Source organism: Cucumis sativus, chromosome 6 (assembly GCF_000004075.3).
Source record: "Cucumis sativus cultivar 9930 chromosome 6, Cucumber_9930_V3, whole genome shotgun sequence".
Classification (NCBI taxonomy): domain Eukaryota; kingdom Viridiplantae; phylum Streptophyta; class Magnoliopsida; order Cucurbitales; family Cucurbitaceae; genus Cucumis; species Cucumis sativus.
In genome coordinates this window covers 1337300-1409388 of record NC_026660.2, presented here as the reverse complement: position 1 = coordinate 1409388, position 72089 = coordinate 1337300, and the positions used below count along the sequence as shown (strand labels likewise).

At 32.3% G+C, this 72089-nt stretch overlaps 6 protein-coding genes across 8 annotated transcripts; 5 read left to right on the top strand and 1 right to left on the bottom strand.

Annotated features, from left to right (window-relative positions):
* Positions 1–5622: 5622 nt before the first annotated feature.
* Positions 5623–14455, bottom strand: LOC101221051 (biotin carboxyl carrier protein of acetyl-CoA carboxylase). 2 transcript variants are annotated; one of them, XM_011658117.2, is made up of 9 exons: positions 14119–14455; positions 13104–13286; positions 11879–11943; positions 11347–11400; positions 7348–7602; positions 7181–7243; positions 6348–6416; positions 6195–6240; positions 5623–5946 (listed from the first exon to the last, which is right to left on the bottom strand). In XM_011658117.2, the coding sequence occupies exons 1-9, from the start codon at positions 14150–14152 to the stop codon at positions 5885–5887; spliced, it is 831 nt and encodes a 276-aa protein (XP_011656419.1). In that variant the 5' UTR covers positions 14153–14455; the 3' UTR covers positions 5623–5884. The 2 variants fall into 2 exon arrangements, with proteins under 2 accessions (XP_011656419.1, XP_011656420.1); XM_011658118.2 differs by having other exon boundaries at positions 13110–13286.
* A 101-nt stretch (positions 14456–14556) lies between these two features.
* Positions 14557–16936, top strand: LOC101221287. The gene is made up of 3 exons (XM_004138363.3): positions 14557–14783; positions 14876–15336; positions 16650–16936. The coding sequence occupies exons 2-3, from the start codon at positions 14890–14892 to the stop codon at positions 16800–16802; spliced, it is 600 nt and encodes a 199-aa protein (XP_004138411.1). The 5' UTR covers positions 14557–14783; positions 14876–14889; the 3' UTR covers positions 16803–16936.
* Positions 16937–29602: 12666 nt separating this feature from the next.
* Positions 29603–33216, top strand: LOC101221525 (laccase-12). The gene is made up of 7 exons (XM_004138364.3): positions 29603–29879; positions 29958–30109; positions 30211–30303; positions 30598–30749; positions 30859–30987; positions 31586–32548; positions 32858–33216. Exons 1-7 carry the CDS (start codon positions 29775–29777, stop codon positions 32986–32988), a joined length of 1725 nt encoding a protein of 574 aa, XP_004138412.1. The 5' UTR covers positions 29603–29774; the 3' UTR covers positions 32989–33216.
* A 2218-nt stretch (positions 33217–35434) lies between these two features.
* On the top strand, positions 35435–37765 carry LOC101215431 (dehydration-responsive element-binding protein 2C). Of its 2 annotated transcripts, none has more exons than XM_004138510.3 (2): positions 35435–35695; positions 36245–37765. In XM_004138510.3, exons 1-2 carry the CDS (start codon positions 35673–35675, stop codon positions 37452–37454), a joined length of 1233 nt encoding a protein of 410 aa, XP_004138558.1. In that variant the 5' UTR covers positions 35435–35672; the 3' UTR covers positions 37455–37765. The 2 variants fall into 2 exon arrangements, with proteins under 2 accessions (XP_004138558.1, XP_011656418.1); XM_011658116.2 differs by having other exon boundaries at positions 35442–35695; positions 36171–37765.
* A 9229-nt stretch (positions 37766–46994) lies between these two features.
* On the top strand, positions 46995–47955 carry LOC101221757 (abscisic acid receptor PYL4). The gene has a single exon (XM_004138365.3). The coding sequence runs from the start codon at positions 47132–47134 to the stop codon at positions 47693–47695; it is 564 nt and encodes a 187-aa protein (XP_004138413.1). The 5' UTR covers positions 46995–47131; the 3' UTR covers positions 47696–47955.
* Positions 47956–56764: 8809 nt separating this feature from the next.
* On the top strand, positions 56765–69202 carry LOC101221986 (UTP--glucose-1-phosphate uridylyltransferase 3, chloroplastic). Its single transcript, XM_004138366.3, has 17 exons — positions 56765–57641; positions 64056–64236; positions 64317–64466; positions 64570–64731; positions 64859–65031; positions 65124–65190; positions 65549–65715; positions 66126–66281; positions 66437–66528; positions 66626–66720; positions 66961–67038; positions 67374–67469; positions 67670–67744; positions 67869–67960; positions 68037–68199; positions 68588–68648; positions 68781–69202. The coding sequence occupies exons 1-17, from the start codon at positions 56950–56952 to the stop codon at positions 68891–68893; spliced, it is 2613 nt and encodes an 870-aa protein (XP_004138414.2). The 5' UTR covers positions 56765–56949; the 3' UTR covers positions 68894–69202.
* The last annotated feature ends 2887 nt before the right edge of the window (positions 69203–72089 follow it).

Genomic DNA, 72089 nt, shown 5'->3' with positions numbered 1-72089 from the left:
GCATATAAACTTATTCTTGAAGGGTGTCGTGCAGTAAAACATTTTTTACATCTAGTTGTTTGAGCCCCCGTCCATATTGAGCAGGTAGAGACAAGATGGCGTGAACAATTGCTTTTTTTTTTTTTTTTTTTTTACTACTGGACTGAAGGTTTCTTCATAATCAATACCTTCTTCTTGATGGTAGCCTTTTTCTACAAGGCAGCATGACTTTATGTCTAGCAACTGTGGCATATGGATTTTGTTTACTCTTGTAGACCCATTTGTTAGGTTTTATGTCCTCAAACTCATAGATAGTAATATAATTCATTGACTGGTATTAATAAAGTGTTATTATTATAATTCCAATAAGTGTTATTAATTATATTTAGTTTTGTTTTAATAACCTAAATCAAATAAACTAACATCTTAAGTTGTTTGATCAATCTTAAACAGTATATAGAGACATACATGGATCAATGTTCAAGATACAGCTTAAAAAGTCTATAGTATAGAGATAAGATTGGATACTTTATCCTGGTAACACTATGAATACAACTCACTTTGTATTTGATACAGACGCAATGATCAAACGTGTTCATGTAGGTGACATGCGAGCGAGTGTATTCTATGCAATGAGTTGGCATAAGACCAGACCATAAAATAATATAACCACTAGATGTAACTCTATTAACTAGTTAGGTTTATATTTTAGTAAAATGACTTGGGTAACTTAGTCTTAATCTTGAGTGTATTTCGAACTCCTGTTCGCAAGAGATTGTCCTTTGATTTGTACAGATCAAAGTAACCAGATTGTCGACTCGATATGCTTATCATTTTGGGGACAGGACCGAGTGGGGAGCTGGAAACATAATCACAAAATATGAAATTCACTCATTTTCAACTTTAGGGCAAGTAGATAAGTGCTTCCTTAAATGGTGTATTTGAGACTTGAACAAAGGGTCATACCCTCTCTATGACACGAGAGGGGTTTATGTTTAGTGGTTGGACCATAAACAGGTTGTTCAATAGAGAAGCACTAATATTTAAGAATTATAAGTAACCTAGGGGTAAGACGGTAACTTGACCTAACTGGTTTTACAAACACTTGTGAAAGACTAACTTACTAGTATTGGTCTATATCCATGGACATAAAAATATATCTCCAGTGAGAATAGTTCAACTGTGAGTCTTTAATGGAGTGTATACAGTTAACAAATATTGATCAATGTAGTTAATGTGTTTAGCCAATTAATCTCATATTGTTGTAGCTTCTAATCTGTAAGTTTGTTAGATCCCCTTCCTGGCTTGTAAAGGGTAATGAGATTTATTTGTATTGGTTATAATTTGAAATAGTCAAATTTACTTTGGAAATTAATATAATGTACGGTGATACATTATAATATAAAGTTTATATTATAATTAAACTTTATTATATAAATTTAATTTTTTATATGATTCAAAATTAATTTATGAGAGATAAAATATTTGATTGACTTTAAATATTAATTTAACGTGCATTAGATTTATATTGAAACTATAGATTAAAATTTAATATGTATATGATACATATTAAAACTAGATTACGAGAAAAATTTATATTTGAGTATGATTCAAATTTGTATTAAATTAAATATAAAATATTTAGAATTTAGCACTTAATTATTAAACAAATAATTAATAGTTTAGTTTATTTTTTATTAATTAAATTAAAACTATAGTTTATATGAAATATATTAATTTAAATGAAACATTAATTAAATATGGTTTAATTATTTATTATTTTAATTATTTAATTAAATAAATTAATAACTCATTTTATGTAAGAGAGTTATTTATGATGAGTGGATGGTTTTTTCACGTATATCAGAATATATGGTTAAAGACAAATTTAAATAAGTGACTCGATTAAAACTCAAAACCCAAATGCTTTATGGTTGAGTTATTTGAGTTAAAAAAATGTATAATTCGAAAGATTGGTATAGGTATAAAAAATACTCGAACAAAATCTAACCCCGGAAGATTCTTAAATTCTAGATTTTTTTTTTCCAAAATACATTAAAACCAGTCTAACTTCATTTTATTTATTTAATTTTAAAATATTTTCACCACTTTTGCTTTCTTAAGCCAATAATAAAAAATTACGTAACATCTATTTTTGTGGATTCCATCAAGTTAGCATGTCATAGTTGATACTTGATAGTATGGGATGACACTTGTTAAACCATTACTATTAACTTTTAAAAATGTTTTAATTAACACAAATATTTCTACATTAAGAATCTTTGAGGAAATAATTTAATTTACCGAAACTGCTCATTTTTGGAAAATCATTAAATTAGAGAAGAAAATTGGAGTGACGTTGAGTTTGAGAAAAATCCACCTGGGAAAATGCAGGAATTCGAAACGACAAATTTATCCTTTTGTCTTGTTCACTTTATTTCAACTTTTCAAGCGCCGTGCACACTGCTAAGGAAACATTAAGTTAAGGGTAAAATCGTAAATTCATCACATTATTACTTAACCGCTCGTCTTCTACCAACACGTTACATTAAACCCCTCAGACTCTACCAAAAGTTCTCACGTCTTTCACTTCTTCTCATTTGTCTTCCGCTGAATTCGTACATCTACATTTTGCTTCAGTTTCGCTTTCAAGTATTATGATCGTCCTCAACCTTTGTATTAGCTTGCATTTCATCTCTTTTGCTTTAGACAAGTATATTTGATCATTCTCTGATGATAATCTTCTTTTGAGAGTTGGATGCATACTGTCTGTAAGTTTATTTTCCTCTGAACCTCAGTTTTAAGGTCTTTTTTTAAAAAAAAAACTTTTATGGATTTTTCTTCAATCAAAGATGGGCGCTGGAAGGAAGAAGCAGACCTTTATTATGCAGGAAAAAGCCCTACCTCCTTGGACTTTCAATGGCAGCGTGACCTCTAGGAAACAAGGTTTTTAACTATTTAGACCTAAAATGATATACTATTTTCTAAAATTGATCTTAGAATGGTATACTATATTATAAAATGAATCTTCAACTTCTCAAAATTTTTGGAAATGTCATAAATGGATTCATATTTTACATCAATATACGATGAAAATGACAAATTTATCTATATTATTAATAATATATTAAAAAATAAAAAATAAAATAGGAAAAATAGACTAGAATTAAGATTTGTATTTATTAAATATTAATATGTTACATGATTAATTATGATAATATTATAATCAAAATTACCTTTTAATTATTTTTTTGGTGATTTTGTTTTAAAAAAAATTCTTTCATGATTTATCTTATCCCTCGTTTCTTCTTTCTTTCATTTTGCATTAGTTTTCATATATTCTACGTAATTTAATAACATGAAATAATTAGTTGAACGAGATAACCATAATATTTAGCAATTTTGATCACACCAAACAAGAAATAATAAAATATACTGTTACATATTATTTTAAATATGTGTGTATATATAGGTCACGATACAATTGTTTTAAACATGTAGTGGTATATAATAATAAAACAAATATGTACGAGAAGAAACAAAAATATAACGAATAACCTTTTTGGCATAAAGTTTGTTTGGACCATGGTTTTTTTTTTCCATTTTCCAGTCAAAATTTAAAATTTGGTAGCCGCTCAAATTTCCTATTTTAATGAGATTTTATAATGAACAACCTTTTTGACATAAAATATTAAGTATATAACAATTTCTTAAACAATTTGTAAATATAACAAATTTTGTATTCTTTTTAAACTATTCCAAAATTATCATTGTTTTAAAAGAAATCTTCACAATTTTCTCTTTCTTCACAATTTTCTCCATTTTTCATCTTCACCATTGTTTTCTCCATTCTTCATAGTCTTTTTCTCCATAGTATTTTTCTCCCTTCTCCATCTTTACCATTATTTCTTCTCCATCTTCTTTGTGATTTTCTCCTATTTTAAGATCATTTCTTCTCTCCACGATTTTTTTCCATCTCATTTTGATATTTTTTTAGATGTGATTATTCTCTAAAATTTTACTTCATCTAATTTTTACAATTTGATTTAATTTCATCACTTGATTTTGTTCAATTCAATTGATTTTACCAATATTTTTATATTTAAAAGTGTGTTTAATTTCACATGTATTGTACTTCATTATTTCGAGGATTAATAAAAATTGAACATATTAAGAATTTTTCTATAACTTCTACAATTTTAAGTTAAAAGAAATTGAGATTTTTTCCCCTTAAAATATTGATGAATACAAGTTATCACTGATAGACTATTAGTTAGATTAGTTAATATGAGCATAATGATATTAGTCTATTGTTGATAGACATGTATCCTAGTGCAACACTAATATCCTAAGTTATCATGATAGTAGTCTATCGATGATAAACTCGTATCCTAGTCCATCACTAATAGTAGTCTATCAATGATAGACTCATATCCTATCCTAGATCATCACTGATATTAAACCCTATCCTAAACCATCTCTGATATCCTAAGTTATCACTATTAATAGTATATCAATAATAGATATGTATCCTAGTCCATCACTGATAGTAGTCTATCAATAATAGACTCGTATCCTAGGCCATCATTAATATTAGTCAATCAGTGATAGAATCTATCTTCTATAATGCTATGAGTGTAACACTAGGATGATATATATATATATATATATATATATATATTATATATATATATATATATATATATATATTGCAACGATTCAGAATTATTATTAATCAATGTTATGAGTGTAATACCATCTCTATTCCCACACATTTTCAAATATAAAAATACTAGTAAAATCAATTGAATTGAACAAAATCAACCTAGAGTGATGAAATTAAATCAAATTGTAAAAATTGGATGAGTAAAATTTTAGGGAAGAATCACATATAAAAAAAATATGAAAGTGAGATGGAAGAAAATCACAGAGAGAAGAAATGATCTTAAAATAGGAGAAAATCACAAAAAAGATGGAAAAGAAACGATGATGAAGATGGAGAAGGAAGAAAAAGACGGTGAAGATGGAGAATTGAGAAAACGGGAAGATGAAAAATGGAAAAAATCGCGGAGAATGAGAGAAAATTGTGGAGAAAAAGAAAATCTTTAAAGAAAATCAGAATATGAAAAAAAAGAAGAAAGTGGAAGAGGGAAGACATTAGGTAAAGTGCATTTAGGGGTATTTTCATCTTTTACCTTGAAATTTAATTAAAATTTGCCATACTTGCAATTCTTTTAAATATTTGCTATATCCTTAATTAATTTGTAGTAATTTGCTATACTCCCACTCACCCCTATTTTAATTCCCCAACCCAATGGAAACATTGGCTTAGTTTGTTTGGTATCCCACAATTTTCTAAAATGATGATACTCTGATTGGATTGTGTAGGATTTCTTACAGCTTGGACCTATAATATTTTAGAATATGAATTTTAGAGAGGATAAATTTGGAGAGATTTTTGTCTCCCTCGACCTTCAAGAAGAAAATGTTGAAACTTATTTTGTTTTTCTGGTTTCATGAACGCAAAAAAATCGGAAGTTTCTTGCCAAACATTCAACATGTTCACTTTTTCTGTGAGAGAGAGAGAAAAAAAGAAAACAAAAAATAGGATAAAAAAAAATTATCCAATAAAGAAGACGATTGTAAAAGTTTAACCTGTCATACTATCACACACAAATAATTATAATGAAAGAGAAAAAGGAAAAAGAAATAAAAGGAACCAATCCAGATTAGAAGTATAAGTGGTAAGTTGATTAAATCTTTTTATTGTAACAAAACTCAAAAAACCTACACAAAGTACGTATGAAGCCCTCCGTTGTCTAACCACGTTTTAGTAGAGAGACAGGTGATAAAAAAAATAATGATCCGAATCAGAAATTGCAAACCTCCATCCTCAAGAAAGGTTTCACCTGATTCCATGGAATATCGGCAAAACAGCAATCAGGGGGTCGCCAAAGCCAACCGGCTCTGCAAACCATTAACTAAAATTAAGATGGACACTCTCACCAACGTTTTAAGTTAGAGTAAATATTGATCAACTTGAACTTGCACATTCAAACTTTTTACTTTGTACTTCATTTTCTATCTTGATCTACTTTCCACAATTATGGAGAAACTTCAGGTTCAGACTTTGAGGAATTGTATAAACATAGTAAGATTTTACACACCCACAATTTTTTTAAAAAATAATCGAAGTAAACAGAATAAAATCGTACCGTCCTCCTTGAAGAGAATCCTCAATACTTCTCCAGCTACATCTGACTGCTCAACAATGAATTTAAGGGTGAAAATTAGCATCAATGGGTGCTGCTGCTATTGAGGAGGTTTTGCATAAAGATATATATACATTCAAAGGTTAAACATGGTACCTTTACAGGAAGTTGAGAGCCAAACTGATCCACGTATGCAACTACTTGTCCTTCCCTTATTAAGTCATTCTGTGCATGAAAGAAGCAGCCGCAACACGAACTATGAGATTTCTAGCTAAATTTGACAATAATCTAAAACTAAAATTGCCAAAGAAGGTTATTGCGATATTTTGTTTTGACCTTTTTTAAAAAATCTACCATTACATTAGATGGACCCCAATTTAGAAATCTAATAAAATGGAAATGTTTGTGGGCAAATATTAACTCTTTTTATGTGTTGGTTAGTTAGCCCATGAACCAACCTCTCAAAATAAATGGATTGGTCTCGAATTCCACCATCCTATCCAATGAATTATTAGGGTTTATTTTCAAGGCTAGTAAGCTAAGAACTCAAGTTTTAGCTTTATTTATTGTTTGAGTGAGATGACTATTCATGCATTCCCTATCAATATGACCACATTTCATATAAACTGAGAAATCTGAAAAGACAGCTCCAGTTGAAGTATGTAGATCATTCATAGAACAAGATCATTTGTTCTAAGGATTGATTGTAATTTCAAGTTTCAATCACAATTTTTTACCAGTAGCACAAAGTATCCGTCCACTTGGCTGTATATATTAGGTACTCATACTGTCATGTATTTCAACGAGCCGGGTTGTTCTAGTTAATCTGAAGAACAAGCAGATACAAGGGATTTTCTTCTTACAAAGAACAAGAAGATTCGGACTATCTAGTATTTTTCAATTGAAGTGACAGGATTCTCTCTCTCCCTTGATTCAACAATTTGAAAGTTAACTTATTGAAGATGAAAAGTAGGCTTGAAAGCAAATACCTCTTTGCAGATAGGAGGCATCCTCCGTCCTTTTACTGTCCTGCCACTTCGGAATGATCCAACCTAGTGAAAGCATAAGCAAAGTTACAGTTAATAGGATTTCTCCGAGTTTACACAATTCTATCTTTTAGATGAAACATAGCACTATACATTAATGCACTACATACCGTAGGAGAAGTTACCAAGACGTATCCTTTTGCTCCAGATGCCTCCAAAGCTGCTAGCTTTGACGACTTCTTAAAGGGAACATCGGTAAAAGCATTTGCTTTCTCTGGAGAAGGTATCGGTGGTGCTGGTGCAGCAAGAGCCGACTCAACCATGGGTTTGGATGGAATTGGCGGAGGTACTGTTGGAGAAATGGCAGAGAGAGGAGCGCTTACTACTCCAATATTCCGCTTCACATGCATTTCAAACTCTCCAACCTATAGTAGATAACAGAAGGTAAGTCAATACAAGCATTTCAAACTCTCCAACCTTTATGTCCCTAATACTTAGTCCTAGGCTAAGCAAAAGAATTAAACAAATTCAAAATGTGGTATGTTTTCTCATTGGTTGATAACAGTTGGAAATAATGGACTTAGATCTTGTTGAAAGCCCAAAGGGTAGTAACGTGATTTACTTTGCGCTATTTTTTATTCTATTAATTAGGCTCTTGTTGCCTATAAATACTTCTCCTTTGTATCCCTTTATGAGTATTAGAAAATAATAAAATTATCAGCATCGTGGTTTTATTCCATGTACTAGGGTTTCTGTGTAAAATTGTGTTTGTTTCTTGTCTCTACTTTCTCTACTATCAATATGGTATTAGAGCATGATATTGAAGAAACCCTAGACGATCTTACACATGGTGGAACCGTAGCAGAAGAGACAGCTGGTAACATCAGTGCCACCGCCGTTGAAGCTCAAATTAGCGTCGCCATGGACGAATGGTTTTGGCAGCTACAAAACTCAACGACCAGCCTTACTCAGCCGCACTCCTCTGGCAAGTACATTCCATCAGCCGCACAAGGCCTACAAGTGCCACCAACTCCGATTCCTCCATCAAATGCACCGTCAGCTCCGGTCTAGCCAAACCCTCAAGTAGCACCGCCCGTACAGGTGCACGCTTTATACAAACCTGCTTCTAGTATTGCCCAGTCAATCCATGCACTAGCACACGTGCCGCCGTCAAGTTTTGTCCAACCACCAACTTCTAGTTTAGCTGCAAATCTTAGTGTCTGTCCCGAGGTTCGAAATCCTCAAGCTCACTCAACTTTTGAGGTGAATCCTCCGCATAGTCACGACCACATGTACAAGCTTCGTCTCCCGATGTTGCTCAACATCAATTGGACATGTTTCAACAACAAATTGCAAGACTTGAAGATACACTAGAGGCCTCTTCCACTGATGTATTTTGAGAATCCAGTAACCCCGTTCCCTACTTTGCCCTCTTCTTATGTATCTAATACAGTGGCACAATCTCTAGGGTATTTTTCAGGGAGAAACTAAATGACCCTAACCAAACTAAATTCACTCATCGGGCTCAAGCTTGCGTGTTCGTTGGATATCCTCTACACCAACTAGGCTATAAATGCTTCCACCCCTCTTCACGTATGTATTTTGTCACTATGGATATCACCTTTATTGAGGATCGCCCTTTTTTCCTGTTAGCTTACTTTATAGAGAGAGAGTGAGTGAAAAATCTAACTATATGCTTCCCTTAAAGTCTACTTGCGCTACTGCGGTTACCTTACCTGTGGCTACCTTACCTGATCATAGTCCTCACAGTACAGTCTTACCCACAAATCAAGTTCCCTGGACAACTTACTATAGGATGAATCTCAAAAAGGAAGTTGAGTCTCCTGTTGTTCAGACGGCTCCAGTCCAGGATTATGAACCAATAAGAGATCAAGGTATATGACTGATTCTACTAACTCACATAGTAATAACAGAATGAGTGAGAATGATAGGTTCAAGAGAATTCAACTGACTCCGATACCGACAGTGAGGCAAGTGAGTATTGATGGGATATTATAGACAGAGAGGACAAGATTGATGAGAATGAGGTTGTTGCTGAACATATTGAAACCGAAACTAGGTCAAACAATTCAAGAAATACTAGTAAGTATGATTCATCTCTTGATCTTCCTATTACACTAAGGAAAGGTACTAGGTCCTGTACAAAGCACTCCATTTCTAATTATGTATCATACAAAAATCTCACCACAGTTAAGAGCTTTTACTATCAATTTTGACTCTACCATAATACCCAAATGTATGCACCTTGCCTTAGATTGTCGAAAGTGGTAAGCTGTTGTCATGGAAATGAGGAGAGCCCTAGAAAAGAACAAGACCTGGGATCTCTGCACACTCCCTAAGGGACACAAGATTGTCGGATGCAAATAGGTGTTTACACTCAAGTACAAAGCAGACGGACATAAGGCCAAGCTAGTTGCAAAAGAGTCCACTCAGACGATGAGATTGACTATTCTGAGACTTTTTCTCTTGTTGCAAATTTAAACATTGTTAGAGTTTTGCTGTTTGTTGCAGTAAATAAGGACGGACCCCTATATCAACTTGATGTTAATAATGCATTCTTGAATGACAATTTAAAAGAGGAAGTGTACATGAGTCCGTCTCTAGGATTTGAAACTTCAATTTATAATTAGGTTTGCAAGCTTCGAAAGTCTCTATACGGGTTGAAACAATCGCCAAGAACATGGTTTGATAGATTTGCCCCTTTCATCAAGTCTCAGAGGTACGATAAGGGGCACTCCGATCACAACTTGTTCATCAAAGTCTCCAAGACAGGGAAAATTGCAGTATTGATTTTCTAAGTCGATGACATTGTGCTATCTTGGGATGACACTGATGGGATCATTCAACTAAAGAAAAAGATGGGGTTTGAGTTTGAAATCAAAGACTTGAGGAATTTGAAGTACTTTCTCAGGATGGAGATTGCTAGATCCAGAGAAGGCATCTCAGTGTCCCAAAAGAAAGTACACCCTTGATTTATTAGCTGAGACAAGTATGCTAGGATGTCGTCCTGCTGATACACCCATTGAGTTCAATGCCAAACTCGAAAATTCAAGGAACATGGTTCCTATTGATATAGAGAAATATCAGTGTCGGGTGGGAAAGCTGATTTACTTATCTCCCACTAGGCCTGACATCTCCTACGCTGTGAGCACCGTTAGTCATTTCATGTAGGCACCTTATGAGTCCCATATGGAGGCGGTTTTCAAGATTATGAGGTATTTAAAAGCAACTCCTAGTAAAGGTTTGAGTTCAGGAAGACTGACAGAAGATGTGTTGAAGATTACACTAATTCTAACTAGCCAGAATCTATTGTTGATAGAAAGTCTACCTCAGCCTACTGTACTTTTGAGTGGAGCAATCTTATTACTTGGAGCAGTAAAAAGCAAAGAATTGCAGCTAGAAGCAGTGCTGAAGCCAAATATAGGGCTATGAGTTTGGGGATTTGTAAGGAGATCTAGCTTCAGAAGGTGTTGTCTGATCTTTGTCAAGACTATGAGGTGCCTATGAAGCTATTCTGCAATAACAAGGTAGCCGTTAGTATTGCCAATAACCCGGTCCAACATGACAGGACTAAACATGTGGAGATTGATAGACACTTTATCAAAGAGAAACTTGACGACGGTAGCATATGCATTCCTTACATACTCTTAAGCCAATAAATTGCTGATATCCTTACAAAGGGGCTCCTCAGACAAAACTTTGATTTGTGTGTTAACAAGTTGGGTCTATGACGTTTACGTCCCAACTTGAGGGAGAGTGGAGTGTTGAAAATAATGAGCTTAAGTCATGTTGAAATCCCAAGGGTAGTTATGCAATTTACTTTGTCCTATTTTTATTTTGTTAATTAGGCTCGTGTTGCCTATAATTGGTTCCCCAATAAATATGTAATTTACTTTGCTCTATGAGTTAAGAAAATAATAAAATTATCAGAACCCTGAGTTTTCTTCCTGTACTAGGGTTCCCACATATTCTTTGTCTTTACTTTCAATAATAACCATGTGATGCATGTCATTATAAGAGTCTCGTACAATGTTCCTCTCGTTCTCATGAAAATCATGATATTAGGGGGAGGATAAACTGAAAACTATCAACCCTGCGTGGCGGTTCAATATAGAAAGACATTTCACGAAATTGGAATTTCACTACACCTTTAGTTTTAGTTCAGCAATCTCTGTATCATCACAGACCTCCAGCAACAATTCCTGATGATTTTCAAACAGTATATAAGTCAGTTCAATTCAGAAGGATAGAACGTAATAGTTCAAAGAGGAATAGATAGACACTTTATATTAATCAACTTTGTTTGAAAAATTGATATTGGATTTGGTAGATGTCAAGCATAACATTCAACTTATCAACTGTAAGAAAAGAATATTCAAATTTCAAAAAGATATTGTGAATGAACAAGGGACAAAACTTACAATTGCCTTTGGAAAAGAACCGACAAATACAGTGTGTAAGTATTTGGGGAAAACAACTTTCTTTGATATTTTGGGAATAATTCTAAGGTCTAAACTGTTCCATCCCATGCATATAAAAACCATGAAGGACAAACCCATAACATACGAGTGTTGGTAAGTTTCTTGTCATATGGAGTTTCAGATGAAGTTCTAATGATTACTAATGAAAAGAGATGCCCATGAAAAGCATTTTCTTTTCATTATGAAAAAAAATACTCACTTCAAATCCATTGGGAAAAGTTACATTTGATGCAGGTTTCTTCTGTAGTGAACCTTTGGCGCTATCTGTCAATATCAAGTTGAAGGTATAAAAGCCAATAAAGGTGTAACTATATAAAAGAATCAACGTACAGAACCATCAACAATGGTGGTTTAAACTTTAAATAGAAACATAATAGTGTAGTTACAACTAAGAAACCAAAATAGTTCACCATGGATGAAACAGATAAACACGTAAACAAAATAGTTCACCATGGATGAAACACACAGGTCACTTTCGATAGAGGGGATATGATTTCGTTCAACTTAAGTAGGAGTTTGTTCTTTAACCTAGTGAGCATGACGTAGCTAAAAAGGAAGCATTTGAATATTCAGTAAGGTCAGGTCAATTTTGAATTTCCTGTATGGCTTTTTTAAAATGAGAACGATAGCCATACAATACAAAGTCAGTTTGGGACTGGGAGAGAATTTCTGTACAAGAGAGGAGGTAACAACAAGGGTTGGTAAGGAGAATTAATTCTTGGATATGGGGCACAGCATGCCTCTAAACTGCTACCTTTAACGTGTCCTTCAAACCATATCATACCTCTAGCCTTCTTAACGCAACAGATATATGGACATTATTTTACCCAACTGAGGCAAAAGGTATTGAGTTTACGAGTTAACAAATACGACACATATAATGATCAAATGTAATGCAAAAGAAGAAGTTAGCATTAGAAAACATAATTTTACCAGGAATGCTTAATCATGCATGCTGGAGAAATATATTCATAAAGTTTTTTTCTTTAAAAAAAAGATATTTCGGTGGAAAGAAACAACTAATTTCATTCAGAAAACAAATGAAAAATACAAAAGTATACAAAATATGAAACCCAAAAAATCCCTACTAAAGAAAGGGCCTCCAACTCAGAGTAGAACTACCTAGTGTATAATTACAATAATATTCAAAACTAAAACACAAAAAAAAACATAAAAATTCTCACCAAGGACCAATTTTTGGCACTAGACATGACATGCACATGAATTACAAAGACCATGTCTTGAAAACCTTAGAGTGCTATTTCAACTTCACTAGAGGCAAATAATTTATCGCGTGTTATAAATGCTATTTTTTCATGCTTGCTACATCAATTGATAAGAATGGCTATGGTGGGTACAGTCAGAGAATAGAATTTAATCCCAGAACCGAAACATACTGAAAATTCAACTACAAAACAGCTTACCCTTACCAGTTTCCGTAACTTCAGGCGTCTTTGTGCATGATACCGCTATCTTCTTCTGGCTTGTTGGATTATGTATGGGCTTACCAAAAATTGATAGTCTTTGAATGCTCGTCTTATTAGTACTAGACACATAAATTCTACTTGGTTTCTCAATTAACTGCAGACGTGAACCACCTGCAAAATCTGGAATCACAGAATAATATACAAACTTTAGGTTCTTGTAGTGAGCAATTCCTTCAACTAATTTCTAATGAAGAGAGAATAAAGGTCTGATGTAATTTCAAAGAAACGGTGCATCTTGTCTTTAGGTCATATATCCCGGCAACAAATGGTGGTGACAACTAAAATGAAAGCAGCAATCATCGTCCGTTTCTTTTTTAAAAACATTTTATCAAGAACCACGAAAATGTTTAGAATTTCAAGAACCTCATTAAAACATGATAGAGAACCTTTTCTTTCAAATCTTTCATTCTCAATTATCCAAGGCCGAGAGTAAACATTATCTTTAAGTCCACAAAACTAATTTGCTAAATAAGGTAAGCTGCCTGCTAGGCTGCTACCATACCGAGGCTACCTAAACTTAAAAGAATTCAACAAACGAAAACCTCTTTAAAAAATTGTTTCAGAACACGAAGAATCAATCACACACATCGAGTGAACAAAATCCTACGCCGTCGATTATCGTAGCTAAACATATAACTAAATCACACAATAGATCCGGAAATGCTACACTAAATTCCATTTTCCGAAATGAAAATTCACAGTAGGTGAAGCTCAGCTCACTCATCATTCAACATTACGAAATTAAACTCACAATTCAAAGAATTCTTCAATCAACATCAAGGATAACATCGGCTATCAAATTAACACTACAGAAAACAAAGGGAAAAAAAACAACAACAACGCGTCGGTCAGGAAAGGCTACAAGTTTTACGTCATTGCTCAACGCAACAAGAGAAGTGAAATGAATGAAAAATTGGATAGAAGGCGAGTGATAAGAGAGAAAAAGACTTACAGTGGAAGGATCGAAGCGAAGCGGAGGACTCCATGGAGGAAGTGAAGTGGAAAGCAGATGTGGATCAGGCGGAGCAAGAAACGAGCAGCAAAGAAGAGGTTGGAAGTTTATGCGGAGATATGGAGGCAAAATCGAGAGAGAAAGAAAATGGAGTTGATACTTAATAGTGTCCCCAGTTATTGTGAGTTTGTGATTCGTCACCGTTGGAAGATGTTAATCTTCGAAATCTCCGCCCATTCTCATTTGTTTCTCCGTGTAATACTCTTAACTTTGCTCTCACCTCCTTTCCTCGTCTAATTCGTTTATTATCAGATGACTGCCATTCCACGTTTTTAATCTGTACCCGCAACGCACCGATTCAAATCCCCTTCCGGGCCTCTCTCCTCTTTTCTATAGCCCATTTCAACTATTAAGGCCCAAACGCCCATTAGAAGTTACAAACAAAACCCTAACCCTAATCAACGTTTCCCTTTTCCACGATTTCTCTCTCACGTTCCCCAATTCTGCTCTCCCTTCACCGCCAATTTCAAAGTTTCCGACGCCGATCACCCCTTTCTCCGCCGCCCTCAAAGTTGTTCGATCCCCCTCCGTAAGTGGAGATGCGCATAAGCTAGGCCAGACACTCGCGATACCAAAATGATCTGAAAGCTCGTTTGTTCTTCATGGTGAATCTTTTTCTCTTTTGTTGTGTCATGTAGTTTTTAACCTTAGTTTACAGTATGAAAAATTAGGCTAACTCCTTTAATCGCCGTATTAGATCTCTTATTAGAGATGGGATCGGAGAAGGATGAGCAATTTGCCATGTTTGAAGAGAAGGTTAAACGGACTGTGTATGTTGATAATCTCTCTCTTCAAGTAACTGAGCCTGTTTTGAGAACTGCTTTAGATCAGTTTGGGACTGTGGTCAGTGTCCATTTTATTCCAAATTACACGGAGCCAATTAACAGCTCTCAATGTGCTCTAGTGGAAATGAAGGATTCGAAGGAGGCGAAATCTGTAATCACCGTTATAGCTCAATTCCCTTTCATGATGTCTGGAATGCCGAGACCGGTGAGGGCTCGCCCTGCCGAAGTAGAAATGTTTGATGATCGCCCTGTAAAGCCTGGTAGAAAGATTAGCTTTAGATGGCTGGAAAGTGATGATCCTGATTTTGAAGTGGCCAGACAAATCAAGCGTCTTTCTAAGAAACATGTGGCTGAAGCTGCATTTTTGGTCAAGGTATGAGTTTCAGAATCTCAGTCTCTCAACTTGAATTTCAATTTAGTGCTTAAATAATTGCATTTTGTTAACTTTAATTTGTGATTCTTAGGCGATGGTTGATATTTATTAGATGGATGTTTGTTAATTTAGCACAACGTGGCATGGCTGACAAAAGTAAGAGGCTAGTTAGACAAATGAAGGGACAAATTCAATATGCCTTATGGATTCTTGTCACTGGATTCTGTTTATAGCTATCCTCTCTCTTGTCATCCGTTTATTTGCCATATTCTGCTAAATCAATCTATTACCTTTTGTTTATCTACTAAACATATCATCGAAAGTTAATGTATGTAATTAGATCTTTTTAAGTTTTAAAATTAAATAAACACGACCATTAACCTTCGGACTTGATTTTTAATTTGGTCAAATTATAAGATTGGTTTCACAACTTTGAGAATGTCTCTTGATTATCTAGTTCGTATTAGTGTTGTTGATGCGTAGCCGGCGCTGGCCAGAAGGGATCACCTTTTGCACCTTTTAGTTGCCTTGAACATATGTGCAAGGTGACGCAGATGGTCGCCTTGTTCAATTGTTCAACTTAGTTTTTTACAAAAGGAAAAAAATTCTTCTCCAATACTTTGATTAAGAGAAAGTATAGAAGTTTGTAAAGGTAGAATTCAAAAAATCAAAGGAAGGAAGAAAATTTGAAGAAAAAAAGAGTGAAAGAAGTAGAAACAAAATTGAAGCGCTCTTTTCATACATTCCTAGAATTTTCTTTCAAGCTTTCCTTTAAGAATTTATAATTTAATATTATTATTTATTATTTTATTAACTGCATCCCGCTTCGCTCCAATAATCGACTCTTTTTCATACATTCCTAGAGTTTATAACCTTTAGGTGGCACCTTGGATCTTGAAAACACCGATTCATATAATTTTAAATCTCTTTGGTAGGTCTCTTCAACTTTTCTGTTCTGTTTTATAGGTGTCTACTGTGAATCCCATATTCCCATAGGTTTAGGTTTCATGCTTTTGCACCAAACACCTTTGAAAATTGAAACCAACCGATATGGATACCGGCGTACTGCTCAAGTAAGTATTAAGCTAGTGGAGTTAACAACAGATTTATTAGGCTTGAAGTTAAAATGTTCGACACTTATTGAAGTACAAACATTAAATAGATACAAACTTGGAAGTGGGGAATCTATTAGAAAACCTTTAGAATACAGGGCTAAGTAAATGGATTCTAAAAGTTTAGGGATGATATTGGTAATTTGGTCTCGGTCAGATAATTCTTAACGCTGAAAAGTGGTTTGTCCAATTTCTTTGCAGCAACATATGGCGGAAGAGGAAAAGCTTGCAAAGCAGCAACAAGAAACACTGAAAGGAAACTACAAGAAATATGAGATTGTAGATAGTGTAATGGCCGATGGAACTGCCCGCAGGTTAGCAAAACATTATAATATGCGAATTTCAGATGATTAATTAAAGCCTCTGAAGCTTTGCTTTTGTAACCTCTTAATGCCACTGATTTTTACATGTAAATTTGTACAAATTGTCGTTTATATGTATGAATAGAGATGAATTACAGACTTTTGTGATTTAGAGGGAGAAAAATAGATACTTGGTATAATACTCCTAACAACAAGGTTTTTTTTTTTTTTTTTTTTTTTAAGAAAAACATTGTATTTTCCCACCTTTCAGGTGTTTATTTTAGGATTTCATCACTGATCTTAACAATAAGACTAGTAAAAAATCATCCAAGATGCCTGATTTAAATATCTGAGTTCATGATGTAAACTTTTAGCTTAAACTTTTTATTTATTGGAAGAAGTGTCATGTATTTTTGCTTTTGAACCCTTGTCTATACTATGTTCGATATCATCTTTATGTACTTGAATATTGTTTTTAACAAAAAAATAATTAAGAAATAAAATCTATAAGACGCATGATAGGGAGAGAGGAATCAACCAAGGGGAAGGGTTAACCCACTGCCTAAAAAAACGAAAAAGGCTGGAAGTTTTGGATCAAGTGTTGTTAGTTGAGGATGTAAGAGTTGGATTCGAAAGGATGAAACAATAAATCTGTGGCATGTCAGTTAAAGATAGTAATAAATAAGTCTAAAGCTTAAAGGACTGTCTCAACTTGTTGTTAGAGAGAACATGGTTTAATTTATTTAAGAAAGATGCATCAACTTTCATTCAAAGAGTCCACTAGAATTTAACCCACTTGAATATTTTTAACAATTTAACTATGGCGTTCTTCGTTTATATTCATACTTCTCCCTCTAATCTTCTTCTTCTACGATCTATGAGTCACTTTTCTATTGTATATTTTATTGATTATTTTACTTCAACATCTTAACTGTTTCCTTTTGTATTGTATTCTAATGTTTGTATTGTATTTTGTACTATGCATGCTAAATACATCTGTCTTAGTTTTTTTAAGAAAAGATGCATCTTCAACGCATGATCAGTATCCTAATTTTTTAGAATTTAATGTATTATCATATCCTATTGTATCTATATCTTATATCTTGTATCTGTATCCTATATCTTGTATATGTATCCATGTGTTGTGCTTAATAGGTGGTATGCACCGAGTTGGTGTGATTTAATCTATTTAGTCAATGTTGAACAATCTAGTCAGTGGTATATGTTCTACGTGGTGAATCTTACACCTGATCTATTTAGTTCTGTTAAACAATATTCATTAAATAGTGGTATGCGCTTCATGGTGACTTGAGCACTTATTTGAGCGAAAGACAAGAAAATCTTGCTAGAGAGTTGCTTGGGAGAAAGGAGAAGTGAGAAGAAGATTGGAAATTTGGCTAAATTGTAAAATTGAAGAATTTAAAAGTAACCATTAGATCTATTTTAAAAAATGATGAATGATGGAGATTAAAATATGAAAAATTGTAAAGAATTCAATTTAGGAGAGAGAAAATACATTTATTTCAAATTTTCATCCATGCGTGCTTCCATCGTCTTCTAAAAATAATTCAATTTGATTTTTTGTCATAATAATGATCTTTTTGAAAAATAGTTTTAAGAAAAACCTTTAAAATGACCTTGTGCCATAATTTGAGTAGTTCAACTCATTTGGATATTTCTCTACGTGTATACTATCACTTCAATCACGTCATTGGTTCGTGTGTCACATCATTGCTCTGTATCTTTTTCAAATATTTATTTGGTTACTATCCAAGGCTTTTAAGTTCTAAAACTTCATAAATGATGAACATATTATGTTATTTAATAAAGATGTTATTAAAGTATTGTTCACCTAAGATGTTGAAGTGATTTACTTGTTATAACCCTGATTGTGGCATGTATACTTGAACTTTATGTCATGACATAAAAGTCGATCACGGTTAGATACTTTATTCTAGAGCCACTATAGATGCGATTCACTTTGTATTTAATACAAACGATATGTACTTGAATCGTTCATGTAAAAACATGAGTAAGGACGTCCTTTGCAGAAAGTTTGTGTAAGATTGAGCCACGAAATAGTTATTTTTATTTTATAATACCGTTTTAAATGTTATAAACTTTTGGTTATTTCAAATTTGATGACCTGTGTAACTCAATTTTAATATCATGAGTTAACTATAAATTTTGTTTATTTAAGATTATTATTAGAATTGCATGAGTGAGAACAGCTGATGTTAGTTGGAAACATAAGATATAAGATGGAATTCACTTCTACCCATAATTAGGGATGGCAGAGAGGTTGTTCCTGTTGTTGCAATTCGTCAAGGAGTAGTGCGTTGAGAAGCCTTAACGCTTAGACTAAATGCTTGTTTTCACACCTTGCGTCTATATATCGTAGTGTATAAGTATCTTGCTTGGTCAGAACGTCTTATTTAGTTAGCTTGTGAACTGGTCAAAATGTTTACTGGTACAAACGTCTAATGATCAATTCACCTGTCGTCTGATCTAAATGCCTGCAACAAAAACAGAAACAAGTTAGAAGGGCTGAGTCACGTATCTCGCTCTCTTTAAGACGTTTCACGGCTCTGCTTCTATGTGCAAACATATTATTATTGTCTCGTCGTTCCCATAATAATTAAACTTGTTCTTCAATTAGTTTTGCACTGAAACTAATAGAAATTTGAACACTCAAAGGAACACTTTGTTTGCTCGAAAAGCTTAAGAAAGAAAACTTGAAAGAGAGTTTTCCTTGTAAAAACTTACGCACAAGATAAAGGGGTACAGGTGTTTGTATAGAGTGTGATGAAACAAATAAAAGCATTGGAAATTAATTTTGGAAACTTTTGTAGATATGGAAAGATTATGTTGAACATTAACTATAAAACGATGATAAAACGTTTTATTTTTTAATCATGCGATAAAGATCATGTCATTTATTACATCTCATCTTTCTTGATCATCTTGCCTAGGATGTCAGCATGTGAGATGAGATATTCTCGCATTTCACATGGTTAGTACTATCACGTAGTTATGATCAATATCACATAATTGGAAACTATATCACGTAGGACTCTCAAGACTATCATTCACATAATTTAGTCCTATAGCTTATCGCATAACTTAGTCCTATTGCTTATCGTATAACACTTATCACATCGCATAGTGTTATCACGAGTAGAGATTTTTTCATTCAACAGTTCCTTTAAGTGCTAACTCTGAATCTTGACACAAGGGATCTCATCCTCTCATTGGCTTGAGAGAGGCTTGATTTAGTGGTTAGACCACAAATCAATTGTTCATTTAGAGGATCAATAAGACTTTAGAAACAATACGTGATTTTAGGGACAAAACGATAATATTGATCACCTAATCGTAATTACAACCAACTTGTGAAGTGTCAATTTGCTAATCATTGTTTTATTAAGTAGACAAAAATATATCTATAGTATCGTAAGCTTTAATGGAGTGTCCAAATAGTTAAAGAATGTTGGTTAACTAGGTTAAAGAGTTTACCAATTAACCTCAAATTGTTGGAGTTCATAATACGTAGGTTTGTTAGATATCTTTGCTAGCTCATAACAAAATTAACCTTAGAACACTGGGATGGATAAGTTTGAAATGTTCAAACTAGTTTAGATAGTAAGACGTTAAATATATTCAATATATTTTACGACTTGGTGTAGTGAGTGAGATATTTAAATATGATTTAAATTTCAAAAATTTGAATACGGATTCTGCTCAAGAATAATAGAAAATATTAATTTGATATTAAATTATTAAAAGGTAAATTGGATCAGAAGACAAACATTTAAAAAAATATCTCATAATATCTCTTTTTTGCGTATTGTGAATATGACAAATATAAAGTAATTAGTAATATCAAATGACTATTAGAAGGCTATCGAAAGACTATCGATTTTTAAATTTGTTATTTTTACAATTTAAAAAATGTAGTAACACGAGCTCTAGTCTCTTTTTTTTTTCTTTCTATTTTTGCTCGCTAAATTAATTAAATAGTTTAATTATTTATTTTATTTATTTAAAAATTATTTTATAAATTAATTAATATATAAAATAAATTAATGAAATAAAATAGGTTTTTTGACTTTTGAAATCAAAATGGTGAAAGATGTACAAGGTTTAATGAGAAAATACATAATTAAGTGGGATTATCCCACCTTTAGTGGTATTATGAGTAAGCTCTTAGCTTGGCATTGTGTAATCGCAATCTTCAAACCCTAATTATTCCACTCAATTAAATGTGGATTTAGTGTCAATTACATATTCATTTAAGTTGACATGAAATTCTTTTATAATGATGAGATTTTAATGAGATTAGAAGGCTAATTAATGTAAAGCTTGATGAAATTCTAAAAACTTAAACTTTACAAAAAAAAAAAAAAAAAAAAAAAAAAAAAAAAAATCTATCAAAACTCCTATTCTCGGTCAAACTTATCACTCATACGAGGTTATATCATCTTGTTCTAAGATCGGAGAATAGTCGAAAAGACTCTTGCAGTGGTCTCTACATTCAATTTGTGATCAAATTTTTTCAACAAGTCAGCAGAAATTTCGAGTTAGAAAGGTTGTATTTTTTAATTTCTATTTTTTCCTCTTTAATCTCTAAAATTGATGCATATTAGAGTGTTCATTCAAATTTCCTTTCACTAGAATGTCTATTACTCTTTCAACAGTTTTCTTCATCCGATCACATTTAACTTGATGAGTTCAAACTATGTTAGAATCGTCTATTTGAACTCTATGCTATGATCACTTTAAAATACTAAAATCATGAATAAAGAACGTTTTGTCATCCTTAAAACATACGCATGAGTAAAACTTATAAAGTTTGCTAATATAAGCTTGTGGAGATTCAAAAAGTAGATACTATAGGTATTACACACGTGGTACAATATTCAAATAGTATAACATGAATTAGAAATCAAAATAATGAAGAACTTATAAAACCCTCAAAAGGTTGTGGAGATTCAAAGGTAATATAGACACTAGGGATGTACATATGCCAACTTAGATCGGATTGGAGAAAAAATATGAATCAACCCAAAATATCTGAGTTGGCAAAAATTGAACTCTCAGTATGCAAGAGTCAACTCAACCTAACCTAAAAAGTTCAGGTTGGATTGGCCTCGGCAGCAAGTCTTTTTTTTCTTTTTTTTTTTCATCTCTCCATAGTTTGGACAAATTTTCATATTGTTTTCAATATACAATGTGACATAATTGGGTTGTGGCAGGTCGATCTGTCCCCTTATACTTGCATATGCATGACCCGACTACTCGGTTCAACTTTTTTTTTCAATTTTCTAACATAGCTCAACCCAATACAAAATTTAATCCAACTCAATCCTTACGATTTGGGTCCGATAATCTGAATTGGTTGGGTTATCTATTTTTTTTTAATACCCCTAAGAACCACATTGCTATAGGTGATATATTGAAGACAATTATTCACTTTACAAGAGTCGTAAACAAACAGACTACAACAATTGTCTTAGTAGGACACGATAACTAATTATCATTCTTGAACTAATCGAATCTAACCAAACTTTAATTAGTTGCTCGCTCTCAACTCAACTCAAGATCAAAAGAAAGAGAAAAAAATGGAAGAATTCTTGAGTTAATTGGAGTGATAATCTGATATAAGAATATGAAGATAGTATATGAATTAAAAAGTTGTTATTTGTAGCCTAAAAACTTAGCAACTAAATACAAACAAAATTGAAACATTTTAATCATTTTAATCACTTGACTTCCTGTTCCAAAATCTAACATGACACATTCAAAATTGAAGAAACTAGAAATTAGGTTGAATTTGTACTCAAAACATGATCCAATTTGATAGATCTTAATCCAATTTGAAGTTTTGAAGTTTTTAACCATGAATTTAATCCACACAAATAACTTTTTTATATTTTTTATATTTTAATATTCAAGAAAATTTACCTTTTCTTAACTACAATATAAATATCCAATATTTAATCCTCACTCACATGTTTAATTCTAGAGAAATTGTGAAAAATGTCATAAAACATAAGAATTGTTAAAGCCAAACACATTTAATTTTGGAGTTTTTATGATTAAGTCCATGAAAAAAAAACATGTGCACTTAATTTATATGAGTAGTAACTATAAACTATTTTGAGTCTCTCTCTAACCATTTACTTTCATATCTTTAGAGTTTCTTCCATTCGAATAGGAGATCACTTCCACCTAAATTTTTTACTTTTTTCACCCTATAAAGATGAATGGTTTGAGAGGGTTGATCAAGAAAATTGCATATTGATTGGAGCAATGAATTAATAGAAAGAAAAGATAGGGGGCATCACCAAAGACAGCAACAATGAATCTTTTTCTTTCAAAAGAGGTATATTATAAAAGAAAAGGGGGTAAACCAAGAGAATTCACTTTAACTTTTAGGGCATGATACCCAATTTCATTATGAGATGAATTCCTATACTTTATAAATTAATTAGGCTTTGAATTTCCCTCAATGTCTTTACCTTTAGGACTTTGAGTTTCCTTTGGCCAATGCTTCTCATTTACGTCCAACCATTTATTATGATTTCAACACACACACACTCACTACTTTGCTCTCCTTGGCAGCATATGATCATGATTTTATTTTGTTTTTATATTCTTTTGGGAAACGGCAATATGATCATGTTTGAAACATATATATATATAAGATTCTTTTCAAAAACATAACCATTATAACCATCAATAATATCCACTTTCTACCATGCAAAATTTAGCTTATTTTTAGACCAAAGTATGAGTTGAGTATAAGTAGATGTAAAAAATATCTGAAAATTTAATGCAATTCTCTATCTCATCATCATATTTGAATATATATTAGATGGTCAAAAAATTTACAATTTGTTTGGAATGATTTTTAAGTGCAATAATTTCTTTTTAAACTTAAAAAACCAATTTAATTAACTAGCTTTTGATTGTCATTGTAAATATTATTTTCACCCCATTCTTAGAAAATCTAAGGAAATAGCTTTACTCTTCCAAGTTTTTCCCAACCTCTTTAATTCCCATGAGAAAAAATAATAATATTTAGAAAATATCAAAAAAAAACTTTCCACTTCCAATCTACTACAAGAACAAAGGTAAGATTCAAAAGAACAAAAAAAAAAAAAAAAAGCACAATATAAATTTTGTAGAAATAAAAAGGTTAAGGTAGGTGTATTCATTTCTTTGATGTAAGATCCTTTAACATGTCTCTTTAAAATGTTAGTATGGAGGTTCATTATTCTTCGATCAAATATCAATTTTTATCTTCTTGGACTAGAGGTTCATTTAGGTTTTTATATCATTTTAGATAATGTGAAGCGTCATATAAAAAACGATTGAACGTGAAGAAGTATCTCGTATATTTTGGATAGACAATGTGAGACAATCACTTGGTTTTTCTAATGTGGGATCTCTTTAAAAAGTAAATACCCAAATTTTGTGTTTGGAATGCGTTTAATTTTCAAGCAAAAAGAATAAAAGCAAGTGTTTGACAAAGATTCAAACTGAGTTATAAAAGAATAAGTTTTTATAAAATAAGATGGTTTAGGGAGTAAAGGTTTGAAACCAATTTTAAGGAAAATGGATTTTGATTGTCTAAGTGGTTAATCTTTCGCTAATTTGTATAAAAAAAAAATTCACTCACCATGGTTGGCCAATCTCCACCACTACCTCTAACGACGGTCATCAACCAACCTCTAGCGACCTCCATGAGCCAAGTCCAACCATCATCACCGATCCTAGCTACCTTTGATTACCGCTTTCAACCACTCGCTAATCAACCTCTAGCCAAGTCTTCTTTGACCACATTTCAACAAATCACTAATCAACTTTTAACCATCATTTTTAGCGATATTGTCGCCGAAAAATTTCTTTATAGTAATTCTGACATTAATAAAAACACTTTTAGTATATAACAAAGCAAACAAACTTGTATATAAAAATACTTACGATAAAATGTACTCGTCAAAATACATCCAATTAATGTGTCTCTTTTAGAGAGTTTTATAAAAACTATTAAAATAATTTTTAAAAAGAAAATCGATACATCCAATTAATGTGTCTCTCTTTTAGAGAGTTTTATAAAAACTATTAAAATAATGTTTAAAAAGAAAACAATTTTCTCAGAGTCATTCTAAGCTCCAAATCTCTTTTGGTATGGGAGAGATAGGTATTGTATGACTTTTTCTAATTGTTTTGTATTTTATGACTCCTTTTTTTCTAATTCCTTTAATAGGGTGAGATTTCTCTCCACCAAAATACCAACGTTATGCATCATACGTACTTAAAAAATAAAGTTTCAAACCACTTTTTTGTTCCAAAAAGTGGTTTTAAAATACAAAGTATTCAATAGCTTTGAAAGTAAACTTGATGAATCATATTAGTCCAAAGTGAGTAGCTAGCTTGTGAAGCCAAACATTGTTAGATATGTGATGGGAAAGATTGAGAATGACATTTAAATATAAAGGAAATCAATTAAAAAGGCAACAAAATAATAATAATAATAATAATTAGCAAAGAGAAAATTAGAGATTTAAAGCAGTGGGGTTCTCAACTAACCATAACCAACCAACGAAAATGAAGCTTTGAACAACCTCTAAATCAAACAACGTGGAATAGTAAATTATTTTAATTAATTGTATTTAATAAGAAGAAGAAGAAGAAGAAGAAAGTGAAAGGAAATTTCAATAAGTAACTTCGGAAGTTGGGTTCTCCTATTTTAATTTCAATCACTTTTAACGACTTTTCCATGTGTTTAACAATTTTTCTTTTTAAAATTGACGTCTGATTAAAAATTAATCCAATATATTTGTTCTTGTGTTTTTTGTGTAATTAATTATTTTTTGTTCTTAAAATTAATTATTCAGTAACAAACTTTACCAAACTTTATTTGGTTAATCTAATTGTGGTTCGCCAATCCATTTCCCAACCTTCCGATTTCATCATCATATCTCCCTTTGACTTGTTGCCTTCCTTTCAAGGACTCTCTTAACTGTTCTCACACCATTCACCACAATCCCTCAGTTTTTCCTTCCAAACAAAAACAATCTATACAATTTTTATAGAGAAATTACGTAACTTTTCAATATTTTATAAATATTTTGGTTCGTTTGGTTATATTTGAAAATGTCTCAATTTTTTAATTTAATCTAAAATTTGTTTAATAAATATTTTATTCTTTTTATTCAAGTGTGTTAATTATTCATGAGTTAAGTCCACTTTTGTTTTTGAAATTTAAGCCTATAAACACTATTTTTATATTTTGGTTTGTATGTTTTGTTGTTCAATTTTAAGGCAAGATTTTAAATTTAACTAAAAAACAGTTTCTTAAAAACGTGTGTGTTAATTTTTTTTTTGGAATTTAACTGAAAATTTACAAGTTTATATGAAAAATATGATTAAGAATTTTAGAGAAAACAGGCTTAATTTGAATGATAAAAAACAACTCCGGTAAGTATGGATAAACCAAATGCACATAATATATAGTCTATTTACTTATACATTTGAATGGGTCATATTTGTAAAATTTAAAAAAAGAAAAAATGTATAACACACTTTAAATAGCTTATTAAATTTTCCAAGATGAAAAGGAGAAGGTTGGATACTGAGAACGATCATTTGCTTAAGGAAACAGATTATTTAAATGTAAAAAAGTCAAAAGGCAAAGAATAATAATTATCCCTTAAATTGGAAGAAAATCCAAATAAAATTGGAATAATAACAATAATAAAGAAGGTGGTGTTATTTGATGTTGACACAAACCAAGTAGTTGCACACACTGGGCTCTTTGGGACAGGGCTACACCAAGGTTCGTTAAAGTTCTTTGACTTTACAATTATTCTTAGTGCCCACTCCCTTTTAAAGCACCCTATTATATTCAATTCATGCACCTCCTTTCTTTCTTTGTAGAATATATATATATATCTTTTGTATTTAGAGGTTAAATGGAAACAAACAAATCAAAACTTAAAAACAACCAAAATAAATAAATGTAAGAATCACCTTCAATGAGTCCAAACTCAAAAACATAATTTTATAGAGAATGGACTTTGATGTGAAACCTGTAACAATCATCCATTTGTCTTCAACAAATTCAATTCCTTCCACTGTTTTCGACATTTCTTGGTTACCTAATTTCAGACACTTTTATTATTATTATTTTTTAATTGTTTTAAATTTAAAATTACGTACACTTTTGTTTCATGGATGGTCTTTCTACAAACTGGAAATTGCATCATTAATTGGAAAGATGACCAACTTTAAGTTTGCTGAATGATGTTAACAATAATACAATATTGGAGATGGAGATTTAAATAATTCTGTATTTTTTAATTGCTTTACAAAATAAAAGTGCTTTTCTTTTTTTACTTCATATAAATTGATTATATTTAGCTAACTTACTACTACAGTTATTGATTGCTTAAAATAATATTTTTCCCATCTCTGTTGATTGATGGGTTTACACTCAAGAATTAGAGGAACCTTGAGTAAATTTTATATAAAGAAAAAATAATAATAGATACTGCTTCTCAAATTAAATTCTATCTTATATATATATATAATGAAACAAAGATATCATAATTTAAAAAAAAAAAAGAAAAAGAAAAAAGCTATTTTCTCTTTAATATAACTTCAAAAGTTAGAGCATCAAACCTTCCTTATTTAAGCTCTAATTATTACCACCTTCGACTCAGCAATTTACTTATTTATTTATTTGGTGAAATTATTTAGTTTTTTTAAAAACCACCAACAAGTGAAATAAATATATATTACATAAAACTTACAATGTTTTTATTTGATAAGAAGTGATAAGTGATGAAGATGTGTAAGAATAAAGCTTTGTATTAACTCATAATAATTATACTATAATAGATATAATAATGTATGCTCAAAACACGTACATTATTATATTTAATTAAAGTTGATGCTCATTTGATGTATAATTTTAAAAGACAAAAGAGTATGAAAACTAGAAGTACTTTTAGAAAATGGAAATAATAGTTTTTTTTTTAAAGAAAAAAATTGTAAGGAAAAAGTTTGAATTTAGGAGAAGTAGGTCCCACGTGAGTATCTTTATTGTTGAAATTATTATTATTTAAAAAGCATATATGTGATGATATATTTGGTAATTAATGGTGAGATCTTATAAGAATGAGTTAAACGCGTAAGAAAACATGAGATCTAGAAGAAAATAACCCCCAACAAATCATATCTATGCATTTTCTCATACCAATTCAAACTATTTTTAACAAACAAATAAATAAAATATTTGCACCTATATTTATTTATGCCATTCATTTACTCAATTAATAATTGTCATACGACAGTATATATATATCAAAAAAGAAGACTGATTCAAGCACACAACATGAGCTTCAACTAATTATTGCATATATACCTAAAGTTCCAACATGAATAAGTAAAAAAAAAAAAAAAGATAATAAATAAATAAATAAATTCGAGATATGAAGTTTGAATCTGAAGAAAAATGTGTATCTTCATACATAAACACGCTAGTTAATTTATTTAAAAGTTTTGTCATTCAAATTATCCTACTTTTATTATTGAAATGTTTTAAAATTGTTAATTGTTGCTTCAAATTATCTTGGTGGATGTTCGATCGAGTCAACATTCAACACTCTTAAATCTTAAATTATTGACGTATTCATCATCTTTACACTATTTATATTTTTTACCCCTAAGATGTAGAGAAGTGCGGTATATAAATTGAACCCTAAAAATAATTTTAATATGTATTTTTTGAATTTTTTGTCGTAATAAACTACTCTACATTGTCTATGATTGTAGTATCTACAATATTATTGGTTGACGAACCATGTAAATTTTTATAGTTTTATAATATGTATGTTTTCTATATTGGTTGAATAATGATGGATAACATTCTATTATAGTAATAGAAAAGAATAGTAAACCCAAAGTAATTTTTTTTTACACTTTTTACTCCTCTCTTTTTGGGTTGCATATATAGTATACAGTATAAGGATTATGTGATGCATGTTGTGAGGAAATTAAAAGAAAAAAAAATGGAGAACACAAATTGAAGTTGTACACAACATTATTATTATGAATCCAAAAGGTAAAGAAATGTCACGCATGAAATTTTACCTCCCAACATAATTTCAACAAAAGGCTGAGGTTAAAATGAATGAAACGTGGGTGTATTGATGGCCATGGAGTGCTCTTGTCCAAAAACCATTCCCTCTTTCATATATATCATATCATTTTTAAATAATAATAATAAATTTCAACTCTCAATTTCAATCATTTTCTAGTCTATCATGTATGTGTTGTTTTTATATATTCATGTAAACCCAACATCGTATTTTGACCTCATTTTGACTATATATTGTATATGTATGGGAATGGAAAAGATGAAAAAGTAATCACAACATTTATTTCGAAAAATTTATACACCATCATTTTGACTTGTGATGATGATGAAAAAAAAAAGACATATATATTAGATATACACAATAATTAGTGGGATAGTGTCAAATATAAAAGAACAATAAAAAAGGGGGAGATTACATTGTTTTATGATTGAATTTAAAAAGCCAAAATCTCACATAATTATTGATTATGTTTGTTGGAATTCAACTCTCTTGTTTCACAAGCATATTTTCAAATATGAAATCATATGTATTTTTCACAAAGCCTTACACTTTTTTTAATTTCAACAAGGCCAGTGGGTGTAACAACTTTTCAATAATGTTGAACTAAGCATTTTTGTTTCCCCTCCTTATTAATCTTTTTTTCTTTTTTCTTTTCAATTTCCCTTTTTTTTCCTCTCAAATATCAATACCTAATCTGCCAAACTCAAAACAACTTCTTTTGTTTCTTTTCTTCAATTCTCCTCTTATAATTTTTTCCCCCTATATAAACTCAATCTCCCCTAAGCTTTCTCTTCATATCCATTGCTACAATTTTTTTTTCTCAAACCAAAGAAAACAAACGTTTTGGCACTATGGCAGCACCATCGTCTCTATATTTGTTTGCCATTTTAGTCCTCTTTGCTTCGGCGGCGGCCTTGTCCTTGGCTCACCCACAAACCCATCGCCATCAATTTGTTGTATGTTTTAAGTTTTTTAAAATATTAATTTTGTATTATCTAAAATGGAAGTAATATTAATTGATTAATTTCATGCAGATTCAAGCTACGCCAGTGAAGAGGTTGTGCAAAACCCATAATGCTATTACAGTGAATGGGCAATTCCCTGGGCCGACCTTGGAGATGCGCAATGGTGATACTCTCATTGTCACTGTCATCAATAAAGCCAAGTACAATGTCACAATTCATTGGTAAGTTTAACAAATAAATAAATATATATATATATATATATATTTTTTTTAAACACTTAAAAATCAATTCCGATAACGTTATTAGTTATTATTTTTTGTAGGCATGGGATTAGACAGCTTAGAACTGGATGGGCTGATGGACCTGAGTTCGTGACTCAGTGTCCAATCAAACCAGGAAGAAGTTACACTTACAGGTAGAGATAATTGTTGTGCTATACATATTTCTACGAGTTTCATATCGATATTTGTGTTTATTATAGAAAAATTTCTTAAAGTATAAAATATCATTAATACAAATATAATATAACTAATAGAGATATATACCTATTTAAAAATAATAAAATATTTATTTATTAATTTAAATATTTTTTGATCTTCTTGTTATTGTAAAAGAAAATATTCATCAAAATCCATACAGAAATTTTCATAACATCAAGGGTCTGATATTAAGAGTATATATTAACATATGGTTGATGAATGTAACGTAGGTTTACCGTACAAGGACAGGAAGGGACTTTGTGGTGGCATGCGCATAGCTCGTGGCTTAGGGCTACTGTTTATGGAGCGTTGATTATTCGTCCTAGAGAGGGAGAGTCTTACCCTTTCCCAAAACCACACAGGGAAGCAACACTTCTAATGGGTAATAATTAATAACAAATAACCTTATCTTATTATTACATTCGACTATAATTAAAATAATTGCATCATTACAATTTTTTTTATTAAATTCTTTGTTTGGTGATTATTAGGCGAATGGTGGGATGCAAACCCTATCGATGTAGTTAGACAAGCCACAAGAACCGGAGCAGCTCCTAATATCTCTGATGCTTACACTTTCAATGGTCAACCAGGTGACCTATATAAGTGCTCAAGCAAAGGTAAATTTTCTTATTTTTGGGTTGTATCTATCTTTTTTATGATTTTTTTTTTTTTATCACGGAAGTAAAAAAGAATTCAAAAATATTTTTTTTAAAAAAATGAGATAGAAAATTTGCCTATTTAATGACAAAGCTTTAGTGTTTCAAAACTAGCCATGCATACAAATTTTCAAACTGTGTAAGTCTATATATAGTTTAGTAGATAAAAGATTGACTATTATTTTAAAATTCGAGCATTTGATATATTCTCAAGTGATTATTAAACTGAAAAACTTACCCGATATAAACATTCGAGCATTTTCTCAGTGTACAATTAATTACAAATTTTTACCATCCTTACAAATAAAGTTCAGTGCCAAATAACAAGATAAACCTCCATAAAAATTTATAAAAAAAAGTAAAAAGTAAAACCTTCTTAAAAGGAGGATAAAATTGGAGGTATAATCTTTTAAAATTTAAAATCTAAACTTAAAAATGTTGAGTATTATTTTCTCACCTCTTAATTATAGCAATTATCATCATAATATTTTGCAAAAGAATTTGAGTCGGAAGATTGATGCTGAAATAACATTTTTACGTTTGTGTACTGATTATGCAGATACGATAATCGTGCCCATAGATTCCGGCGAGACCAATTTACTAAGAGTAGTAAACTCCGCCTTAAACCAAGCTCTGTTTTTCACAGTGGCTAACCACAAACTCACGGTGGTCGGAGCCGACGCTTCCTACACAAAACCCTTCACCACCTCTGTTCTAATGCTCGGCCCTGGCCAAACCACTGACGTTTTAATCTCCGGGAACCAAGTTCCCGCTCGGTACTACATAGCCGCACGTGCTTACCAAAGTGCCCAAAATGCACCTTTTGGGAACACCACCACCACCGCCATTCTCAACTACAAATCTGCCCCTTGCCCCGCCAAGAAAGGCTCCCCCACCATCAAACCAATAATGCCGTTTCTCCCTGCCTTCAACGACACCGCCACCGTCACCGCCTTCAGCCGAAAATTCCGCAGCCCAAGACCGGTCCCTGTCCCGACCAAAATCGACGAAAATTTGTTCTTCACTGTTGGATTAGGACTCAACAACTGCCCACGAAATTTCAAACCCAGCCAATGCCAAGGCCCCAATGGCACTCGATTCACAGCCAGTATGAATAACGTCTCATTTGTTCTTCCTTCAAATATCTCGATTCTTCAAGCGTTTCAACAGGGGATTCCCGGCGTTCTTACTTCTGATTTTCCGGCTAACCCACCGGTGAAATTTGATTATACCGGCAATGTTAGTCAATCGCTTTTTCAACCGGTGCCGGGTACTAAAGGGTATAGATTAAAATATGGATCGACTGTACAAGTTGTGTTGCAGGACACTAGTATTGTAACGCCGGAAAATCACCCGATTCATCTCCATGGTTACGATTTTTACATCATCGCCGAAGGATTTGGAAATTTTGACCCCAAAAAGGATACTAAAAAATTCAACCTCGTTGACCCTCCTCTTAGAAACACCGTCGCCGTCCCTGTAAATGGTTGGGCCGTCATACGATTCGTCGCCGATAACCCAGGTAATTATTCCTCCTATATTTCAAAATACTACAGAAATTTAAATATATTATAGTCTTAGGTAACCTATTAATTTGATTCTTAGATTTTCCCATAATCCTTTAAACCTCAAACTTTGAATTATGACAAAGTAGGTATGATGAAAATTCAGGTTAAATTTAACATCTAAATTGACAAAGGAATAAGATGGTAATATTTTAAATTAAAGCAAACTCAAAACCACTAAATATCTAATTAAAACAAGTAAAACTCAAAATTCATTTTCTCTTCCTAATTACTAAAGTTTTTATATGATGTTATGAATTATTTAGGTGCTTGGATAATGCATTGTCACTTAGATGTGCATATCACGTGGGGACTAGCGATGGTGTTTCTTGTAGACAACGGTGTTGGACAGCTCCAGTCAATAGAGGCTCCGCCGCCGGATCTTCCCCTTTGTTAATTAGATCTAAGACCCAAAAAAATAATAACAATACCAATTTGAATGTTTTTCTTTTTTCTTCTTTTTTGTAGCTTTTAATTCAAATTAGTTTGTGAGTTTCTCTCTCTCTCTCTCTCTCTCTCTCTTTTTGTAATTTTTATTGTTTCCCCTGCATTAGGGGTATAGAATATGCTCTGTATCATTGTTCTTTTTTATTATATAAAGTGGTTATATTTCGATTACCAAATAGATTCCAAAATGATTCCATATAAGAAACACTTCTTTGCAAATCTGAATTAAATTCAAATTGGTCTTGAGTCAAAATTCAGAACACCTACTTGTTTATTGTACGTTAATCCACAATTAATATTTCAGGATTTAATTATCGATTAAAGCATATGTGAATTAATTTTCCCACCTATTTAAAGCGCAAAATTAGATTGGTCAATATTGGTTCAACCACACGCTTTCATTTGTTTATTTACTATAGATATTTTCATTTCAAAGTAATAGCATTTGTTGACTTTAAATCATCTATCTTAGTAAGTCATTTTAATTAATCAGCTACTAATTCAACATCTTTTAGAAAAATCATTTTGATGGTTGAAGTAGAAATAGACACACCTACAACAAATAAGATTCATCCATTACTTTTATTTTACGAAGAATAAATTGTTAAAAGGAGTATGAAAAATAATTTATAGACCCATCAATTTTCAAATCATAAACTTTTAATTTAATCAAATCGAAAGTTTACGATAGAACTTATGCAAGATGGAGCAACCTCAGTACTCGTGAATTATATATTTTCTTCTTCTATAATTAGTGGGTGTAATTCTTTTTTTAAAAATATTTCTAATAAATAGGGCTGCGGAAATGGCGTCAGCAAAGACGCTTTCCGAGGCAGTACACTTTGCAAAACATCACGGATGACATTAACCAAATGATGTTTCAACACGTCAACCTACGTAAATGCCATGTAATATATCCACGTGGCGCTACATTCACCATGCAACGTGACCCAATAAGAAAAGGTTACGTGGCAGAGAAAAATACAACCCAGCGCAAAAATTAGGGCATCATATTCTATTGTAATAGGAAGACACTGCATACACGTACTGCCCTACGTGCCTTAGGAATCTTATGGCATATGCCCACTTTATGGGAAACCTAAAATTTTACTTAAATCTCCAACCACATAAAGGTTTTTAATAATCATTTCAAATTTCAATTTTATGTCTTTGTAGAATTTACAAATGTTTAATGGAGTATATTCGAATTTCTAAAAATAATTAGGTACTTGGAAAATGTTAATAAATAATACGCTGTCTTAATCGAGAATAAATGAAATATATTTTCAAATATAGTAATATGGTTCATATATGTTAGTAATATTGATATACACTAACTAATAAAACGATGATCTAATAGAAGTATATAATTTGAAATTTTATAGTATATTACAAATATTTTAAAATATAGATAGATTTTTAACTAAAGTGAACATACTGAATTCAAATTCTCACTACCTTATTTGTTAACTCAAACAAAAAGGAAAGACACTTTTAACTTAATTAATACCCTTTTAAAAGTTGGCTTAAAATATAACAAATCGTTTTTTCTTGCAAATTTTCTCTTATCAATCAATCATTTTCTATTTTTTCTTCACACTACTTAATAGAAAAACACTTTTGGAAAATATTTGAAGTACTAAATTGCATTTAAAGTGAAGTTAATATGCTATATAACTAAAAAGTCTACATATTTGACATGTAGAATTGTGATAAGAGATTCTATTTTTTTATAAATGCATAAATGGTAATATGTAACACTATTTAGATTGATTGATGAATGAAGTGGACCAAAATACTTCTTTAATTAACATGTCTTTTACTACGTTAATATCTGGGATAAAATTGAGTTTTTTTTTTTGATATCGAAGAGTGGCTGAACCGATTACGGTACATCTAAATTAATTTTACGAGACAATCCATTCATCTAATAGAATCAAATTGAATTAAATTTAAGTAAGTAGATATGATTTACATACACTTGGTAACCCATTTCATCTCAATTTTTTTTTAATGCAAGAAACTCTTCTTATTTTTTTTTAAAATACATTTTAATTGTTTTAAATTAAAGTGAGATGCATGAAGATTCAACTACAAATTACAGGATGAAGTTTTATTTTACTTTAAATACTTTAGTTATGATTATTTTGGTGTATCATAATGATATAAAGGAAGGCCTGGTAAGAAGGAGATTGTATTTTTGTAATATTTAAATGTAAAGTCCTTGGTAGGCAAGAAAATGACCTTTGAGTTCGGGAAAGTTCTAGTGACACGTGCCACTAATTAAGATTTTAAAGAGCCACGAAGCGACTAAGAAATTGCCACGTCCTCATTATTTTATTTAATTCTCTTGAGGCTGAGGATAAATATCAGAAATCTCTAGAAGAAGGCTATAAATATTTCCTTCTCCCACTTTCACGGCTCCGATTTCTAAACTTGCAGATTCCAAAAAACCAAATATCTTCTTCACCATAAACTAAGAACCCCTCGTTTCATTGCAACAATACAACTTTGCATTAACCAACCACACTTCAATTTTTTTAAGAAATTTCAGAATCACAGAAGCAACAACCAAAAAATATTCCAAGGAAGAGGAAACTGCATACATACTTCGATAGGGATTCTTCACTTCGTATGATATCAGAGACGATTGAGAGGTTAGTTCTTCAAATTTCCTTTTCAATATCTGTAATTATCCGTCTTCTTCTTCTTCTTCTTTTTTTTTTCTCTTTAAGTGAATAGTTGACTGAGGAATTTATGCTTGGCTTGTAGCTTTTTGCATCCTTAATTTGCAATATTGAATTCAAATTTTGAGTTCTTGAGATTTATCTTTTGGGCTTTGCTTAAAAATTAGGTTTCCAGCTTATTCTGGAAGTTTCTTCGTTACTTTTGATGATAATTTATTACTCTTCATTTTCCTTATTTTAATATTGTTTCAATACTTGGGGCTCAAGGAATCTGCGGGTTTCTTCCCCCTTGTTTAGAAAGTTTCAATTACTTGACTCCGAATTGGTTTACCTGGGGCTCAAGAAATATGGGGTTTTAGTGCTTCTTTTGTTAGGAAGTTGAAGTTACAAAGCAATCGGCGAACTATTTTTTTTCTTTTTTTTTTTTTGGTTTCTTCGATTTCAGTTGAAAATGGTCGAGAAAATGGGTCACAGTGATCAATATTCTGATGCAATTTCTTTACCTACAAATTCAATCAGGAAGAGGAAGTCACGGAGTAGACGAGATCGATCGACCGTGGCTGAGACTCTTGCCAAGTGGAAAGCATATAATGAATGTTTCGATTCTAGTAATAATGGTGGCAAGCTTATCCGTAAAGCTCCAGCAAAAGGGTCTAAGAAAGGATGTATGAAAGGCAAAGGAGGACCCTTAAATTCACATTGCAATTACAGAGGTGTGAGACAGAGGACTTGGGGAAAATGGGTTGCTGAGATTCGTGAACCCAATAGAGGGAGTAGGCTTTGGCTTGGTACTTTCCCTACTGCCATTGAAGCTGCTCTTGCCTACGACGAGGCTGCAAGGACGATGTACGGTCAGACTGCTCGTTTAAACCTTCCCAACATTAAAAATAGAGGGCAGCTACAGGGGATTCTCTTGGAGGAATACCTGGGGCTGCGTAACTCGGATTCTTCAACCACTACTTCTGCATGTTCAGAATCGACTACTACGACTTCCAACCAATCTGAGGTCTGTGTGCCTGAGGAGTTCACAATGAGGCCACGACTTGTTTCCTTAAACGTGAAGACTGAAGATGGAGAAGGTGAATCGAAGACCGGTGATCATGGTGATGAGACTGCAACACCGATGAATCAAGTGAAACATGAGGATCGTAATGATCAGCTAGTTGCATTAGGGGCTGAGTTTCCTTGTCTGGATCAGTTGGAGAACTTTCAAATGGATGAAATGTTCGAGCCAAGGACGGGGACTCAGGCTGGCCATATGGTGATGCCAGTGAGCTTAGAGAAGCAAGTGAAGGATGAAGATCTGGATGCTGTATATTGTGGACGGAGTGATGATCAAGCAGTCTTATCAGAAGCTGGGGTTCCAAGTCTATATGATTTACATAACTTTCAAATGGATGAATTGTTTGATGTGGAAGAGCTTTTAAGTCTCATAAATAGTGATTCCTTGCATGATCCAACAAACATCGTGAAGGGCAATGCAGATGCTTATACGAACATGGCGCCTTCTCATGTTGGCAGTGTTGGGTCTGAGAAGCCACCAAATAGGTCATACCAAATCCAAAATCCCGACGCTAAGCTTCTCGGAAGTCCCCAACAGATGGAGCGAACTCCGGCCGATGTTGACTACGGATTTGATTTCCTGAAGCAGGGAAGGGAGGAGGATCTGAATGCAGCAGCAGATGATTGTGTTAGATACCTGAACGAAATTGGTGATTTAGGATTTTGAAGGGCAATTTTTCGGTTGGGCGGACTAGAAGTTCTTTCGTTTCTTTTATTTTTTAAAAAGAACACACTTAAAAACATTGCTGACTCTGTATTTGGGTTTGTGTAAAATACTTTTAGTGTTTGAAGCTGACAAATTCTTCCTAGGTTTTAGTTTTGGAGGATATGTCTGGCTTTTCTGATAAATGATTTACATACTGAGTTAATTACAGCTACCTAACAATGTTTTTTCAGTTAGTGTAATAAATTTTGCCTTCCATGGATCAAGAGTAAATCGTGTTTGTATCAAATCACTCTTACATGAGGTTCATTTCAGTATATGGTCTTCCTCTCTTCTTTGATTTTCCAGTACTACAGGTTCTTTCTTCTACTTGATGAAAGAGGAGTTCTTGTACAGAATTTTCTTGTGAAGTCATCAGAATATGGTAATAGTGGATAATACTTATTCATGTATCTTGCGCTAATTTGTTCTTATCTTATTGGAGGTTCTCTCTAATTTGATTAGTACATTTATTATTAATAAATAGAGAAAGAGTGTCTTAATCTTGCTTAAATTTTGTCAAATATTTTAATCATTTTAAAATCACATTGCTATCGCTTGATATTCATTTGAAATTTTCAAATGAAATGGAGTTGTCAGATGGACGATATCTTGTTAAATAATCTTTAGCTTCAAAACAAGGAAAATTGTTGTGAACGGAAAAAATAGTACTATTTACTAAGTAAACTAGTTATAAAATATATTAAGAACAATTAAATAAGATATACATTAGGAAATTGGACCTGTTTCATACTAGAGGTTTTGTATTAAAATTTATGAGAGGAGTAGTTCATATATTAAGCTTTTAAAATCTCCAACACTTTTTTCGTTTCTAAATTTTTGTTTTTAAATTTTCATTCTGAATTTTTCAATTTTCAGTCCCCCTTCGTTCTTAAGTTTTCATTCTGAATTTTTCAATTTCCAGTCTACTTCTTCATTCGATTGCACAGTCTATATATGATCTCTTTCTTCTTTATTTCTTTCGTAGACAAGATTCTTTAACTTCAGTTGAAAACCATCGACTTTCGATCAACGACCACCCACCGCCGCAGATGGCTTTAAGATACGAGAGTCATAAGTTGGGCGGTGACCTCAGATCCTCGACTCCTCTAGCGATTAGACGTTGAGGGTTGTTCGTCTACCATGGCTGAAGAGATTGAAACTTGATGGTGGTGGTGTTAGCTTGGATTGTTCCTGTGTGAATTTTGGATTACAGAATCTAAGAAACATAGGATTTGGGATCATCGATTGCGGGAGGATTTCTTCTTTTTTCGTTTATGATCTATGTGTTCTAAGTTGATTTCTGTCGGTCTTTTCTTTTTGTTGTTGAACATTCCCCTTTTTTCAAAAATTTTTTATTTCTTTTTCTCTTCTTCTTTGATATTTCATTTTTTTAACAACATAGGAATTATAAATATTAACGATTATATATATGTTTGGCACTTCGTAGGCACATTTTTGTAGATATCTATAAATCAACCACAAATTACTTAAAACATTACAACCTAACTAATAGTTTCAACAAATTACAGAACTATTAACGAACTAAAGCTATCATAATTGCAGATAGTCAAGATAAAACTTAACTAAAAATTACAAAAGTTATAAAACAATAACAGCCTTCACAAACACAAATATTGAAATCGTTACACTCCCTTCCTCAAATTCAATTCTACCCTTTTAATTTTTAATTCAATCCCTCTAAATTTTCAATTCTTCTCAAATGTTCAATATAAACGTCCGTAATCTAAATTAATTCTTAAATTTAAAATTAATTTTTAAATCTATAAAACACATAAAATTCTAATTCTAATCCAAAACTAAATCCTAAAACTAATTCAAACCCTAAATTCTAAAACTAATTAGAAACAAAAACTAATACTAAAACCTAAACTAAACCAAAATAAAAACTAAATTACTGAAGACGAACAACGACAAGGGAATAACGACGAGTGACGACAACAAGACAAACATACTACACTTTTTCTCTTCTCGGTCTCTCTCGTTTTCTTTCTACCTCTTTTAGTTTTGTGATTTACATAACTGAAAAAGTGCTATTTAAAAGCACACTTCTAATACATAACGAAAACGTCAAGAGAAGTCACTCAGTCTTAATGCCATTAGTAATGTATCGTTATTGTGGGCTATTAAAACAGACACATTACTAATGGCGTCGAGAATAATTAGCCACTATCCCTGCATTATGTGTGCGTGTCAAAAGAAAGGAAGCATATTATTTAATTGGTTCCTTTTCCCCGATGCTATTGCTAAATATGTCGTAAATATAAGCCACATTTTCGACGTTTATTGCATGGTGTCAAGAAAGGTGTGACAACTAAATAATATATTTTCTTTTTCTCGATGCCTTTTAATAAACGTCTTAAATGTGGATGTCCTTCCCGACGTTTCTCAGTATCTCGTCGGGGAAAAGAAAAATGTATTTAGTTGTTACACGTTTCTTAACGTTTATATGTTAGTTGCATCAGAACCGGTCTACCTTTACCCAATGCAGTAAGCACAACGTCGGGAGCGATCAATTCTACTAACGTAGAGAATACTACGTTGGTGGAACACTTGTCTCCTGACGTTCCTTTTATCGACGTTATTTTATGCGTCAAAAGAATTTCAATTTCTTGTAGTGATCCTCTTAGTAAGTCTTGTTCTTGTCCAATCTTAATTTATTTCAATCCAAAAACAAAAAGAGTTATCAATAAGATTCGGTGGAAAATTTGAAAATAATGGATGAAACAAAACAATTATTTTTATTCAATTCTTGGTGGTCGATCTCGACTATATTTAACTGAAAATTTCCAAAAGTTGTGAATTCCAATAGATAGATAATTATTGTGGGTTATACGTGGACAATTTTTCATTTTTACTTTCATAATCATTTCTACGAAATGAGATATAACTCTTATCTATAAGTTTAGGATCTTTGGAATCATAGTGCAACCAAATGGATTGTATTCTAGGTTCTTCTTGAATTTATAATATCATAAACTTTTCAATGACTATATTCTTATTAAAAGAGAGAGAGTTTGATTATTCCTCAGTCTAAAAAAAATGTCAAATGTTTCTAGAGCAGTTGTTGTGAGATACTTGATAGTATTTTTAAATATAATAATTAAATGCATCCTAAATATAATAGATTCTAACATCCGTAGAGTTTTGTTAACGGTAAACTCTATCTTTGATAAACTCTTATAAGTGATATGATTCGTAAATTTTGTTACATCTACAATTTTTTTTTGAATTATGCTCATTTTTAATTCAAACAATTCTATGTACAACTTGACTTGAGTACTTGTTTATTTATTTATTTTTGTAATTTGTACTAATTAAGTTGAAAGGATATATATAATGTTAAGTCCTAAGATGAGGCCAAAAGATTCATTTATCCTTCATTCGTTGCACTTAAGCTTTTGATAAGATGAGACCAAAAGAGAGTGATTAATGTAAGGGCAACATCTTCAATACCCTAAACCTAAAAATTTGTCATGAAAGATAAAGTTATCAAATTTGAAGTGCTGAACCGATAAGGATGAAAATGTGCAATGTATGAATGATAGAATTAATTTTACAAATGAATTGTTTCTTCTTTTCCAATAAATTTGATCTCCTAAAAAGGATAATGCATACCCTTAGTTCATCACCTTTGTACACCCATCATAATTAAAAGCTGAAATAATCTACATATTAAAGATATATATTGGATTGGATAATGTCACTTCTATCTGTTGTTTTTGTGTTTGTGTGTGTTTTTTAACTATAAGACTTTAGGGTAGGTTAAAAAATATGTAGTCTATCTTTCTCGAGTCAAATAAAATTTAGTTCAAGATTTGAATTTGCGACATTTTGTTTATGTTAACTCACTAGACGGACGATGATGGTACGCGTACAGTGACAAAGTTATACTTTTATCACCAACACACTTTAGTCTTTATAACTAGCATGTCTTACAAAGACACCTGAATGATGACAGCACACATGTGGTGACAAGATTATATTATCATCACGCATTAACATACCTTAGTCTCACAACTATAATCTGTCTTAGTATTGATACTCTTTAAAGTTGGACAAAAGTCTGAACCTTTGCTTATGAGTCTATGCCTAAAAGTCATTTCCAATAGTTTAGTGTGAACCTAATATGCAAGTCTATATAGTCTTACATTGATTAGTTATTCAATCTAAAGTTTTGCTTTGTTGTTCTAAGTGGTTTGAGGCTCGTGCATGCACTCAAATCTACCACTTTTCTTTGAATTAAAATTTTCGACTGAGTTGTATGTGTTTAACTTCTATGTGATTTGTTGGTTTTCGTCTTTGTTTGTTTTGCTTTTTTTTTCTTTTCAATCTTTAGGGGTGTGAGAACTCTCTTTTTAGGTTTATGAAATTGGGTTAAACTCATTAAAAAAAGGTGAAATTCTTTTTTTTTTTAAATTGACGTAAGCACAAGTTCAAAAAAAAAAAGAAAAAAAAACAAATGGGTCTTAAATTTAAAAGTTAAAAGAAAATGATTTTTTTTTTTTTTTTTTTTTGTGGTTGTGTTTTACTTTCTAAATTATAAAATCATATAATTGCAAATTGTCATAAATTAAAATATTTTTTTTGTAAAGCGCAAATTGTTATTAAGAATAATATTACTAGGCAGGAATTTATTTGATTTCAACACCTAATCAATTGTATACTATATGTTCTCGAAAGACCAATCATATTATGGAAAAGGACATTATGATTTTATATATTAATATCATATTAAAGTGGTCCATTTTTTTATTAAATATTTACACATTAATACAAATACAATTATTAAAAGGGAATATATTATTCCATTAAAAACAGTTAAAATACTAAAAAAAGAATATTCTCATCCAATCCCATTGCAGAGTGTATTGTTTGTTTTCATCCAGATTTGTAAAACCATCCTTTTCAAATTCTTATATATGACTTTTCCCAATAAATAAATAATATATATACACTTTTAAGTTTTTGTCGATGTAAACTAAAATTTGATTTGATTTTAATTTATATATTTAGTGCCTTAATTTTAAAAAGTTCACATTTTAATATGAAATAACACCTAACCCAAACTAGTAACTCGATTTGAAGAAATACCACCTATATTTGAAGATGCAACGTGTGCTAACAAAGATAGTTTTACTAAAGAATAGTTAATTGATTACAATATTATACTTATATATGTAACTATTAGAGACACACGAACAATCTAACTTTAATCTTTAGAAAAGGGTTACGTAGGCTCTTTGGTAAGTACGTGAATGAAGACCACATCAGTTGATTGACTTAGGCTTCCTTTAAGTATATGAGAATCTTTTGGCAAGAAATTGACAATGTTTTACGATGATATAGAGAAAAACAACTCAAGATGTATAGTACTTGATGAAGAATGACGTACTCGTAGTGTAGCGCATGGTTCAAATACAAATAAATGCACAACAATTCTTCAAAATGATATTTCTAAGAAGAATAAAACAACACCTTACATATGCAACATCAATAGGAAAATACATACCCATAACATGCTAAGACTAATGAAGGAAAGAAAACAACCCTTGAGAATGGACACAAAAAATTTCAAATAAGGAAAGAATTTTCAGATAGAATCTACACTACACATGCAATTGCATAAAAGCAATCAAGCAACTCAAGCAAGAAAAAAACAAAAAACAAAACATCTCGAGAGATAAAGATGAAGATCGAAGAAACGAAGAATCACTACGCTTCAAAAAATATAGCAAACGAAAAAACTCTAACATCATCCTTACATTTTTAGCATAGATTTTAGATTTTAAACCTTAGTAATTTATTTTTTATTTATGACTTTCACGCGAAATCTTCGGAGAAATGTAATTCGTAAAATTTAACTTTGTATAATGATTTATATAATGTTGTGGATATAATCTCAAATATTGACTTATTTGATACTTTTTCTTGAATGCAAATTAAAACTTAGAACTTCTCGTTTTTCGGAAAGTTGTACTTATAAGTCTATTTGAGTTTTATTCTTATAGAATTCAAGAAAAGTTTAATCTTTCAAATTTTCAATCTTTACGAAGATTGTAATCTTGGGGTTGATAAAAACTTGCATGTATTGAGAGTTTATAGAAGTTTGAATATTCAATTCTTCTTTCAACCAAAATCCCTCAAATAAATGACAATGTCTCTATTTATAGAGAATTTTCATTGATTTTAGATGGGTTTGGGCTCATATGCTTGTTAGACTTCGATTTGAGCTCATTTACTAACTGGGCTTAGACTTTGGTCCATATGCTCATTGGAGGGTTTTGGTCAATTATCCTCGTTGATCCAATTTTTATATTTGTGGCCTGAATTGGGTTGGATACGAGAAAACTTAATTAGCCAACCCCAATCAAATTATAATTATAACAATATTTGTTGTGATGACGTGACAGAATTTAATTTGTCAAAAATTATTGTTCTAACCGTAACTTTTAATGTAAACTTTGAATTACTTAATTAAAATAATTAAAATAATGTGGATTTTAAAATAAATTTAATTTAATATAATAAAAAATTTTCTATCGATCAAAATCCAAAGGTACAAAGTTGATATTTTAAAATTTAAAAACAAAATAAAAATTAAACTCAAACGTTTAGAGTAAAATATGAAAGAACAAAACTCATAATTGCGACGTGGGTTTGTATTGATTATCAAGAAGACATTAGTGGGAAACTTGAAGTAATAAAATGGGTATAAGAAAGAAGTCAAATTTTGTGTCTCTATTAGTGGTTTACCAAAATTAAGCATCTAATCAAAATAGAAGGGAGAAAAAGAAAAGCAAGTTGTGAGGCAAGTTGGATATAAGATACACATAATTAGGTGATATTTCTAAACTTTTTATTTTTGACCATGTAATTCATGGCTTTAGCCTAAACTTTTGGCAACCAACTTGGATAACCTTCAAAAACTTTTTAAATCCTTATTTTCTCTAATTCAATTCTCATACCCAACTTGTTTTACCTTTTTTATTTTATAAAAAAATATATTCAATTTGTATTTATATTAATATCTTTAATATGTTCAAATATAACAAAAAAAAAAAATTAAACCAAAATATTTGTAGTACTTTATTATTTAAAATAACTAATATTAATTTTATTAAACATCAAATTGATTCTTATGCATGTTGCAATGTTAGGTGGAGGCCGATAATATTTCAGCTGCTTCTGACATTAATTTATGAACAGATATATTCATATAATATTATGGTATTATATTACATATACACTAATTGATTAAATTAATAGCTCTTTTTAGTGGACTTGGTTAATTATAACAATTCCCTTTAGTTGATTTTTCTTTTTAAAGGACACTAACTTCTTCGTCTCTTTAAGCTTTTTGATTATATTATTATTGTTATAGAATCTATGGGAGATTATAGGATATTAATTAAGTTCCTGCAGTCTCTAGCTAGCTTTCTCTTTATAGAATTAAGAATTCTATTTATGAAAGGTTGGTGTGGCTGATTAATTAAGGTGCAAATTAATTTATATTGTGTTTCCTTAATTAATTGGAAAATTATATATATATAAGAAAATAATAATAATAAAGGAGTAGATGCTTAACCTTAATTAAAGCGCCTGCGTTTCTTTATTAATTAATTGCTTATTGTGATTCTTAATTGGAAAAGTATTATCTAATGATGAGAAAGTAATAATTATTGCATAAACAGATTTGTTAAATGAAGTTAAACAATTGTTTTCTTACCCATTAAACTATCCAGCTTTGTTGACATAATTTTAATTCAACGGAATCTATCACCCACTTTCATTCATATCCAATGCTTATCTATTTTTTCTTTAAAATGATAAATATATAAAAGTGGTTAATTCTAAAAATAATCTACCAAATTTATTCTGAATTTAATGTGGAAATATAAACAGACGATAAAAATAAGGTAAAAGAAAAAATATCGTTAAAAATGGTGTCTAAATGGTCTATTTTTATATTCTTGTATTATTTAAAATAGTATTGTTTTTTAAAACTTATTTATGTATTATTTCATCTAACTTATCACGGTTTAAGAAAAAAAATATATTTTATATAAATTAATTTAAACATATATTTACTCGTGATATTTTATTTTTTAATACATCAATTATGTAGATACATGGAGAAAAATAATTAGAGACTGAAAATTAGACGAGTTGAAAGTCGAGGGAATATGATACCAAGTTGTAAAAATAAATCTTACTTCTTCACTTAACATTACAAATATATGGGTATTTACAGTAACCAAATATAAAGATAAAAAATATTATAACAAATGTAGTTATTCACTTTAATTGATGATATTCAATTTTTTATTTTAATATAACTATTATTCAAAATTGCATTCATCTTGTGCTCTTATATTATAATTATATACCTTTCAATTAAAAATATATAATTAAATACATTTTCGACGAAAAGAAAAGTAAACACATATATTTATATATAATATAAATATATAGAAGATTGTAAAAAATATAACACTAAAAAAATATTTGATATGTGATCAACTATGATAAAACGATTGAAATATATATAAAAAAAGGCGTAATAATTTAAAATGCACTGATAAAATATAATTTTTGTGTATAAAAAAGGCCGAAGGTCAATGCTGGAAAATTTTGAAATATTAATTTCATGAAGATTCTATTAGAAATGTGCATCCTTACTTTTAATTTTCATAACAAAGAAAAAAAATGTCAATCTTGAAAAGTCCAATTATTTTTTTTAAAAAAACCATAAAAATAATTTGACTAAAAGAATAAATGAGATGAATCTTATAATCATTTATTTTGTAGTATTTTTTTAATATATTTATTATACCTTTATGAATAACGCACCTATATTAGTTATTAACTACATCCTACCATATCAACTATGAAACAATACCAACTTCTCTACTCCATAAAATCCATGTATTTGATATAGAGATTAGGTACAATTGGCACCCTTCGATTTTTTTTAAAGAAATATTCATATGACAATTGTTGTAGCCAATGACAATTTTGATCATAGTGAACAACTGTTTGGGCTATTTTTATTCTGTTTTTTTTTTTTAAAAAAGAATGATAGATTATATGACGCAACTTAGGGTCAAGAAAAAATTGAAAAATTGGGGGAAAATGTCAAATTAGACACAATAACATAAATTGATATTTGATTTTGGTAAGAATAGAAAAAGAAAAAGGAAAAGTAAAGGCAAGGAGAAGACAATTGTAGATGCTGTGTATCTAGGAAAGTCCTTAAACTTCCAGAATTTATTTATATACACATTATATTTCGTGGAAATGGCAAAATTGAAGTTTGAATATTGGAAAATAAGGTGGTGGATATTTAATTTTAATACCAAGTCCAAACAAATGGCCTTTGCAACTTGCTAATCCCACTTGCAATTCTAAGGCAACGGCAACTGCTAAAAGTAAGTTCTAATAACAGCAAAATTTGTTCCCAAGTGGATCTCTATTTCTCTTTCTTTTTTTTTGTTCTTTATATAAACATATTTTATCTATTTATTTAACATTTTAAATAAATACCCTCAAACCCTCAAACCAAACCCAATATTTATTCTCTTTCAACTCAGCCCCTTACCCTCAAAATTAATCAAAATATGCCATCGTCGCTTCAATTCTACCGCTACACCGCCACTACTCCCACCCCCGCCCTTAATCCAAAAAACCACAAACATGGGGTGGCCTCGGAACAGTGCAGCTCCGTCGTGGTTCAAACCATCGATGCTCCGGTGGCCGTCGTTTGGTCGTTGGTTCGCCGATTCGACAACCCACAAACGTACAAGCACTTCTTGAAGAGCTGTCGGGTTGTGGAGGGAGATGGGGAAACGGTTGGGACGGTGCGTGAGGTGGAGGTGGTGTCAGGTCTGCCAGCGGTGTCGAGTAAAGAACGGTTGGAGATTCTGGATGATGAGAAGCACGTGATGAGCTTTAGCGTCGTGGGAGGAGACCACAGGTTGAATAATTATCGGTCGGTGACGAGCTTACACGTAGCACCGGGAGGAAGAGGAACGGTGGTTGTGGAGTCGTATGTGGTGGATGTGCCGCCGGGAAATACAAAAGAAGAAACGTGTGTGTTCGTAAATACGATCGTGCGGTGCAATTTACAATGGTTGGCTCGAGTATCGGAGAATATTGCCAAAGCAAAAATGAAAAGTATATAAGAAAGAACAAAAAATATTTACTACTTTAGGCATTATAATGTGAATAATAAAACTGCTTCAAAAATTTTGTTTCTTTTTTCTTTTTTTGGTCGATGTAAACCGACTTTATTAACTTACATTTTTAATATTACATCTTTTCTTTTCTTTTCTTTTCTTTTCTTTTTTTCTCTAATGGTTGTTATGATCTTGATCAAGTAAAAGCTATGTAAGTTTCTTTTTGTCTATTATTATATATCTATACATATTTGTAGGTATTGTCATCTTGGATGTAAAAAGTGATGGAATATTTAATTGGGTGTTTGATTTTATGGAAATAGCATAATTTTCGTCATATTGTTACTAAAGTGGAAATGGATAGAATTTAAGAGGTTCTTAACTTTAAAAATGTGTTACTGGATGAGATGAGAAGATTTGAGTAATAAATGTAAGAACTCGGAACTAGAAAAGAAAGGAAACGACATAATAAAGGGGAATGAAGATCAGGTTGATTAAGTGAGGAAAAGAAGCAAAAAGAAATTCCATTTAGAAAAATAAATATTTTTTTATATATATGTTGTTAATTACAATATTTACCACCAAAATCGAGTGTAGCTTTTAGTATTCTTGAACAAAGTCCATTGTTTTTTTCTTCTTTTAAATAAAAAGAGTAAGTGTAATGAGCTTTTTCTATAAAGGATAAATAGTTTTATCTTTTTTTTTTTTTATAAAACCTAAAAAAAAATATATCAAACTTCAGCTTCTATTTATTTATTTATTTTGCCATATTTCATATATTGTTTTTATTCGTAAGAATTTCTCTACTGATCGATAAAAATAGGCATGATTTGAAAGGCAACTAATTATGTTTAATTAAAATGGTTTAATAATTTGCTTACTTTTACATTATCCAAAATGATAATATATATCTATTGAAGGAAAGCATTAAAATTATGGATGAATATGAGAAAAGAAATGTACATTGAAGGATAAATTTTGTTAATAAATATAAAAGTTGTTAGATGAATAAATAGTTAATTTATTTAACCATATACCATAGTTGTATACATAAAGGACATGAGAAGAGATAAATTACCGGCATTGAAATTATTTAGGAATAGAGAAAAACAACACATGCAAGTTCCAACTTGGCCTTGTGGTTTCAATTAACTCATCAACTTGTCCAATAGGATTTAAAATATTCCCTTTTTAAAATAATATTATTTACAAAAATGTCAACTTGGTATTTATTTTTGTATTTTTCATTGTTTTAAAAGAATATTTATGTAATTTATAGCTGTAATGAGGATGTGGGAGCTGCAATTTGCTTTTGTTAATGTTTCAACAATTTTTTTAACCTAAAGAAGATAAATTTGGAACCGTCGGCAGGACTCAATTCTTCCATTCAAATTTTATCATGCCTTTTATTATTGTTATTTTTTACTCTTTTTTTCCCATTATTATTTATCACTAAATTATTAACAATCTATATTTCTTTGGTTTCATTTTGTTTTGTTTTGATCGGCCAATTCCCATTTCTATTTTTGAGGGTGTAGGATAATGGGTTCAAAGATATCCTGATCTATGAAAACAATTTCAGGATTTTGTTTTATTTCTTTTAATTAGATATCAAATAATAATGTATGAAATCCTCCATATGAACCAACATCAACATGCATCCATATATGAGTACCTATGAGAGACTATATAACATTGAGGTTTATTGATGAAAATAAATTTAGGATAATGGGCTAAATATGTTTAATAATTCCTAACTGTCTGTTAGGTATTTCAAATTTCGGTTTAGTGACACATTTTTTTATTATTTTGATTCTAGAATAAATAATCTATATTCAAGGAATACAAGTATATATTTTTAATCATATAGATTATGATTATATATATATGGGTTTTTCCGGCGTTTTTGGGCCTGTGTGAAGACATTTAATCTGGGCTTCATAATTAAAACTAATTTCATGCTTCATCACATCCGTTTTGTTGAAGGTGTGAATTAATAAACTTTATATCTCCACAATATTCATATATACAGTATTACATGATCGATAAGAAATATGTAAGAAATATGAATGAAGAACACATAAGTGAGGAGTTAATTCATTGATTCAGGAGAACCTGAACCTGTCATCGAAGAGATCCATCGTTATCGTCAGGGGAGCTTGAATTTATATATGTAAGTTGTGGAGATAACTTAATAATTGTAACTTTCATATTTGAGTTACAAACTTATGAATCTCAACGATATTTTTCGTATTTGTCGAACTGGATTACCAAAGTTGAATCATAAATCGGTGGCATAAAAAACTGTCATAATAATTTTAAAATCTAAAAAAATTCATATGTTTTTAGCTAAAATCGAGTCTTTTTTATATTTGCATATATTTGATGATTGTTTTTTAAGTCGTTAACTAACAATGTCAAAAACTCATAATTTTTTTTAAAAAAATAAAAACGATTTTTTTACATAAAAAAACACATTTTTAGCTTTAATGATTCATTTTTTTAGTCTTAAATATTTCACACAAAAAAAGGAGAAAAAAAACTCAGTCTTTTTACTTGAGTTGTCTTAAAAGATGTATCGGGATGTTCTTGTTTTGGCTATTGTCTCATATGGATCTTGCCATGTCAAATCCTCTCCCAAACCACCTCCTCTCTCATAAATTAGTTCTATTTTCTCTTGCTACAGGAGTCATCCCTATCCGCGTCTTGCTAGCCAAGCCAAGCATACACTTCAACAAATGCGTGCTTATCAAATAGTTTAAATACCTCACATGCATGGTAAATAACTCGTAAATCAGATTAAACTCAAACATGCTAAAATTTTTGGCTAGCAAATATATAAAGAAGTTTTTATTTGAAATTCATTTCTTCACGCTCACATACATGAGCTAAGCCCTCAACCTGTAAAGTTGTCCAATTTTCTCTTGATTTGAAATAGTGATAATTTAAATCCAAATTAATCCCTTTAGGGACTCTTTGGTGCCCATGTTTGAAATCAAATGTCTTAGAATTAAATGTCTATAGGCTTATTTAATGGAGTTTTGATGCCTGAAAAATTAAAAATGCATGTGTTTGGAGTTTTGGGCTTCTAATGTCTGTGTTTAAGATGTTGGTTTTACATTTCTGAGTTTAGCTAGTCTTTTTTTTTTTCTTTTTGTGAATTGTACATCCTAAATTTATCATGTATCAAATTTTTGATCGATTTTTAAAAATATTTTGTACTTATAATTCAAATTTTTGATCGATTTTTACAAAAATTTTGTACTTATAATTCAAATTTTTGTTTTTTTTAAAATTTATTTTCATGACAATAATGTAAAAACAAGAAATTTTAATATCAATAACAATTATTTTTTTAGAGTTGCATTAACATGAATAGTTTAATTATCAATATTACAAATCATATTTATGAAATATAACAAGTAATGTAATCGAATAAAGTTTACGAAAGTTCTAATTAAGCAACATTAAAAAGGGGTCTAATAGGTTTACGAAAGTTTCAATTAAGCAACATTAAAAAAGGGTCTAATAGGTTTACGAAAGTTCCCGTTAAACAACTTTCAAAATAACAATAACCAAAAGGATCATTCAAAAGCAAAAGTCAGGTAGAGTTACATTTACTCATAATTATGGTTGCATTCTTATGATACACATGCTATGTATATTTAAACTGCTTTTATCAAAAGAGTTTAAATAAAATGAGTTTTGTTTTTTAAAAAACTTTTTTCTTAAGTCAATCCAAATAAGTCATAAGTCTAGTTAGGTTGATACGAAAAAAATTTAAAAAAATATATATTATTTAAATCCTAAATTTTGTATGTTAGATATAACATGTTCTTTAAATTTTAAATTAGGTATAATCGTGTCTTTTAAAATTTAATTATGTGTCAAATATATTCAATTTTTTTTCTTTTCCTTTTATATATATGTAAAAGAAATTCTATATTTATTCGCTCAAAACAATAAGAAATTCTACTAACTACTTTGTAAAAAAAAATTAATTTAACACTTAAAATTATAAACAAACTTTTATCGGACTGATTTTGTTGTATCAAACCAATTCAAAATATTTCTCTGTCTAGTTTACTAATCTTGACAGTTTTAATCTGTCAAATATTTTTTTAAAAAAATTATGCATTTTTCCACTTTTTGTTATTCTTTAGTAGAACTGTCAAGAATTTCAAAACTTTAGATGTCAAGTATTGACAATTTTCTATAGTGCGGGTTCATCCATCAAATTCATAGCAGCAAGAGCCTTTGGTATAGCTTTAGAATGATAAGAGTGATAGAACATATTTCAACAATCAATCACATGGTTAGCTTTGCCACAAATTTGACATACTACCTGATTATGATATTGTAAAATAGGAGTTTGTTGTCCATCTTATTTCACTTCCTTGCGTGGACTCAAGGTTGATTTTGATGCTTGCTAGAAGATTGTATTTCCTTGAAATTTGCTTTTAAGGAAAACCTCTTCCACGAGAAGAGGAATTGTCTCCCACGTCCTCTATTACGACCTTTTTGGTTGTAAAAAGCTTGAGCATGATTGATTTGCACAAAATTTTCTTCTTCAAGTTCACTAGACAACATTTCATCATGTGCTTTAACAACCACAACAGATTGGTTGAAAGAGGGATTTGCTGGTTTTGATAACATTGTTGTTCGAAAACCTTGGTATCGAGATCCTAAGCCTCTAGCAAGACGAAACACTTTAATAACATCATCATGTGGTTTCTTCATGGCAGCTAGTTTATCACAGAGATGTTTAATTTTTTTTAAATGTTCATCAAGAGTTGAGAATCCCTTCTTCAATGTGAGAAGAGTTTCACTTACATGGATTTCACTTTCTTTTGTCATTGTAAGCATTTGATTTTCTAATGATTTTCAAACCTGGAATGTCGTATTTGTTCCTTCTATCATGTTGAAAACATCTTCTAAGATTATCTCCAATAGCCAAGAAATAAGAAGTCCATCATATGTGATCCAAACTACATGGCTAGGATCATCTTTGGAGCTTTCTTCCTTGTTGGCAGCTTCATCATCATGTTTCTTTTCTTCTGTGAGATGGTGTTCAATACCCATACTCTTAATTAATGGTAGCGCTTGGAATTTTCATAAGAGATAATTTTCAGTGTTGAGTTTGAATGAAATGAGACTAGTTGACTAGTGGAAAGATTGAATTGTGAGAGCTTTTTCTTCCATGACCATGAAAAAAAAATTTAGTTTTGTGAGGCAAGTTTTTCTATTAGCACAGCAGTATGGTCTGATACCATAAAGAAACTAAAACTTCAATCAAAAGAGAAATTAATATTTGTGATGATTTTATTGATAAATACATAATAAATATTTATACACAAAGGTGAATAAAGTTAAGTTGTGCAACATACATGGAAAGAATAAATTTGTGATGGAAAGAATAAATTTGTGGAGGTTAAAAAGGAAAATTGAGTAAGGGTTATATTTTCCATTCAAGGCAATACAATGATATGATAATTTTGGACAAGATTTATGTCTTAATTATCTCGATTTTGTGATAATTTGATTAATTCAGGTTTTGTGGCAATTTGACTTTGAGATGCTTGATCTCTTATACTTCCCATCTAGGAGTTTTCACGATAGGAACACTAGTTTTAGAGTTGCCCTGTCACACCTCCTCTCAGATCACCGACTCTTGATCCAAGAGGTGGTGTGAAGTCACTGATATAACTATCCTTTTGAACGCCACCAATTGACCTTGACTATTGAACCTTTTGAAATACCAAACAACTTAAACAGTTTAGAACTTAAGCAGCTGACCAACACAATAATTATAGATTTAATAAATTTCATTTCATAAATTCTAAGAACAGGTTAAGGCTATACATCATTAATTACAGACAACACTTAAACCAGACAAAAAATAATAACTTGACTAACATGTGTACATGACACGATCACTTAACCCAAAATATTAACCAAAAGGAACAAAATCTATAACAAACTGATACAACAAATTAGTAAACTTGACAGCTTTTGGGTCACGATCTCTTCTTGCGAAGTGAAAAACATTTGGAAATGGTGAACTAGTGAGTGACAGTTTTATAAAATATATATTTAAAATAAATTAACTCTGAGCTTGGCTTTTTTCATAAATATTTCATGAAGCATAACAATAAGTAAACAATTTTTAAAACTTTTTTTTTTTTGATAAACTCTTTCTTTCTTCCAATAGCTCTTTTGCTTTCTAAAATAAACATATACTTGCTTATCTTTGTTAGTTCTATACCCTAGAAACTTGATCACGATAGTAACTAGCTTGACATACCATGCATAATCTAATAATATCGGTCAAGATAGCATAGCTTTGGTCATACTATCCTACCCGAACTTGGTGGTAGTTGGCTAAGTGGTCAACAATGCCTCATACTCTTGGTTGTACAATTGACCGTTGAGATCTTGATATATAGAACTACATGGTTTTCTTGATTAAAACATTTCTCTTCAAATTCATGCTTTTACAAATATCTTTTTAAAACAGTAAACAACTCTATTTCAAGAAATTTAAAAACGTACTTGTAAATCATTGTTCATTAGCTCAAACATATTCAAAATAGTCTAGTTGAAAACATGTCTTACTTGTAAATCTTAGCAACATTAATAAAGCCCAAATCATACTTTTAATAGCAATTAGTAAACATATCTTGTAAATCGGCAAAGCTCAATGCTTAATTTAAAGAACTTATAAAACATGTATAGAAACATTTTAGAAATCATTTTGTCACTCACAAAAGGTTGCATAGATCCTCAGCTTGTAAACTCACCTAATCTCCTCTTGGTCCGTAAAAGGGAAATAAATCCATTTATTCCCCTTTAATCAAGAAAATACTAAATTCTTACTTTACAATTTCTAAAATTCACCTTATATTTGACCTCCACTTCTTTTTCTCAAAGTTTGAAGACTTCTCTTGACTTCTTTCTCTGGCAGCCTCCTCAATAGTTAGACTCAATTTCTAAATTTTGGAAGTAACTTAAGGTAAAACGTGCGAATGGTTTATGTAAAATCTTATTTATACTAATCCTAAGTTGGATTAGTCATCCTTAAACTCTTATAAACTTGACACTTCCTATTTACCTAAATTCTAAGTCTTTGCATATCTAAACACCTGGATTCCAACTCCACTGAATAGTTAAATTATAATATTCTCGGTTGGAATAGGTCAAAGATCACCAATTAAACCCTTTCATGTCTCTATCCTTCAAAATTTCCTCTTTTACCTTCAATCTCGATCGAACTCGACCTGGAGATTGCCCAAGATTCCTCTACTTAACTTTTTCTTCTTCTAATCTCGGTCGAGCCAGCACCGAGATTGCCGTGAGATTACACTTATATCTTCCATCTTGCCTGAGATTCCACATGACTGTCCTAGATCGTTCATGAAAAGCATTATGTCTTTTCTTTCGGTTGAGCAAGACTAAGTTTTGTCCCAAAATTCTACTTAACTTACCTACCATCTCGCCCAACTTTAATCAAATGCCTAAAGCCTTCGGGGTTTACATGCCTTGAGTGTGTTAAAGCCTTACCTAAACTTGTCATCAAAATAAAACTTCACGTCTTTCTGCAGCAAGGTAGTCGTTGGCCTAAAAAGGACGAACATCTTTCACATTAGTAGGATAAGGAAGTTTAACAATAATATCTATATTTGCACGATCAACTTCAATACCCTTTTCTAAAATAACATGTCCTAAAACAATTCCACAAAACACCACATGAAATGACATTATTCAAAATTCAAAACTAGATCGGACTCAATACACCTTTCTAGGACCTTAAGAAAGCTATGAAAGACAACTATCAAAAGAATCCCCATAAATAGTAAAATCATCCATAAAATCTTCAATACGATTTTTAATGAACTAAAAAAAAAGTACTCATTGTGCATCTCTGAAATGCTTCAGGTGCATTACACAAATCAAATGACATTCGTCTAAATGTAAAGGTCGTCTTTTCCTGGTTTCCCTAGTAGATAAGCACATGATAAATACATAAAAAAACCATCAAGGAAACAAAAAAAAAAAAAAAAAGCTTTCTTGCAAGAGATTCAAGCATCTGATCAATAAACTAAATTGGAAAGTGGTCTCTTTTAACTAAATCTACATATTCTCCAATCGTTTTGAACTCTAACATAGACATCTATCCCTTTTTCATTTTTTAACTACTATGATACCCGTTTTATTGGGTATCACACTTACAAGGCTTACCCACTCACTGTTAGCAATAGGGTAGATTATACCTGCCTCCTATAGCTTGAATATCTCCTTCATCACGACTTCTCTTAAACCAAGATTTAGAAGGCGACATGGCTTGGACCTATCCGTTATCATGCACACACAAACTGTTGGACTGAGTCCTTTTGCTTGTCTACAGAAGGGCCCGTCAGTGAACAAATTTGGCACACTATAGTAGATTGGTTTTTGCCTACCACCATCTATTTAACAGCAACAACTAAGCTAGAAATTTGCTCTTTTAAATTGCTTATTACCTTAGATGCAGATTTAACGTTGATTGAGGCCCTTGTTCCAAACTGTGGAGTGTTTGCAACCATAGTAAGAATGAGATCCTTTGTTTGGATGGGAGTTTTATTGATAAAAACTTCTGTTACAGTAGCATCCATATTGTTGTTATTTTGGTGAAGCAACCCCTCATACAAATCTTGATGATGCCTTTTAGCCTCCATTTGGAGCATTCCATTCAACCAATGTTTGTTGGATTGCACAACAGACCGTGGTTGTGGCCGACCTACCTTCATCTGGAAGGTTGTTGCATGTCAGTGACTGAATTTTGGTAGGCATTCTGATTGGATGACATATTTCCAAAATGTTAAATAGAGAAAACATGGGGAGCATTGCAATTTTTCAAAATGAAAAGTTTGTTCACTTTCGAAGACGACGTGGATGGAAGCAAAAAAGAAAAAATAAATAAATGAAAAAAAGGTGCGATATACGTGGACGGAGGGATCTAGAAGCAAGATATTGAGTGGGGGCCAACTCCAGCTGAGTTGATGTTCTTCTTCACTCCCCACCTAGACGTTGTTGACGGTTGTAGCCTCATCCTCTCTTTTCTCTTTATAATTCTTTCCTTCTCCTTTTTTTTCTCTCTTATTCCTTCAATCCAAGCATATGCTTCCCGCATCTTCTCCTTATCCTTTCTCCATTTTCAATTTAATTTCCACAATCCTTTGAAAATTCTCACTCTCTCCCATTCTTATTCTCTCTTCTCAACAATGGCCGCACAGGCCAACCCTGTGCTTCACCATTACCACCATTTCCCTTTCTCTTTAACTTCCAAAACCTTGCATTTATCACTTTCCATCCCAACGCCTCCTCTCTCTCTCACTTCCTCTTCTTTCTCTTTCTCCTCCTCTTCTTCCTATGCTTCTTCTCGTTCTTTACATATCCCTCGCGTCTCTACAGCTCCGGTTGATTACGCTCCACCAGCTCCTGACTATGACTTTCAACAAGAGATTCTTAGGCTCAGAGCTCTTTGTACTAAGCTTTCTAAAAAGAAGACCATCAATGACAAGTTGAAACTCCTTGACCGTGATTCTAGAGTGAAACGTTTCTTCAATTCTCGCCGTAACTGGTTCTCTAGGGTTTCGCCTCACCTCAACTTGGATTCCTACCATTGCTTCTTGCTCAAGTGTTTGGTTGCGGCGGGGCAAGAACATGTACTTAGTTTCAGGATTGAGTCTGTCGAGAGTGAATTTGAGACTGCAAGGGGTGTGGTGAAACACGCGCTTTATTCGCTTGTGGAAGTCATTGAGAAATTTGATGTAAATGGCAATGGCGGTGGTAGTCGGGGATTTGGGGAGGGGGAAGTACTACTGGATAAGGAAGAGCTAAGGGACTTGAAAAAGCTCTTAGTGAACTTAGGAGAGATTGAAAAATTTTATGATTGCATTGGCGGAATCATCGGGTGAGTTCTCTATATTCGTGTTTTGCCCTTTTTATTGTTCAAATACTGATGCTATACTCTTTGATGACAATTCCCTGTTTAAGTTTGTTTTCATTGTAAATTTGTTTAGTTTTAGTGTTGGAAGCTGACATCAATAGATGTACTCTTTTATTTAGCTTCAACCACAGTCTAAAGCTGTTCCGTTTCATAATGTGATCTTCAAGCCTACTGATTTTTCTGTTTTTCCTTTGATATTTCAAGTCTATCATTCCAAGTTTTGGCCGTGACCAATTCCGGATGGTCTACAATTTTAACTCTTTTTAGACTCTTCGTCAATCGAATTAAAATTATGGGACTGGGGGGTTCCTGTTTATCATTCATTGATTGTCTAAGTCAAACGGTTGATCTCTCATTAGAAAAGTGTTCAGACCAGGATTTGATACTTACTTTTTAAATGAACGTGTTTCTGTTCATTTTGATTTTTCAAAGTTGGAGCTCATTAAAGCTATACTTATGGCAATTGTTTGATCTAGACGTTGAAAAATTTCGGGAAATACGTTTGATCATGTTGCTGTTTGGTTTAAACCAATTAACTGTTCCAATTTTCTGATTATTTTCGAATTACTGTTGTAATATCAAAATAACTTGGCATGTATATGATAGAACACCAGTAGGCATGTTCTTTGTTCAATTGGTAATTCAAAAGAAATACAATGAAGAATTGATGAACTATCAATTCTGAGAATTGAAATGCAGAAACAAGTAAAGTAAAGGAGCACTCCTTCTGCTTCTCCTTCTCTCAAGTATGAAAACAGTAACTCTCAATAAAAAATGATTCCCCCCCTCCATTCCTGCTTCCCTCCTATTTAACAACTTTTTTCCTCTAACTAACTATGATCCTACCATTGTAGTACCCATTCTCATTGCTCACACTCATTACACGTGCCCTCGCCTTCTTCCCTTTCCTACTATATTGCAATATAATTGGAGGTCTAGCATTACACTCCTCCTGTCCTCCAAAAGGACCTTGTCCTCAAGGTGAAAATCAGGGAATTGTTGCTTAAAGTCATCACAATTTTCCCAAGTGGTTTTATGCGGTAGTAGTCCTTTCCCACTGATCAACACCTCCTAGTCTATTGTTGATGGATTTTTTCGATAACCAAACACTTCTTCCAGCACAGCCATCCACTCATGGTTTTCATTCACATAAGGAATCAACTGGTGTACCTCGGTATGGTAACCTATCACCTTTTTGAGCTGAGAGACATGAAACACTGGATGTATGGAAGCTGCAGCTGGCAATTCTAGTTTATATGCTATTGGCCTGATCCGATCCTTTCTATTACTTTATAAGGCCCAAAGAATTTTGGTGATAGTTTTTCATTCCTTCTCTTCCTTAATGATACTTGATGATAAGGCCGAATCTTAAAAAACACGAGCTCTCCAACTTGGAATTCCACGTGTCTTCTTTTCATATCTGCATACTTATTCATTTTCTCTTGAGCAGTTCTAAGATATTCCTTCAAAGCTCCCAAAGCCACATTCCTTTCTTTAAGTTGTTGGTCAAGTGTGGAATTAGGTGTTCAAAATATTACCATAATATATTGATGGAGGTGGTAATCACCCATAAACTACTTGGAATGGAGTTATGCCGATGGACCTTTGGCTTGTAGTATTATACCAGTATTTGGCCCACAAAAGCCAGTTCAACACCTCGGTTCACCACTTCTGGTTGGCCATTAGATTGTGGGTGATAAGCTGAGCTCCTAGTCAATTTGGTCTCTGACAGACAAAACATTTCATGCCAAAAGTTGCTAAGAAACACTTTATCATGATCTGATACTATAGATCTAGGATACCCGTGCAATCTTACTATTTCTTTAACAAAGACTTTAGCTACTTACTTGGCAGTATAAGGGTATTTCAATGCTAAGAGGTGCACATACTTACGCAGTCTGCCTACCACTACCAGAATTACATCAAACTCTGCAGCCGTTGGTAATCCATGAATGAAGTCCATGGAAATATCACTCCAAATTGTATCTGGTATCTCTAATGGCATCAATAAACCAACTGGAGATAATGTCAAGGATTTGTTGCGTTGACTCATAAGGCATTCATCACACGTCATGCTTCATACCTTCCTAGTATAATTCTCCCATCAACCTCTTCTATGTTTTTAGGTATCTAGAGTGACCCTCAAACACAGAATCATGATAAGTATGTAGTATTATAGGTAGCAATGTTGAAGTCTTCGATATCACAAGCCTTCCCTTATATCTCATTATCCCCTGCTCTATAGTGAAATCAGGGACTCCATCGTTTCTTTCTAGCTTAGCAATGATCTCCTTCAAATGAGAGTCCTTCTCAACCTCTTCCTTAATAACCAGTAAATCCACTAAGGCCGGGGCAGATATATGATTTAGGTGCGCTGTGGGTGGCACTCTTGATAAAGCATGAGCAGCTTTATTCTCGAGTCCAGGCTTATAAACCACTTCAAAGGTATAGCCTAACAATTAGCAATCCACTTATGATGCTGTGGCTGGATCACACGCTGTTCAAACAGGAATTTCAATGCTGGTCTGTTTTGACGACAAACTTCCTTCTCAACAAGTATGGTCTCCAACTCTGCACTGCCAGCACAACGACCATTAATTCTCTTTTATACACAGGTTTCGCCCGGTCCCTCATTGATAGTTGTTAAATTTGATAGTATGAGGTTCCATCTTAAAACCAATTGACTTTTCCAATGTGGGACTCTCAAATTCTCCAATATGCCCCCTCAAGATGGTGCCTCTTAGGGTTCACCTATCTTGGACCGAATACCCGTTTGGGTTTAATGGGCTCTGATACCATGTTAAATTTGATAGTATGGGGTTCCATCTTAAAACCAATTGACTTTTCCAATGTGGAACTCTCAAATTCTCCAATAATAGTGTATGACTCAAATAAGCTATGGGGCCTTTCTGCTTGAATCAACATAGCTCCAATCCCATATCATGTTGCATCTGTCTCATTCTCAAAAGGAAGATTGAAATTTGGTAATGCCAATATTTGCTAAGTCGTCATTGCATTTTCAATTTCTCAAAGAAAGCTTGTACCTCTTATACGCTCCTAGCTTCAGCAATTGAGTTAATGGAGCAGCCACATTCCTATAATTCTGCGCAAACCTTTTGTAATAGCTCGTGAGGCCTAAGAATCCTCTTACTTCTCCAACGTTTGTTGGGGCTGGCCATTCTTTGATTTCTCTAATCTTCTCAAAGTCTACCTTCACTTTCTTTCCAGATATTATGTGTCTGAGATATTCTATCCTTGCTCGAGCAAAAGGATATTCTACCCTTGCTTGAGAAAAATTACACTTTCATATTGGCATACAATTCATTTTCTCGTAAAATTTCTAAGACCAGTGATGTAGATGCTCCTCCAAATCTCTACTATAGATTAAAATATCATAAAAAGACATCAGCATGAATCTTCTCAGATATGGTTTAAAGATTGTATTCATCAATGATTGGAAAGTAGATGGAGCGTTAGTCAACCCAAACGGCTTGACTAGGAACTCATAATGGCCCTCGTGAGTTCTAAATGTTGTTTTCTCCACATCTTTTATACTCATTCTTATTTGATGATAACCGGCCTTCAGGTCATTTTTTGAAAACATATTTGCTCCATTTAGACTCTTCAATAACTAGGATAGGGAATTTGTCTGGAATGGTATTCAATGCTCTGTAGTCTACACAAAATCTCCAACGACCATCCTTTTTCTTTACTAACAAGACAAGACTTGAACAAGGGCTGGTACTCGGATGGATTATCCCTAAGGCTAGCATCTCATCAACTAACTTCTCCATCTCTTCCTTTTGTTGATAGGCATACCTGTATGGCCTCACATTAATTGGGTATGTGCCTTTCTTTGAGTGTATATGATGCTCAATACTTCTTTTTGGGGTAGCTCCTTTGGCCAATCAAAGACATCCTCGAATTTCGCCAATAATGCCTGAATTGATTCACTGATTGTAGGTACTTCCTCCACCCCATACAATTCAGCCAATGTCATTCCTCCCTCCATAGCTCTACATTCAATTAAGAAACCTTGGTCCATTGAAGACCATGATTTGATCATGCTTTTCAGAGTCAGTCTTAGTCAAGCTAGGATCTTCCCTTATTACTACCTTACGACCTTCATGTTGCAAAGCCATGGTTAGATTCCTCCAATCCACCTCAGTTACCCTAGGTGAGCGTAACCACTACATTCCTAATATCACATCCACACCACCTAACTCCAAGGGTAGAAAACTGTCATTCATCTTCCATTCATCCAGCAACAGTTCTACTTTTCCACAAATTCCCTTCCCTTTAATGGCTGTACCAAATCCAAGGATTACTCCATAGTTTAAAGTCTCCATCATTGGTAAATTCAATAATGTCACCATGCGTTGTCCCACAATCTATCAAAACTACCACTGCTTCCTCGTTGATTTTTCCTTCACCTCATCGTGCCCGAATTAGATAATCCAACCATTGTGTTTAGTGATAACTCCACGACTGATTTTACTCCCTTTTCTACTTCAAGTGTTTTCATCTCTGTCTCTTCCTTGTGACCATCTTCCTTAATTATTTCTACTTCCTCCTCGTTCTCTCGAACTACCAGAACACCCAACTTCTTTTGCTCTTTAACTTTACAGCGGTAGCCTGCGTGATATCATTCTTCACAATGGAAACAAAGCCCTTTCTCTCTTCGTGCTTGGAATTCTGCATCTGATAGTCTTTTAGTTGGTCCTTCACGTTAGTTTTCTCTTGCCGTCACACCTCTCAGAGTTATGGTTCACATCGGAAAGTTCCCTCCAATTTTAGTTTCATTCACACTCAACGGTAAATTAGTTCTAATAAAAGATGTAGTAGTTTGGGCCTTACCTTCTGTATTCTTCTTTAAGCCCGCTTCCCTCCTTGTCAGTTCCTGGTTTTCTACTCGTTAGGCCAACTTCATCATTTGTGCAAGCCCAACAAGTTCCTAGCATTGTACTTCAGCTTCGATCCAAGGGCTAAGCCCATTCATGAATGTTTCTTCCAAAACTTCCTTTGGCAAGTGTGGCAATGACACCACCTATTAAACCACCAATTCACCCAAAAGCTTAAACTAGTGGTTGAAGGCAAATTTAATTATATATCACTAACACTCCCCCTCACTTGTAGACTTGAAATATTTGAAAGGCCCAATAAGGAGAAATCAATTTTAATTGGGGAAGAAATGAAAATGAAGAGGCTTGAACACAAGTCCTCCTTGAACCATCTGCTCTGATACCATATTAAACCACCAATTCTTCCAAAAGCTTAAGTTAGTGGTGGAAGGAAAATTTAATTATCTATCACTAACACCACCAATTTGTCAAACAAATTCTGATATTCTTCCCGGCCACCATCGTCTCTTGCTTAATAGCCAAGAATCTTCTGCAAATCAATCCTTCTTGCACTGACCGGAATTGAATCAATAGCCTTTGTTTCAGATCTGTCCAATCCTTGAATAGCTCTCGTTCTTCATGTGATCGGTACCAATCCAATGCATGTTCTATCAATACTAATCATGGCGATGATCAACTTCTCCGAATCTGTCAGTTTATGGATTTGGAAGTAACGATCGGCTCTGAACAGCCATGAATCCGGATCACTGCTGCTGAATACTGGCATTTCAACCTTCTTGAATTTGCTACGATCGAGTTTTCATCCCCTTCAGACTTGTTCGTTTTACCTTCTATCTTGATTTCCTTCAATGTCGTACCTCCACCTTCGATGATGCTCTCATTGTCGGTCCTTTGCTTGATGATCCTTCCGTTCCTCCAGAGATTTTTGAATTTTCCTTCGCTATTTCTTCGACGCATTTCATTAGCAGATGTTGTTTCTCCCCTTGGATGCTCGTTTGCTTTGATTGCCGGCAACTTGTGTAACTCTCCTCGTATCCCCGAAATTTCTTGATCAAAGGTTCCAGGTTTTTCTTTGATCCGTTTTTGCGTCATTTTCTATAGTTTTCCAAGTAAAAACACTATGAGAACAATATGATAGAACACCAGTAGGAATGTTCTTTATTCAATTGGTAATTCGAAAGAAATACAATAAAGAATTGATGAACTATCAATTTTGAGAATTGAAATGCAGAAACAAGTAAAGTAAAGGCACACTCCTTCTGCTTCTCCTTCTTTCAAGGATGAAAAGAGAAACTCTCAATAAAGAAAAAAGATTCCCCCCTTCCTTTCCGGCTTCCCTCCTATTTAACAACTTTTTTCCTCTAACTAACTGTGATCTCACCACTGTGTTCCCCATTCTCATTGCTCACACTCCCCATTACACGTGCACTCTTCTTCTTCCCTTTCCTACTATATTGCAATATAATGGGAGGTTTAACAGTAAAGTTACTATTTTGAAAATCTATGCTTTTTGCAGGTATCAGATTAAAGTTTTAGAGCTTCTTGCCTGTTCAAAATCTGAAAGATACTCTAAGAATTGGTCTGGGCAAAAGAACCATGCAATAGATAGTGAATTTTTGGAGATTCGTGCACCCATTGGACCAGATCTTTCTCAAAATATAGAATATGCATCTCAAGCAGCATTGTGGGGAATTGAGGTTAACAACTGGAGCACTAGTTTTTAACACAGCTGGGGCATTAATATAACTGTGATTTGTAATATTTTATACTTTTTTAGGGTTTACCTGAGTTGGGTGAAATTTATCCTTTGGGAGGCTCTGCTGATAGGCTCGGTTTGGTTGATCCTGATACAGGAGAGTGCCTTCCTGCAGCAATGCTTTCTTATTGTGGTAGGACTTTGTTGGAAGGTCTTATAAGAGATCTTCAGGTAAAGCACATGTGCTCTGATTGATAACATAATTAATAGGCATTGAATGGTTGATCGGATATGATAGGTCTCACGTGCGTTTCATTTCAATTTTTTATCCAAGGCTAGAGAATTTTTGTACAGCAAGATCTATGGGAAACAATGCATTACACCTGTTGCAATCATGACAAGTTCAGCAAAGAATAACCACAAAAGGATCATGTCCCTTTGTGAAAAATTTGGATGGTTTGGAAGGGGTCGGTCAAATTTCCAACTCTTTGAGCAGGTTCATCTATGAAAATTCAGATAAAAGTCACACTAAATATAATATGAAATATGATATTTCTCAGTTTAATCTCCATTTTTTGGAATTCTAAAGATCTTTAAATATTATTTTTCTTACGTTATTTCAGCCTCTGGTTCCAGCCATTGGTGCAGATGATGGGTTGTGGTTAGTTACAAAATCTTTTGCTCCTATATGCAAGCCTGGTGGTCATGGTGTTATATGGAAGCTTGCACATGACAGAGGTATTTTTAAATGGTTTTATGACCATGGAAGAAAAGGTGCAACAGTTAGGCAAGTCAGGTAAGATATAGCTATCATAAGTTGAATTATTTATTTACTTATAATTGGCGGATGATGGCTTATGCTTGATGTAGACTCTAATGACCTTGTAGTAATGTTGTGGCAGCTACAGATTTGACCCTACTGGCATTATCAGGAATTGGTTTGCGACAAAAAAAGGTAAGCTTGAAGCAAATATACTTTTTGTTCTAGTACTGCAAATGGTAATCACTTGTATTTGGCGTGGAGGTTATGATCATGTCTCACAATATGTTATTGCCGGACGAGCAACTTCACTTCTAGCTCAAAACTTAATTCTATAGATGGTGGTGTTGTTTGTTAGTCTATTCAAGTCTGTTGGTCGCTTGTGATGTCAGTTTATAGCACAGTTGAATTCAGTATATATGTTTGATTTTCCTTGTCAGTGGGTGCATGATCGTGAAAACACTTAAATAATATACTTGGATTATACTGATTTGAGAGCTAGTTTATTTCTTTCTACCCTCATTATCGCTTATCAGAGTTGTATGGGTTACAGAAACTAGGCTTTGCATCTTGTAAGAGGACAGCAGGCGCTACCGAAGGAATGAATGTTTTGATTGAGACGAAGAATCTTGATGGGATGTGGGAATACGGTTTGTCATGCATTGAGTACACTGAGTTTGAAAAGTATGGGATCACAGAAGGATCTCGTTCTCAAGGCAGGTGGATGACTTCTATCCGTTCAATATTTTTAATTTTTAGTGTAATTCAATTTTTGTAATTCGACCTTTCCTTTAGAGGGTAGGCATAAGACTGCATTCCTTGTAACCTTAGTATGTCTCGCATTTCATGGTTACACACATCTACATACATACATATATAGATACATGTACATACTTACATATACATACGACATACATGTATCGATATATTTGTGTGTACAGTCTTGTTCTCAACTTTTAGAAAATTAATTATTAGTTTGAAAGGCTTCAATGATGCATGCATGATGTCAACAATTTAGTTGCAATTTTCAATGTAGGTTTTTGTGCTTGATATCAATTCTTAGGTAATCTCAGTAAGAAAGAGAAAAAATGCATATGTTTGAATAAGCTAACCTCGTTTGTTTGTTGTAGATTGGAGTCCTTTCCTGCTAATACAAACATCTTATATGTGGATCTGCATTCTGTGGAGAAGGTGGTATCGACTAATAGTGAAAAAAGTTTGCCTGGAATGGTGCTAAATTTAAAAAAGCCTGTTGCATATTTTGACCAGTTTGGAAGAAAGCATAGGTATATAATTCAACAAATTGTTGGTGCTGAGTTGTTACTTCATATAGCGTACTTGATCAAATACAAAGTTTTAAGTCCTAATGTCAAAATTACTTTATCCAACGGTTGCATTATTCCATGTTCCGGATAAACTCTCTTTTTTTATGCATGGTTAGTGTTTCTGGAGGTCGACTAGAATGTACCATGCAGAACATCGCTGATAGCTTCTTTAACACAAGTTCATCTCAATGTTATAATGATGTAGAAGGTATTGATGCTACTTCTTTTGTGTAATTGTAAATGTATTCGTTATTATATACCATCTGCCATCTTCATTCATGATATTGAACTATATATACCACCAGACATATTGGACACTTACATTGTGTACAACGAGCGAAGAAGGGTCACATCTTCAGCTAAAAAGACAAGAAAGCATGCTAGTGTGTCGTTACACCAGGTAAATACATTCTAGTTCATTGCTTATGCGATGATTTTGAAGTGTAGAAGGTAAATTAGACAATATTGTACCTCTAGACAAAAGTTGATGTCCTAATCTGTACAACCAGGCTCTTAATATTCCTTTGAGGATTGTTGCATGAAATCTGTTTGAACTTCCCTAATAAATGAATGATTGAACCTGAATATGAGTTGATTTTTATTTTTATCTATTTAATATTATTATTTTTTATTTGTCCAGACTCCAGATGGTGCACTTTTGGATATCTTACGAAATGCACATGATCTTCTTTCACCGTGTAATATTGATGTTCCTGTGGTATGTCATGTTATTTTTCAATGTGTGGGAAGTATTTTACAGTGGGTACACTAAGGAGCTGTTTGGATGTCTTTTTTATGTTTTCAATTTTGTAGATTGACCTTTTAAATTGTTTTATACTCTAAAAACTGTTAGAGAAGATATTTTCTGTCTTCTGTTTTTATTTATTAGTTTACAAATATAACGCATTTAAATCAAGTTATACTTGGAAAACAATAATTAATGGTTACATAATAACAGTAAAATTTTAAAAACATGAAGGTTGTTCTAAGAAATGATTTTACTTGAAATCTGCCCTATTTTTGTTCATGCTTAACTCATCCTTCCTATGGCAGGTTGAAAGTAATGAGAAGTATGTTGATTCTGGACCACCATATCTCATCCTTCTACATCCAGCACTTGGCCCACTTTGGGAGGTTACTAGACAGAAGGTAGAGTTTCAGTATCTGATTATTAAAAACATCTTGTATTGGAATGCACTCCAATTCTCTTTGCCTCTGACTCTTCTTCTCTCTAAAATACTATTCGCTACGTCCACTTTCCTCTTTGTAATTTTGAGGTTTCCCTTCAGTTGTTCTAAGTGAATATTTCACTGGTGATTGTAACAATAATACAATGTATCATATCTCAGTTCTCTGGTGGTTCGATATCAAGGGGCTCTGAGTTGCAAGTTGAGGTTGCAGAATTCTTGTGGAGGAATGTTCAGGTACGATGCTGATTCTAGCTGGGAATAGATTGCCTCTACACAAATTTCTCACATATTCTTGCTCACCAAGGACATACACTAGTGAAGTGAATTAATGAAGCTGATCTAGTTCTTGTCGTTCCAGCTTGATGGGAGTTTGATTGTACTGTCTGAAAATGTTATGGGCTCACTGAAGATCGATGAAAATGGTGAATCATTAATTCACTATGGACAAAGGTCTTTATAATTTCTGTATTTTGATTTTTTTGTTTGAGAATTATTGTTTTGTTTCTGAACGTGCTCACATGGTTAGGTGTGGAAGATGTAAATTGGAGAATATCAAGGTGTTGAATAAAGGAATTGACTGGAATGGTGAAGACAATGTTTACTGGAAGCTTGAGGTGCAGCGGCATGAGGGATGCAAGATCATTTTGCATGGAAATGCTGAATTTGAGGCCACGGGTGTCGTTTTACAGGTTCGCTTATATATGATACAGTAATCAGTTGCCATAAACTATAGGATGACACATTTACTCACTGGGGAGAATTATGATAATCCAGTGATCTGCTTTATTGAGTGTAGTTTTGTTTTGTGTAACATTTTAGTGGAAGATGTTTGTCTAATAACACTTCTCAATTCTTTATGTTATTTGGATAAATGAAAAAAGTATTTTTGAAATTGTCCAAATGCAATTTGAAGTATTATATTAGTAACATTTTCAGAAAAAAAAATGCTTAAACTCCTTGATGTCCTTCCAATCACGCTTGGATTGAACTTTGCATGGAAAAATTATATGGAGTAGTAGTTCACCATCCTTATTGAGAATCTGCCGTGCTAAGAATTTTCTTGTTCATGCTCTCTAGGGTAACCATGTATTCGAAGTTCCAGATGGCTACAAATTGAAAATCTCACCCGGAACTTCTGGTAGGTTCTACACCTTTGCAATTTGGGGGGAAATTGCGTTTTTGCTCTTTCACGTTAGAGTTTAACATTTCCAAAAGTTGAGATTTGGGAATCTGCAATACTTTGCTTAATTTTGGTTTTTCAATTTCTTAGGTTTTGAAGCTCAATTAGATCAAATTGAGCTTGATAAGCAGGACACTGGAAGTTGGTACTGGAACTACAAAATAGAGGGTTCTCATATCAAGCTGGAGTATGTGGAGCTATAGATCGGTTGCCTACGAAATAACTTAACACAATGCCCTTTGTGAATGGTAGTTCACAGATGGTCTTCTTCATAATAATCTAGCGGAAACGATCAGTTTGGTTAAACAGTACTTAACCACTCTCATCTTCCCCCGAAAAAAAATTCATGATTTTTGGTATTAGTCCTGTAAATCAATTGTAAAAAGTGGACACCGAGCAAATGAAATTGTTTGCACCGGATTACATTAGTAAATAGAAAGATCCATTTCTACCGAGTATTCTTTGTTGTTGACTTTCCAATGATCTGTTAACATACTTCTAGTTCATCTGTAGTTCATTTAGAAATTCATAATGTGGCCTCTCTTAGTCATCCAAGGGTGTTCAACTACAAGTCTCAACTCGACCAGCTACCATTCTCACCTTCAAGCTGCTTATCTTCCCTTTCCCCCTCAAATTTATGCCTATCATGTTTTGCTTTTTTATTTTTGAAAAACAGCAGTCTGAAAGTGCAGCTCATTCTGCTGTTCGACGTACCGGAGATTGAAAGCAGTGCCTAGTAAGCGGTCTAAGCAATGCGTTAACCTTTCTTCTGGTTTTCAATGATCCATATTCTGCCAAGCTTTGCAGAGAAGCTACGCAGCAAGGATTTATCAACAGCCGGTCACAACTTCCTCTCTATCTTTGCACAGCCCTTTGATTTCCCAGCAACTACTAGACTGGCTTTGTTGGCGACGAGATGTCTGGCTGAATTGCTGGTATGGCTTTTAGATTCGCTCCTGTTATTATTTTAAACTCGTCTTCTATGGATGGATGGGCTAAGTATTGGTGCTGTGCTGAAGCATTTTCCCTTGATTCCTAAGATGTGTGTTATGTTGTCTATTGCCCCTTCTGCCACTTATTAGGATTTTCTTGCTGTTGAAGATTGGAACATTGAGCAATGCAGTTACAGCATTTACTTTCAAACTTGGATTGCCCGGTTTCAATGTCACCGGAAATGGTATCTCTTACCTCGGAAATTATCCTTTCGGTTATCCAATACTGTTTTTGCTTGTAACTGGAGTTCATGTACAGCTTGTATTTGGTGTTCATTGCAAGTTCTCCAAGCTTACAAATTTTCTCAGGTGCAAATCCCCCAATGTCCCCACAGGCTTAAAATCATTGAGTGTAAGGCTATCTTAGGTTCGATGAAGTGATATGAAAGAAAAGGTTGGGCTAAAAAATAAATCTATACAAATAAAAAGAACCTGTTTGTTGCTCTAATCCTGTGATTAAATATGAAATGTTAAATAATTGCAAAAAAATATAGAGAGGAAAACTATATGAGTTTGTATTTATGTACACCAATTTATTGTCTGGACTTTTTTAAAGAAAATAAAAAGATAATATTGGGACATTTTTATTCTATATATATTTGAAATATGGATTCATTGTAAGTAGAGAATATTTGATTTATTCAAAGGAACAATTATTTACTTCCAGTTCTTGCCTCGTCTAAAATGCAATATTGTGACTATTTTTGGCCCCTATTCTACCTATATAGTATATGTTACTTTTAAAAGCTGCATATTAGCTCTGATAAGTACGTTTTAGAAAGATTCATACATTTAACCTAAATCAATTTTCTGTATTACAAAATGATGTACACCAATGTGCTTTGGGTGTACCTTCCAAGATCATCAAGGAAATGACACATGGTTCATATCAGTTCACTCTAGGCAATTTCTGTCAAGTTATCGCATGAAGACTAGCTCAACCCACATATACTGGGGTCGTCCCACATATATTAGGGCTATGAATTAGGGCTATGAAGACCAAGTCTATCCAATGAGATATGGAATATGTTTTGTTTTAGCCTTCGTTTACCTTTTGTAGATAATTTGAGTATTTTTTATAAGCAAATTATTGGCATTGATTAGTTGAAATATAGAACAGTTTTCGAATGAATTTGAACGGTTGAAATATTTGGAACTTTAAAAATTATTTGACACCCAAAAGTCATAATGAATCGAGAAATGTTCAAGTTTATTGGAAAATTTAGCTTCTTACTGTTCTATGTTAATTATTTACTTTATCTGTTTTTCACCGGTGCAAATTTCATATTCCGAACGAAACATATAGAAATTGATATCTATTTTCGTGATTTGTCCTAGCTAAGAAGATTAATATTATATCCCTACCTTCGTACAAATATCTTATATTTTTATAAAAGCTATTCCTACCCAAGATTTTCTAAAACTTCCAACCAATGGTTTGAGGGAATATTAAGTTATCACATAAGACAAGCCCATCCCACACATGTTATTGGTGATCCATGGAGACCAGCCCAGCCCATACAGAAGATCAACCCAGCACCTTTATAACCTTTTTCTGTTATCTCAATTGAGAGAATTAACAACATACAAACATTCTCACTTCCATACAAACATTCTCACTTCCATATTTTGATAGTAAATATAACAAAATCTACGAGACTTCTATCAGTCGGTGGTAGACCATTAGACTTGATAGACCAATGCTTTTAATATAGTCTATTAGTTATTTTTAAAATGTTGTCATATACTTAATTATGATTCCTAAAATTTATATCTATTATCATTAGTTAACTTTTCGTTTACCGTTTAAAAAGTAAATAGAAATGACCCCACTTCAAAATAAGTGGTTGTATCATCCTAAACTCAATGTAGGAAATAAAAATATAAAAGAAATGAGTTATAACTAACAAAGCTGAAATATGTCCAAATTTTCTAAAATTTTGAGGAATATTTTAAATTAACTAATATTTTACACAAACATAAGTTCTAAATAACCAATTTATCTATCTTTATTATTATTAATGCACTGAAAAAATAGAAAAAGAAAAAAAGGAAAGTAAACCCAGATTAAGATTTGCATCTATTAGATATTATATGTAAATATGGTAAGTAATTAATTAAATTATGATAATATTATAATCAAAATTATTCTTTAATTATTTTTTTTTTGGTGATTCTGTTAAAAGATTCTTCATTCTCGATCTCTCTCTTGGTCCATTCCTTCTTTTGTATTGCATTATTTTTCATATATTCCACGTAATTATAGTACATATTGAATAATATGGTGTATATTTTAGATATGAAAAATGTTTATGTTTATAGGAACATGGATGAGAAAAAATTGTGGTAAGTATATGTAATATATGTCATTAAAACATTAGTTGTTCTCTGGCATATGTAATGTTGA

What these genes read in the sequence shown, in the direction of transcription:
- LOC101221287 (XM_004138363.3), top strand. Translation starts at nt 14,890, where the DNA reads ATGGGATCGGAGAAGGATGAGCAATTTGCCATGTTTGAAGAGAAGGTT. An exon ending in AAGCTGCATTTTTGGTCAAG is followed by an intron (nt 15,337 to 16,649) that starts GTATGAGTTTCA and finishes ATTTCTTTGCAG; the next exon opens with CAACATATGGCGGAAGAGGA.
- LOC101221051 (XM_011658117.2), bottom strand. Translation starts at nt 14,152, where the DNA reads ATGGAGTCCTCCGCTTCGCTTCGATCCTTCCACT. An exon ending in TTGCTGAACTAAAACTAAAG is followed by an intron (nt 7,603 to 11,346) that starts GTGTAGTGAAAT and finishes TATCTACTATAG; the next exon opens with GTTGGAGAGTTTGAAATGCA. An exon ending in GATTCTCTTCAAGGAGGACG is followed by an intron (nt 5,947 to 6,194) that starts GTACGATTTTAT and finishes AATGGTTTGCAG; the next exon opens with AGCCGGTTGGCTTTGGCGAC.
- LOC101221525 (XM_004138364.3), top strand. Translation starts at nt 29,775, where the DNA reads ATGGCAGCACCATCGTCTCTATATTTGTTTGCCATTTTAGTCCTCTTT. An exon ending in ATATAAGTGCTCAAGCAAAG is followed by an intron (nt 30,988 to 31,585) that starts GTAAATTTTCTT and finishes CTGATTATGCAG; the next exon opens with ATACGATAATCGTGCCCATA. An exon ending in ATTCGTCGCCGATAACCCAG is followed by an intron (nt 32,549 to 32,857) that starts GTAATTATTCCT and finishes TGAATTATTTAG; the next exon opens with GTGCTTGGATAATGCATTGT.
- LOC101221757 (XM_004138365.3), top strand. Translation starts at nt 47,132, where the DNA reads ATGCCATCGTCGCTTCAATTCTACCGCTACACCGCCACTACTCCCACC.
- LOC101221986 (XM_004138366.3), top strand. Translation starts at nt 56,950, where the DNA reads ATGGCCGCACAGGCCAACCCTGTGCTTCACCATTACCACCATTTCCCT. An exon ending in TTGGTTTGCGACAAAAAAAG is followed by an intron (nt 65,191 to 65,548) that starts GTAAGCTTGAAG and finishes TATGGGTTACAG; the next exon opens with AAACTAGGCTTTGCATCTTG. An exon ending in TCTTGTGGAGGAATGTTCAG is followed by an intron (nt 67,745 to 67,868) that starts GTACGATGCTGA and finishes TTGTCGTTCCAG; the next exon opens with CTTGATGGGAGTTTGATTGT.
- LOC101215431 (XM_011658116.2), top strand. Translation starts at nt 36,177, where the DNA reads ATGGTCGAGAAAATGGGTCACAGTGATCAATATTCTGATGCAATTTCT.